The 60,948-nt window shown below is 40.0% G+C and overlaps 2 protein-coding genes and 1 long non-coding RNA gene across 10 annotated transcripts; 2 read left to right on the forward strand and 1 right to left on the reverse strand.

Annotated features, from left to right (window-relative positions):
- The first annotated feature begins 5,248 nt into the window (after positions 1–5,248).
- RNF138 (ring finger protein 138) lies at positions 5,249–17,204 on the forward strand. 7 transcript variants are annotated; one of them, XM_065053408.1, is made up of 7 exons: positions 5,249–5,457; positions 6,844–7,009; positions 8,528–8,643; positions 11,451–11,519; positions 12,020–12,125; positions 12,903–13,010; positions 14,391–17,204. In XM_065053408.1, the coding sequence occupies exons 1-7, from the start codon at positions 5,318–5,320 to the stop codon at positions 14,457–14,459; spliced, it is 774 nt and encodes a 257-aa protein (XP_064909480.1). In that variant the 5' UTR covers positions 5,249–5,317; the 3' UTR covers positions 14,460–17,204. The 7 variants fall into 7 exon arrangements, with proteins under 7 accessions (XP_064909480.1, XP_064909482.1, XP_064909481.1 ...); XM_065053410.1 differs by having other exon boundaries at positions 12,023–12,125; XM_065053409.1 differs by having other exon boundaries at positions 11,454–11,519.
- Positions 17,205–25,150: 7,946 nt separating this feature from the next.
- MEP1B (meprin A subunit beta) lies at positions 25,151–55,023 on the forward strand. The gene is made up of 15 exons (XM_021290070.2): positions 25,151–25,823; positions 30,325–30,343; positions 30,529–30,579; positions 30,682–30,725; positions 31,726–31,804; positions 32,882–32,999; positions 37,316–37,494; positions 39,472–39,690; positions 42,795–42,947; positions 43,695–43,910; positions 46,311–46,778; positions 48,515–48,697; positions 49,154–49,412; positions 51,119–51,317; positions 52,312–55,023. The coding sequence occupies exons 1-15, from the start codon at positions 25,761–25,763 to the stop codon at positions 52,327–52,329; spliced, it is 2,268 nt and encodes a 755-aa protein (XP_021145745.2). The 5' UTR covers positions 25,151–25,760; the 3' UTR covers positions 52,330–55,023.
- An 88-nt stretch (positions 55,024–55,111) lies between these two features.
- Positions 55,112–59,319, reverse strand: LOC135578610 (uncharacterized). 2 transcript variants are annotated; one of them, XR_010470548.1, is made up of 2 exons: positions 58,721–59,319; positions 55,112–57,192 (listed from the first exon to the last, which is right to left on the reverse strand). It is a non-coding gene; the product is annotated as an uncharacterized LOC135578610 (long non-coding RNA). The 2 variants fall into 2 exon arrangements; XR_010470547.1 differs by lacking the exon at positions 55,112–57,192 and adding an exon at positions 58,095–58,267.
- Positions 59,320–60,948: the final 1,629 nt, after the last annotated feature.

Consider the following 60,948-nt stretch of genomic DNA (forward strand, 5'->3'; position numbering starts at 1 on the left):
TCAGATTCCTGTGCAGCATTTGCTGTGTATTCTCATCTGGGCTTTGGGGTTAGAATGCTTATGTGCCTTATATAGGAGTCCATTGTAGTGACTTCTAAAACATTTTTTTAAAGGTAAGATAACTTGATATCAATAGCTTAAATTTGAAGGTCCACGAGGCTGCGAGGACTTACTGTGACCCTGTTGGTGGGAATGAGGTCCATAGGGTGTAGACTCAGATCTTGACAAGCTTAATTTACTTCCCTGATCGCTATTTGCTGGGGCATTTTAGACTCTGATTTTCATGTCTCGCTGAAGAAGTATTTTAGAGAGGTTACAGACTGAAGAACGCGTAGACAAATCAACCAATGTTCCTGTTGCCACAGCAGGTGGGATGAGGGAAACCCGCTCCATTCCCTTTATACTGCAGGTTAGTTTTCATCATTTTAACCGTGATCATATCAAGTCAGTTAGCCTGGAGCCACAGTTCTGAGTAAATTAAAGGAAGCATTCACTCACAGGTGTATACGGTGTTCACCTCTATCAGAGTTATGCTTTAATGTATAGCATTTTGCCAAATTTACATTTTTCTAATTAGACTCTGTATTTTGGTCAACTGAAATAATTGTCAATAATTTTTATCACATCTATTAGTCTATATGCTCTCATTTTTTCACTCAGGGCAAATTCATAAATAGCTGTATTGTATAGCTGTAGGGCAGAAATAAGCCTTAAAACATAGAAAAATATTAAATTCCTTATTAAATCCAGAGTTACATATACAATATGATCCTGAGAGTCTCACGAGTAACATGCATTATGCAGTGTTACACTCTTTCTGCTGTGTACCTCTTTGAAATCTTATGTAAAAACTAATATTCAGAACCATGTTTGCCTCCAAATAAAGTTAAAATTAGAAGCAGGGCAATGAAAATGTGATCTGTTAAGGCATGTGGGTTTCATAACAACTTTAGCTATATCAGCATTAAGTTGGTTTATAAAGTGTAGACGGATCATTAATGCAAAGCAAAGAGAGGGAACATGCTGAGAGGTGCACTTACTTCTCTGCTATTGACACAGTGACCCTTCCTGTTATCTCTGAAATCCCTTTGGAGACCCCGTGTCAGGATTTCAGGAGTACCTGAAAAAGTGATGCAGCCAGTTATCATTTCAACATTTTCATTTCAAACTTAGAATAAATACATCAGAGTTTTAGTTCTAAGAAAGGCATAGGATTTTTTTGGTGTGTTGTATCATAATGTTCATTACCATAACATGTCGTAAAGCTGTGTTTACTATACAAATAGTATATACACACAATATGCATTCACATATGGGATATTCCATTACAATAATCATTTTAGCATACGCACAGAGTTCTCATGATATTGTTTGAAGAAACACATGTTGCAACAACTACAGTTTCTATATTACAGAGAACCCACAGGAAGTAATTCAGCTTTTCTTTTGATGGGGCGTTTTAGGTACTTCTGTTGTAACCACACAGATGAATTAACTTGTTATTGATGACGCCAGAGACAGATGACAAACAACGGCTTTTCAGACAGTACAGGACCAAACAAACTGGAACAAACTTCCCTCAAAACAGTATCAGGCATCATAAATGACAGTGTTACTGGCCCATAAGACTGCACATAAGTTTCCATTTACAGTGCAAGATGAGACTCGAAGTCAGCAAAGTTGGTAAGTGAAAGCTGTCTTGAAAGGATAGCAAGAAGTGAATAGTATGTTTATAATAAAAATACAGAAAGCTGATCAAGAGATTGACAACATCTCATAAATATTATGTATTCTTCCGAATATAAATTAAAAATATATGTACAGTATAACATGCTAACTTTCAAAGATGCATATGATCTATAAGAAATGAAAATTCATGTTCATGCATAGAAGCATGTACAGTGATTAAAGTAGTTTTAATCACATGGTAACATGTTGACAAGGAAACTCCTGATAGATTCTTAGGTTTTTACTATTTTTTCTTTGAATCAGAAAGTGTCTTCTTTTGGGAAAGAGAAAGATTCAATGCCTTGCATGCCTGGGAATGTTGCTTTCCTTTCTCTTTGAGAACTGTCCTTGAGAATGAAAACTATTCAGTCAGAAAGATGGACAGTGCTGCTCCAAAGGGTGGAAGTGGTGGGAACACCTGAGCAAACAAAAAAAAAACCCACCTGGTTTGCCAGAGAAAAGTAGCCAAAAATATAGGGAAGAAGTTATTTGATTTATGGCTCTTGCCCATCTAAAAAACGTATAGAGAAATGTCAATATGTATGAAATACGCTACCACTGTAGGAATGTTGTCCCTAGTTTTGTCTGTGGCTGCAAGTGCTGTCAGTAGTGACATAGATACACCTGAGAAGAGCAAAGGACGTCTGATCCCCCTGCAGTTACTCAACTTTCTCTCCTTTCTCTTCTGTTCGCATCCGTCTTTTCTGCTCCCACAGAACAACTCCCTGCCCTTTTTGTATTGGCCAGAGGTGCTGTTCTCTCAGCAGCAGCAGCATTATCAAGAAAACAACCAAAATAACAGTTGTACAGTTGTACAATAGTTGTGCAAAGGTGATCTAAAATGTACCTCTATGGTGTCCGTTGCCCCTGCAAAAGGCAAAATTTTATGAGCAGTTCTGCCAGTTTTCAGTGTTGAGATTTCATTTCACAAACATGTTTTATCACGAGGAATAAAATGTTGGCAGGGCCATTGGTTTCATTTAATCTCAAAAGTCAGATTTAAAAAGCTTTTCTTCAAATAAATGTGTTTCATAAACTTCAGCTGCCTGATTTCTCTTTACATGTTGTCTATGTCAACGGCAAAAACTGCATAAGATTTACAACGCTGGTGCCCTACTATATATTGCTCCATGGCATACTTGTTGTCAGCTCCAAGGTCACAGCTTTATTAAAGGATCAAGATTTACAATAACACTAGCAAGACCATGAATGCCTTCACACACACCTTCCTGTAGTTTACTTCCCTGAGGTCACCTGTGCAATTTTTCCCCCTTCCAAAAGCTACTAATCAATAAATACTGCGGTCTCCTGAACAAAGTTCCAATGGACTGATCATGTTCCTTTAGTAATAAATTTTAGGTTTTGTTTAACACCTGCCTTCAGAGGACATAACCCTCTTTACCTGCAGCAATTAATTTAACTTCACAGCAGCCTTATTTAGCGATTAAAAACTGCTCCACTTTTACAGATTGAGAAATTGAGGCATGAGGACATGCTTTGCTAAGTCATACAAGAAAACTGAAGAGGCCTGGAATCCCACCCCTGCCAGCCTCTCACGTGCTGAGGCTGAATGCCACGCTGCCTCTCTCCCAATGAGTAACACAAAGCGGTTGTGTAGCACCTGAACTGAGGCTTCAGTAACTCTTCCTTTCAATGTACTGTCACAGAATGGATAGGGCACACCTGAGCTGGCTATACAGCTACGGTATAGCTTTAACTGACACGAAACCACACAAGTGTTCCACACGCTATTACCACATAAGGTGTAGTTCTGTGTCTTCTTCTGGCTCTGCTTGTACTGTTGAAGAGGTTATTGCCACCAGCTGCCACTCAATGCCTGTCGTGACTACTCCAATCTACTGGTCTGGCTTCCTACTTCATTTCAGGGAAGAAGATAATCAATTAAACACTTTAAACAGTCATGGGGATTTTGCCAGCCCATAAACAACTCAGCTCACCCGTAACAGCCTCAAACAGAGCAATGATGAGCACAGGGGAGCAGCAACCACCCGAGCTAGCATATCCCCAGTTACCAGAGGATGTCTTACCACAACACCTCAGATCCCAGGCCTGTCCTGTCCTGAGAAATCCCTGCCATGGAGTTCTGCCTTTTCCACTGCATTTTCTCCTGACCTGAAGCATGAGCAGTAACTACACTAGCCCAGGCAACTTAACTCTTACACTGTGCCCATCAATTAGGACAAGCTTCCCTTCAGTGTTTCAGATCTCCTGGTACAGAGAGGTATTCAAACTTTGCCTCCATGTGATCAAAAACTAAATATATCTTTAGGGCAGCCATTGGCTTTTGCTCTGCTGTCTCTGCTTTTGCTTAGAAAGACACTAGTGTTTTTAGCAAATAGTAATTGAGATAGATGATGAATAAGAAAATAAAGCCAGCATCCTTCACAGAATGGTTTGCCCCTCATCCTCACCTGAAAGGGAGACCTGAGCTTCAGCTTTGTTTCTGGCAGCTCCCCCTCTCCCCTCCAAACCGTGGGCTTGGATGGCAGCATGGGCATTGCCTCTTGCGGCTGATCACTTGCAGATACAAGCAGCAGCTCTGATGGACATCTGAAGCCTAAATAGTTCTGAAATGCTGGAGGTTGAAGACATATATGAACCACAGCTCTTAGTTTTTTATGCTCTCTCTTCCCCGAAAATCAAACCTCAGGCTAGAGACAGGGAAATCTACCCACCTCGTGATCTCCTCCGAACATCTCGCTATGGTACAGACAGCTGTGGCCTCAAGGACATATTGGAAAAGAAGGTGGTGGATCCATTTCTCCTCAGCCTTTTCCCCACATCTTTGATATGTGGTGAGAGACCAGGCTGAACCTGAATCTTAGTTTTATCATGAACTCACCAATTAAGATATTCTTAAAAAAAACCCCAAACACATATCTAATAATCCATTTATTTTTAAAGTATTAACCAGCATCATGTTTTGTTGTTTGTCTGCCACGAGTTTTGCTCAAAGGAGGTCAGTGCTAGATGTGCTTAATAGGTCCAAGGTCTCCTCTACCTGGAGAAATTCGTTGGCACTACTATTTTGCTATATTCTTGTAATTCTTTATTCCGGATGAAAAGTGCAGTTACGCTGCTGATTATTTTAAACTCAGAGGCAGAAAACCAGCCCCAAATATTACTAATACTACTGAAACGACTGCAGAAAGTTACCACTACTGTCAGACAATCTATATATAAACAAGAAACAGGGCAGACACAGCTTCACTGTTAACTTATTTGTGCAGGGGTTGGTCCTAAGCGCTTTCCTCCGCTGTCGGGCCGGAGGCCGGAACCTGGGACCGGCGCCCAACGACCCGCTGGGCTCGGCGGCCCCACTAGCGAGCGCCCCGCCGTGGGGTGGCACCACCCGCGGCCACAGCGGCTCTACCCGGCGGCGTCACGGCCTCAGGCGCCTTCGGAAGGGGAGGAACGGGTCGCCGGCAGCCGCGGGCCCCAGGGGGATGGCGGGGCCAGCGCAGAGCGGCAGGCGGAGCGGGGAAGCCTCCCGGGCGGGGCGGGGCGGAGGGAGGGGAGGCCGCCCCGCCGTGTCACAGCAGCTCCGCCGGGCCGGCGGGCGATCGCCATGGAAACCCAGGCCCCGGTCCCGCCCCTGCCCACCCCTGGGAGAGCGGCGGCGGGTTGTGGGTGCCGCTGGGCGCCTGGCCGGACCTGCGGCTGGGAGGCAGCACCCGCCGCGGCGGCGCCGTCCCCGGGCACCAGCAGGTAGAGCGCGGCGGGGGGCGCTCCCCAGGGAGGGAAGGCGAGGGCGGGGCGTGCGGCGCGCAGGCCGGGCCCGCTCCCCCGCCCGTCTCCATCGCGGCCCGGCCTCCCACCTGGCGCCCGGTGCCCACCCGCCATCTTCTCCCGGCGCCCTCTGCCCCCGCGCCGTGTCCCGGGGCTGCCTGGCGGCGCCCCGTGGGAGGGGAGCGTAGCTCGGCTCGGCTCGCCAGGGCGGGGCTTGTTCCTCGTTCCTCATCCGCACGGAGAGGCCCTGACGTGTTGCGATGGCCGAGGGAGCCGCCGAGGCGGCGGCGGCAGCGTGCTTCAGCGAGGATGATTTTTACTGTCCCGTCTGCCAGGAGGTGTTCAAAACGCCCGTGAGGACCGCGAACTGCCAGCACGTGTGGGTATTCCTCCCTGCCCCCAAGCCCCCTGCCCTCTTCACACGCCTTCCCCTCACCCCCTCCGGCTCCCTGCCCGGTACCCCTCTGTCCCCCGCTCCGCAGCGCACAGACTCGGGAGCCGCGTCAGGGGTCGTGCCGCGCAGCGGGACCCGCGGGACTCGTTCTCTCCCCCACGACCGCCCCGGGGACCGAGGCGCCCCCGCCCAGAGCTGGCGCCAAGGCTCGTGTGCCGAGGGCCGTCCCGGCCTCCCGTCGCCGCGCTCTCCCGTGGCGAACGAGGAGCGGCCAGCTCGGAAAGGCGCCTCTCGAAGCGAGCCCCCGCTTCTCTGGTCGGTGGTGCCCGAGTTTTACTGCCGGTGAGAACACCGTCCGCATGTAACCTAACTCGCGTTTGTTTTAACTTCGTAGTTTCCTGTTCGTTCTCAAGCAAGAACCACAGCTTAGTTTTTCTGTCTTTTTAGTTCACCTAATCAGCGTTTTTCAGGGGAACACTTAATTGCAAAGTACTGTTTTCTACAAAAGCCAAATAGCTTTGGCAGCGGAAACACGAGGAAAAGAAAGTGAGAGGAGAACTGCGAAAGCTGATGAACTGAAATCTGTGGAAACACATGTGAAATAAATCTTTGCAGGATTTTTGGCTCTGCTTGAGGACAATAAACAGGAGTTACTCTGATAAGGTTTTCCAATGTCACGTGCCTTCTGCACCATTTAATATTTCATTAATGATCAATCTGGTGTGCAGCTCAGGAAGACTAGACAGTAAATAGTAAGATCTTTACGTAATTTGCATTGCTAAGTTCCCCTAATTTCCGCATACGTATTTGTAAGCACCATTATTTAATTTTGCTTATATTTATAAAGATTTGTATTCAGTAGACTATTATTCTAGTATATGTATTTTTCCTAATAATCACCTAGCTCTCTCCAAGGACCAAGTACCCAACTCTCTTTGCTAACCTGTGTTTGTCCTAACTTTTCAATTTAGGTTTTGCAGGAAGTGCTTCTTGACAGCTATCAGAGAAAGTGGAACGCATTGTCCTCTCTGCCGGGGGAGCGTGACTAAAAAAGAAAGAACGTATCCCAAAAGGGCTCTAGATGTTGAAAACAGTATGAAGAAAGCTTCTGGGGGCTGTAGATGCTGTGAGAAGCAGGTAGAGTAAAACTTTTTATAAAGTTGGATGAATTGTTCTTGGTTTTGATCAGACACACTTTTAGTGTGAGTCATACTTGTCTTGTAGCTAAAGAGCCTATAGGAGTTTGAACTTAGCTTTGTATGGCCTGTGTGTATACTAGGCATGCAGTGCCTGCCAGGTGTGCCAACAGACATAAACCGAAAGAGTGTCTTGCCTTCTCTATAAGGACTTTTTAAGTGGAGTCCCAGTTTTTCCCCAAAACAATGCAAAAAAACAGATATAACTATAAAACTAGCAAAAGGAGAGTAAGACAACTGAAAATGAAAGTTGCAGATATATGGAAATCCTCAGAAACTTTCACTATAGAAATGAAGTTCATAAAGCCATGGTAAAAATTAAAATTAAAAAAATATGGGTTGATTACCCTCGGTGCGCATACAACCGGATGTAATTTCCCCCTGCCCTGTCAGTCTGTTTATGTTTTCTTCATTTTGCTTCTAAAGGGGTCATTCTTTTCAGAACATTGAGTGAAATCTTGACCCCCACTGAAATAGAGAATAATCTCTGTTCTGATATAAACAGATGCCGGATTTCAGCCGCACATTTTGTTTACGTCAAATTGCATCGCATCCAGGTAGTTGTGTTCATGTTTGTTTGTTCCACTTGGGGCTTGGTTCTGCCAATGTGCAGATTAGTGCTAGTGGAAAGCTGAGCTGCTTGCTTTGTTCCACATGATTCATCAGGATGAAAAGCTGGGAGAAAGAAACAATAACAAGTTGGTAAATTGAAAGGAAGAACCAAACGGATCCCCAGAAGAAGTTTAATGGAATTTTGGACACAGGCATGTGAGCTGTGATCTTGTTCAGCCTCTAAACCTGTAAGCACTTTCTGATAGTGCTATCAGAGCTGAAATTCTGATTTAGGGCACGTCTAGCACAACGGTCTTCTGACAAATCTAAGCAACTCATTTTCTTATCTTGCATTTAAGCTGGATAGGCAGCCTTAAGTTGTTGTTCTTTCACCTTTTTTTTTTTTTTCTTCTTTTTTTTCCTTAGAAAAGTTATGTATTCTCAGAACACAGCTAATGCAAAAAAAGTTTTGCTTTGCACAAGGTAACAGCAGGCCGGAGAAGACTGAAGCAGCAGTGGTGCTTATCCCGTCCTCATGGCCCCTCTTTGTCATAGCTCATCAGTTACTGATCCTGGATGTGGGAGATGTAGTTCCTGTGATTTTGTTTCAGTTAAATGGAGTTTACTCTCATCTTTCACCCCTCAGAGAGCTCTCAGTTGCCTGGCTGTTGGGGGTTTGGGGAGTGGGAATGTTCTCCAGTCTCACAGAGTGACAGAGGCTCTATGGAAAAAGGAATTGAAGATCTCCTGTTGGGGAAGAAAGTGTTCATGCTGAGAGTTCTAGTTTCTGCTGCATATGATGTCTAAATAATTCCTGCATGCATTGCTTTCTGTTGGCAGAATTACCTCTTCCTTCTGTTCCTGGATTGTTTAGTATAATTTCAACAATTTGGCATTTCATTTACAGGTTAGATTTTCATGGATGAGACAGCATTATAAAACGTGTAAGAAGTATCAGGATGAATATGGTGTTTCTTCTATTATTCCAAACTTACAGATTTCCCAGGATTCAACAGGGAACAGGTAATGAGGGTGTTTTCTCTACAACAATGCGTCTTCTGCTCCCCCCACTCCCCGAGGAAAGCCTTTTTTTTCCAGGGCATGCCTTCTTTTTGCAATAATTATTGTCCACATTTTTGTGCTTCAGAAAATGACAGTTTTCCCAGGTCCTTTTCTTTACTCTTAGCATTCAGAAGAAAACCTACATGACGGTTTGGAATGTCTTCTAGGGACTCTCTTGAAAAGTCTATAGTAGCTTGCTTTCATTGCCTTGACAGCATTTGAGCAGCTTGCTTTGTAACAGATTTCATAATATTTAGCCACAGGGAAATTTACTTTTTATTCCATGCCCGCCCTTCCCTAAGTTTGTTTTAGTAGGTATCCTGTTTCAAAACATTACTGTGCAAGCTTTTGCTTTCTGATTTAGTTTGTTTTGAACTGATCTCTTATGAAATGTATAAGGAACTCCAGTATGTTACACACCATAAAATACAAGTGCCACTTACCATTTGTTTTTCAGGCAGTAGAGCTAAAGAATTTTCTTTTGCCTGCATTCTCACTGATGTATTTGGTTTGACTGAGGATTTTTGCTGATTTTTGTAGACTTTTTTTTACATGTTAGTTTTGTAGAGCTTAATTTTATATAGCTGGTCCTTTATTCACTTTATTTTGACATGTATTTTCTATTTTTAGCAGTCTAAACTTCTCTTTGGTTTTCAACCCATCAGTATATTGAAAGCAGAACTTGAAGGTGTTACCAGAACTAGTTGCAGCAATGTTCCTGGAAAAATTACAGAGAAGATTATACTGAGTACTGCTGAAGGGCATTTAAAGAATAATACAATCGTCAGGCACAGCCAGCATGGGTTTACTAAGGGAAAATCTTGTTTAACTAATTTGATATCCTTCTATGATAAGGTCAGCTGCCTGGTGGATGAAGGGAAGGCAATGGCTATAGTTTTTCAGGATTTTAGTAAGGCTTTTGATACTGTCCCTCACAGCATCCTTCTTGTCCAACTGTGGAATGAGTGGGTTCATGGTGCACTGGGTGAAGAACTAGCGAAGGGCAGAGCTCAAAGGATTCTAGTGAATGGGGCTACATCTGTCTTGTGACTGGTCACCAGTGGTGTTCCTCAGGGCTCAGCTCTAGGGCCAGTTCTGTTCAATATGTTTATCAACAACCTGGACTCAGGAGTTAAATGCACCATTAGCAAGTGTGCCAGTGATACCAAACTGAGAGATGCTGTTGACTTTCTTGAGAGACAAGAGGCCTTGCAGAGGGATCCATATAGATTGGAGCATTGAGTTGTGATTAATGGGATGAAATTTAGCAAGTCGAAACGCCACATTCTGCACGTAGGATGGAGTAAAGCCAGGCACAAATATAAATTGGGAGAGGATTGTCTGGGGAGCAGCCCTGCAGAAAGGGATCTGGGGGTACTGGGTGACAGCAGCTCAACACAAGTCAGCAGTGAGTGCTCTGGCCACCAGGAGTAAAAGTCCCATCCTGGGGTGCATCAAACACAGCATGGCCAGCTGGTCAAAAGAGATGATTGTCTCCTTGTATTCAGCATTGGTGCTGCCTCACCTTGGGTGCTGTGTGCAGTTCTGTGCTCACAATTTAAGAAGAATGTGAAGGTCCTTGAATGTGTCCAGAGGTGGGCAAGAAAGGTGGTGACAGGGCTGGAAGACGTGTCCTCTGGGGAGTGGCTAAGGACTCTGTGTTTCTCTAGTTTGAAGAAAAGGAGGCTGAGGGGTGACCTCCTTGCTCTCTGCAGCTTCCTGAGGAGGGAAGTGGGGTGGGAGGTGCTGAGCTCCTCTTCCTCGGATCCAGTGACAGGACATGTGGGAATGGCTCAGACTGCACCAGGAGAGGTTCAGACCAGACGTTAGGAAACATTTTACCGAGAGGGTGGTCAAACACTGAAACAGGTTTCCTGGAGAGGTGGTCAATGCCCCAAGCCTGTCAGTGTTTAAGAGGCATTTGGACGAAGCCCTTAACAACAGGCTTTAATTTTTAGTCAACCCTGAACTTGTTGGGCGGTCGGATGAGGTGATCATTGTTTGTCCCTTCCAACTGAAACAGTTTATTCTCTCTTCACTTTTCTCCTCTATGTTTCACCAAAGTGTCTGGATATTGTTATATCACTATTTATTGACTATGGCACATACCTGTGCTTATAGTATTACAGAAGTATAAAAAAATGTACTGTGACCAAATTTGTGATTGTAAATGCTCATGTTCTTGGGATGATCAGCGTATCTGAGCAGTTTCTTCTGGCTTAGCTAGAGGCGCATGGATGGTCAAATTTACTTTCCAAAATGTTTGTCTGACACTCTTACTTTAGGAAATAGTTTATTTTGTACACTGCAAAAGAAAATTTGCTGTAGTTAAAAGTTGTAAATTATTTGTGTAAACCCATGCCAGTTAAATGTCTATTTACATAGTCCTAAGTCAAACAAACTTAGGAAGTGCTGCTTGTCTTACATTCAAGTAGTTCATAATGCCTTTTGAGCTATTTGACTGTCGTCTCCATTACCATTCTTGTTGACTAAATGTTGTCTTATATAGCACTTTCCTATAAAGTTGTGTAGTATCCCACCAATGGTCACCTAAATACTGAGACATAACTCGTTCTAAAGGAAAGTTGTGAAAGTTAAAATATGTGCCTTTACATGTTTTGCCTTGACATTCATGGGACTTAATGGATATGTGTATATATTTTTTTTTGTTTTTCCTGTTACTGTTAAAATTCTAAAAGTTTTCAGACTGGACTGAAATAATCTCGATTTTCATTGTCTTTTTTTTCTTTCTTTTTCTTCATTTAAAGTAGCAGGAGTGATGCAATATCTGATAATGGCGAGATGGCTAATAGTCAAATACTTCAAGGAGAAACAAGGTAGGCTGCTTATTTGTCTATAGTTACTATTAAAATAGATCCAGACAATCTTAGTGCAAGCTTTTACTAACTTGAACAAAACCAAACAAAACAGAAACAAAAACCACAAAGATCTACCACAAGTAATATTAAAAAGCTCTTTTCTTCTACATTTGCATCTATACGTTAGAATTTGGGTTTTTTCAGTACTTTTCTGAAGGATTTGAATTAAAAGGTATTACCAGCAAGGAAGAACAGGGTGCAGTTGCAATTGGGACAAAAGAATTTTCTGAAGGTCAAGTTTTGGAAAATGCATTTAGGTGTACAAATCATAAATGTGCTCTAAAATTGCAATTTGGAAGTAGCAGTGGAACTCCATTAGATCTGTTGCTCTGTCATTGAGATGGGGGGGTTTTGTTATTGAAATAAAGAAAAATAATGACAAGATAACAGATGAATTAAGCTTTCTGTAATACTACTTCTGAAACTCTCTGTTTAATACTCTGTATTTCTGTTTACAGTAGACATCCAACCTTCAAATGTCCCCTATGCCAGGAAGCCAATTTTACCAGACAGCGTTTGCTGGATCACTGCAATAATAGACATCTTTATCAGATAGTTCCTGTAGTAAGTAGAGTTGCTTATGTATGCTTCTTAAGCTACTTTCATTCTAATTATGTGACCGATGTTAAATGTGCAGTAGCTACTCTATATCTGTAAAGATTACTGTTGTCTGAGAAAAACAATATACTTAATGCAGTGCATTATTTAACTTGAGAAGTGACTTTCGTTTGAAATGTTTCTTGTCCAGCTTCTTGTGGGTTCTGACTTAGCTGTCACATTTATCTTGAAGTGAAACAAGCTCAGGTTTTGAGCCTTACCTTCATTTAGTTCAGAACTGTTTCTGTTGAATCCCATTTGTAATGTAATTATCGTTTCATGTGAAACCTACAGTAACTTGAAGAGTAATCTAAGGTAATCAAAGGGAGTGAAAGAAAAATCTGTTTGGTTTCCTGTTCTTTTCATCTGTATAGTTTTTTGGCTTACTTGATAATCTCAATTGTATGAAAATCATCCCAAACAATAAGTAGGATGCAGTAATCACCATCTTTTCTAAATTGTAAGCAACAGAAATTGACAAAAAAAGTGACAGACAGCTGCGATAATCCCCCACTCTTAAGAAAAGAACTTAAGAAATTTGACAAGTTGAAAAGTAATTTTTGAATGTTAAACTGTGGAGGAAAAGAACAATTAACACTATGATTCTGTGTGAACATGTTTACTGTGTTTTGGTAGTGAATGAGTAATAGACTAGTTATTCCTGTAGAACATGTCTTAAATGCATTTTGTATTACCAATAACTTTTTTTAATTCTCTTTCTTCCCCCTTCCCTTCCCAATTCAGATCTGTCCTATTTGTGTATCTCTTCCTTGGGCAGACACTAACCAAGTTACTAGAAATCTTGTTAGCCATCTAAATCTAAGACACCAGTTTGACTACGGAGAATTTGTGGTAAGCTTTTTCTTCTTTGATGGGCAGGGGAATAAATAGTAACTATTTTCCGTAATTAAAAATGCCAAATAAAAAATTTGTACCCAACTTGTTTGTGCTCTGGACATGATGCGTTCCTGCTGTGTGCAGAACTCAGAAGCAGGCCAGTCTGTGTTAAACTTTCTGTTATCAACACCAACTGCTGGTATTGTCAACGGTTAAGCTCTGCTCCAAACTGATGGCTTAAGACTTTAGCTTAGTCTTCTCAATCTGAACTATTTGTTCTTCCAGAATACTTTATTACTGCTGCTTCTGAGGGAAATAAGAGATGCTACTCTGTTTTATTGACATGTTTGACCTTTTATGGTGAAAATTATTTAATTGTAATTCTCAGGACTCAAAGTGCAGCTTGACTAGCTGGTACTGGAACTACAGCCTCTCTTCCAGTATGTTGGGAGAGGGGCTGCAGTGTGAAAAAGAGATGTCATTCAGTCATTGTTCTGGTTGACTTCTTTCAGGCCCACTTTGAGTAAATGATCTTGAAGTACACATAGTCACCAGATGGAACATAAGTCAAGCCAACCAATTGAGTTCTGCATATGAAATCAGAGAGATGGGGAGTTTGTGTTGTAGTTTCTACAGAGTTTGACAGGCTTTGGGGTACAGAGCTTGAGCTTTGTGTGGGGCAAGCACAGTATTTGAAGCATAGGCAGCTTCACCACTTAAAGATGGCAGAGATGATGCATGTTGTTCTTCGTGTTGAGTGATCTCTGACAAAGGCATGAAGAGGTGATTTATATAGGGGATTGGACTCTTCAGCATGAGTGCAACTTGCATGTTTGAGGATGTAGAAGTGGTGATTGGAATTCTGATTTGGGGAAGCTGACAGAACGCACTAAGGAGGTGTGTTGCTCTGGCATATTAACAACTTGGAAGATAGCTCTTCAAAAGTAGCAGGGTTAACCACCCATCTTTCATGATGTCTTTGCCTTCCCATTTTAAGCAGTATATTCTCAACAAACTGATTACTGTTGACTGGGGATTACATTTTGTTTTTACTGATGGAGGATGTGTGGCTGGTCTGAAGCCCTATTGTAAGAATTGCGTGATGCAGTCAGCTTTCCCAAGCTGGCTATTCTGTAATGTAATTGAGCCAGGGAGAGAAACTGGGCCCTTCTGCTTAATGAGCCTTTATTCTTCTCCTGTCTCATGTATGTCTTGGTACTTTGTTAAATAAAAGATGCTGTGCAACATAAACAAGCATCTAGTACACATAAAGATGGAGAGTCTTCATCTAGGTGCCAATTCCTGTGTGAAAATGTGGAAAATGAATGAATAAACTAAGGACTATGTTACATCTTGAGTATTTGTCTGTTTTGATGATGTTTTCTTTTTGTTTAGAATCTTCAGCTTGATGAAGAAGCCCAATACCAAAATGCAGTTCAAGAATCCTGCCATGTGAACTTTTAGAAGTATAACCCCCCCTTCATCCTACTGATTATCTGAGAGCAAAATGACATCAATTCTGTTGGTGATCTGAAGTGTTATTAATAAAAAATGGTATTCAGTAATGACTTTTCAGGCTTAACTTTTTTCCATGCTCGTAAGGACTTTTCACAAATGATATTGCTGATGCTCTAACTTGACTACTTTACTGAGATGTCCCTGTGGAATTAGGGACCTTTTTAAAAATTGTCAGCGTTGTCATGATTTTCTCTTACTACTCTGTTAATTACACACTTTATAATTAATGTCAGATATTTTAATTCACCAGAAACAAATTTGAAAGTAGTATCTTTAGAAAGACATACAAAGATGCTCTTTTGCACTGTTGAGTTACTTTAAGTTCAGCTGTCATCTGCTAAGATGTTTATGAATTTGGTGGTTTATTTTTGTTTGGTTTTGGCTTTTTACACCATTACTATGTAAATGAAAACAATGCCAACTTAAGAAATACAAATATTTGTTTTCTGTAGATCAACAATACAGAGCAGTTTTTTCCCACCTTTCATTGAGAAAGAATGATACCATTGCCTAAGAATAATTACACCTATTTTTTCTCCTTTTGGAGTGTAACAGAAATAGGATGCTTACTTACTAAATGGTTGGGTGAGTTTTCCCTGTATTGGGGAAGATGATCCTCCTGACATACTTTCTGAGCAATTCAAGATGACATGCAAAATATATACTTTTTTGGTGTATGCCTGTGACCAGCTAGTTTTTCATTTTGTTGGAGCTTTTCAAGGACATCTGTTGTTGCATTAGAAATTAAAGATTTGGTCTGTTCTGTCTTTCATGGCAAGCTCTGTAACTAGAGAACTAATTGGCTTCAGACCTACCAACCCTCTGAAATGGACTTTTTTATTTGGGTAAGACTGTTTAAAACTTGGACATCTGCATCCAAAGGCTTGAAAAAAAAACAGTTGAGAAGAAAAAATTGCTCTAAAATAGTTACCAACGTATTTTAAGAGTTCCTATTCTAGATTTCCACATTGCCAGCAATACCATCATTTAAAACCAGAGCAATAATGCAATTTTGAATTTAAATGGAAAATCCATTTTAAAATTAACTTAAAGTTCTTTAATACTAATGGGAAGCAGGGGAAAGAAAGTTGCACAACTTACATTTTGGAGGTTTAAATAGAGGCAATTCTGAATGTGTATCTTTTAAGGACTGACTCTTCATCCTTTGTCATCGCCCTTTGTCAAACGACTGTTCTTAATGGGTGTTATATACATGGTGGAGAACGTCCCCGGTGACTTTTCTAGTCTAGTTGGTGATTTATGTCTAATAATATCAGTTGTGCAGCTGAAGTACAATCTGCTTTCTGTGCCCTGGCTCCCATTTGCTCTCCAAGTAAGGGTTTTGGTTATTCTTTAGATACTGGAACATTTTGTATTCCAAAACTGGTGAGGTTGAAATGCCTCCTGCTGCAATGTCATGAGTTCCAATCCTAGTTCTAGTACACTGAGTGTTGGAATTAAAACACTATACACTATAACTTGACATTTCTATTTTTTTTTTAAGAGTGTAAAATATTACTGACGGCATAGCTGGCATAAATACAGAGAAAGCTGGCTGTTTCAGAAATGTTAAAGGTTATTTCCTTTTTATAACAATTTAGCACGTCTTGCATTTTGTTGCTGGCTTAATAGGATATGTTGGCAGCAGGCCACGCTTTCATCTTGTACTCCAGCTTCCCTATTTGCCCCCCATACTCTTGTCTGCATATTCTCACTCGTGTCAGCTCTAGTGCTTGTGTGACCACACACTGATTTGGAGTGGTTCACTGATACAGCTGAAAAGGTCATTTGGATTTTTCACTTTCTCTTTTCCTTTATGAAGCCAACTACAAAATAGTCCTTAGACAGAAAGGAATTTCAAGGTAGCTTGATGCTACAGTTTTAGCTTTTTAAAAGAAAAATACATTCTGTGGTGATTTTATTACTGCATACATTTCCTAAGGAATTTAATAGTTACATGTAACTTAGTTAACTTTTTTAGATTCAATAGAATATTTATATGATGTGGCAATAAATGCCTCTAGCCAATACAGATTCAGAATGCCTCATGGACACTGGAGCTAGTTATTTGTATTACTTGAACGTACAGTGAGAATTGCAAATGAAATTACATCTGTTCTAAAACTCTGGGAAACAAAAGTTCTCTATAGCAATAATTAATTGTCACTTAATGTGCAGTTGCTGAGCATTTTAGTCATGTTTAAATGTTGGGAGACTTGAATGCACAGTTTAAAGCAACGAATGTTTATAAATGCAATATAAAAAAACCCTTGCAAAATGTTTATCCTCTTTATTTATGTATGTTAAAATCTGTATTGGCAGGTGTTGCTTTGCTTAAGATTTTATACTTTTAATATGAAGGGATTGCATCCAATACATTAACTAGGTAAGCGTTTAATGAAAATGAAACAATCTATTTAAATATGCTGCTGCTGGTCATGAATCTTTCTCACTGAAACTCAGACGTACACAAAAAGCTGTGTATTTGTGATGGGTGATGTTTGTATTTGAAACATGCAATCTTTACTAGAAGATTGCCGTTTAACAATGTTTTCATGTTCACGTTGCATTGTGTATAGGTTCAATATGGTATATTATGTTTGGATTGTACCTTCTATTTTTTCTTCTATTAAAGTATTTTATTTTCTGTTTGGCTCTTTGTTGCATAATAAAGATAATCAGTCCCCTTGATGCTACCTCTTCCTTTCTAGGTCCTTTCTAAACTGAAATACGTGGTCACTTGTGTGCCTTCACGTTTTCATCAGAGCAGCACTCATGCTGCTAGGATTGATAAGTTTGGCTCATGATCCGTTCATGATCTTACGAGTTACCTTATATCGCATCTTAAGATCTTTCCATGAGCAGAAAAGACAATAGGTTGCACAAAACTCATTCATACTTCTTTTCTACCTCACATCTTCATATATTGCTGTCCTATGCAATGTTAATAAAGAATCTCCTAAAAGGAGAGAGAAAGATGTATGTAATACTTAAAGGCAACAGCAGAACCTTGTTATTTAAAGGTGGATTTACTAAGAAGAGGTAGTGTTTTTCTGAGGAAAGAATTGTCAATAAGTTTGGGCTGACTCTGTTATTGGACCAGTCACGTGGCATCTGGATGGTTTATCCTTCTGCCCTGTATTTCTGAGCTGAAAAACCCTTTGGTTATTTTTTGTGGGTTTATATTCTAAGGACATACAGTTAATAATATGGTTATGAAATTGAGTTAACGTTTTATTTTGAATGGTAGAAATATAACAAAAGTATGTAAATTTACCTTTTATTAGTTTACTGTTCTTTCCCCTTGAAATGTAATTTTCTGAGCACTAAATGGGTTATCATATCTTCTAAATCTGGTTATAAACCATTTGTTAGAGATTCCATTTAGTTTCCTTTTACTTTAGCGATGTGTACTTCATTATTTAGGGAGAATGCACTTCATGTGTGTAATTCTCATTGACAGTATGTTGGTTATTGGATACATGAGCTCTGCAGGACTTCTCTTGCTCCAGTCCTAAGCCAGGGCTCCATTATCAGGGAGAGAAGGTGACTTTAGTGCACTCAGGTCGTCTTCCGACAGGTAGTCATGGCTAAAAGGTTTTCTCTATTAGGGAAGCATTCCGGGGTCCTTCTTAGATGTGGCTTTGTGAGATTTGAACGCAAGTGTCTGTGAGGACTCTGCTGTAAAAGAGTATGACTGGTGTATTTTTTTTATATCCTTTGTTTTATGCTGAAACAAAGACACTAATTCACAGATGCTCTTAAGAGATGTGCGCGTCGCGATGTCTTGTCAGCACTGTGCCATTTGTGAAATGGCTGCAGAACCTGGCAGCTGAGGTGGCTTTGTTGCAGGTGAGCAAAGCTACAAGAATATCTGACAAAAACATCATTGGAGTTCTTTTAGCTTTGGAGAAACCAGCAATAAAAGGCACAAACACTACATGGTCTGTTCTCAGAACAGTGTGCACTTAAACTTGCTCTAGGTATCAAGTTTCTTTTGTGTCCTGTTGCAGGTATGTTTGAAAAACACGTAGGAGACAGAATTCAGGGCCTCTACTGTGAAAAGGCTCTTCAATCATGTTCAAATTTCCCAGTGTCAAAGCATGGTTGTTTTTTCTCTCTTTTGTTTTGTGGTGTGTTTAGTTTGTTGGGGGGTGGGGTGGGGTTTTTGGGGTGTTTTTTGTTGTTGATGGTGGGTTTTTGTTTGTTTCCTCATGAATAAAGTAAGTCTGTACTGTTACTTATTCTCAAGTTGTAGGTCTACTTTGGGAAGGAGCAGTTTTTACTGCTTCATTTTCCAGCTCTAACCAGCCTTATTCCATCCATAGCACTTTTTTTTTTTCTCTCCCCTCCCCAATCACATATCTATTTTAGTGGACATGAACCATGATGAGGAAAGAGCTAGAATATTATATTTTATGTTTATTTCCCCAAGCTGTTGAAAAACTGAGGGGGCAAGTCATGACTGCCAACTGCATTTTGTGGAAAGCATCGAATTGCATTTTAAATCTTTGCCTTAAATTCTTTTCATACATCAAGGATACGTTCCTCAGCTCTGTGAAGCTGCAGGTAATTTCCCAGGGTTTAGTGACAGAATACTGTCTTTAAGAATTTGCTGAAGCTTGTGAGGATGTTTAGTCACTGAGAAAAGTGCTCCTCACTCTGACTTTTCAGTCTTTATCTACTCATGTTTCTGCCTCTGTTTTTTCCTCTGTATTTCCCTACAGCAACTTTCGTAAGTTTAACCTGTTTCCCTACCACTCCCTTTTCTGTCTTTTAAAGTAATCAGCAATTAGATAGCTAAGATTATATTACTTAGCTACTAAGTATTGTCTCATTCAGTATGTTTTATAAGCTCCTTTGGCTATGCCCTCAACATCTTGGGGCTGATGTGGGCCTCAGGTAAATAGACTAAGAAACTTAGTAACTTCCAGAGTTCACTTGCCATGTTTACTTCTATGACTGAAGGAGTTTACATTTATTGGAATGTGTTTGGACTTTGAAAGAATCTGAACATTTACGAGTCAGATTTTTTTTAAATGCTAGAAGAATTTACTTTGTTTTCTTTGAGGAGAGGATTTTTTTGGATTGGAGAGACCAGGATGGTGTTTAAAATCAGAAACATCTCATGCAGACCTTGCATTAGGTTCTCTGTTTTTGCAGGTATGGACATAAGACAGCAGGAAGATGGTGGCTTTTGTTCTCCAGGGTAATGGCTGTGGCAGTAGTGTCGCAGAAGGTGTGATTTATGTCCCACCTCAGTTGTGACACTGTTCAAACCTCAGTAGTTTCTCATATGATATTTTTTCTCTTCTTTCATAATTCAGACCACAAGAGGGCACTGAATATTTTTGGGTTGCCTCTAAATACAGTATGTAAGGATCCTAATTCACTGAGTAGTTGCACTCTGAGATATTTTTACATATAGGACTTCTGTCCAGATGTCTCATAAAATTCAACAAATCTTCTATATGTTTTAGTGGTTAAAAGACTGACGGGTCATTCCAATGTACAGAAAAGATTTCTAATTTACTTTAAAACCTCAAATTTACAGATTTACTTGTGTGCTTTATCATGTGACAAGTAAGCTGTGTTCCCACAGGACTCCACTCTGGGAAGAACTGAGTCTCCCCAATCCACGAGTGAACATAAAATGAAACGTGGTCGTGCAGACTTTGTTTACCTGCAAGTCCCTTCCTTCCTCAAACGCGTTCCTTAGAGGTCATCTTTAAAACTAGAGCCTTGTAGTGCGCGTACGAATCACACGGGGGCATCTGAGGACTGTTGCATTCTGTGATAATCAGGAATGGGGTCATTGCTGATTTTTGACTTCTTGCTTTCTGAGGCTGCCCACATGTCGGCGATCTCACTAATGACATTTCCCAGCTGCTGCGGTGGGGAGATCTGCCTGGTGCCAGCTACAGGTGCGCTTCAAAATCCTTTCATCTTACTGAAGTCTTTTAAGTTGCTCTCTGGCAGCGCATGCAGTGGTTTGGGGTTGATACAGGCCTCTGGAATGAAGAGAGAAATTCTCCCAACTGAGCATCATGCTCCATCATCTAAGAGAGAAATAAGTGACCCTGGAGTACGGCCCTGTAGCGGTACTTGGTGGCCAGCTACAACTGCTTCAGTAGCTGCATAGCAGTCACCGTTTCACACTATAGTCTGGTTCATATTAATCATAAAATATATTTGTGTAAAAATGTTGGACCCCATTCAGATTCCAGTGAAAGGGGGAGAGGTGTGACCCTGTCATTATTTAATTTGTGAAAGGTAGTTTTCTTACACAAAAGTACATGTCTGAAGTGGCAGTGGGCAGTAAGGGGTGCGGTGTTATCCACCCAACTTCTGCTGTTTCCTTTTTAATTTACCTGTTTTTAAGCCGTGGGAGGGAACTGAAGGTCTGTTTCATTATCTTGATAGCTCTTGATCAAAGAAAACATGCCTTGTTTGCTCCTCTGCAAGAACACTGAACACTTGTATCTGATATATGTTGTAGTTTTCACTTTCTTCCGTTATATTCCTTATGACATCTGCTAGGTTTGTAAACATTGGAGTTTCGTTACTTAAAACACTTAGGTGTTCAACTCAAGACATTCTGGATTTGATTGAGTCTCTTATCTTGCAGGTTTATCTGACAGCCCTTATCTTCCTTTCTGCTTTTGCCTAATCAGCCAAGGAGATACTGTTTCAGTGTTATCCCCATTTGGGAGATTAACTCAAAAAGTGAAACTAATTTGTGCAAGAGAATCCATTAAGTTTGAGGTAGGACAAGGAACAATCTGCTGAGAATAATACACCACTTGAATATCCTCCTGCTTATTAACAGTTGGTCTATAAGTACTGGTGAGATGCATAATGCTCTACAAGCCAGCACTTTTCAAAATTGTTTAAAGAATTTGTACCGCTTGCAGTTGACATTGAAACTCTTGATCAATCATGTTCCACTCAAACGTCAACAAGCATCCATGAATCACAGTTGTTCACTGAGCAGTAAACCAATCACAATGTTATCAAAGTATCTGTGCTGAAATACATAGGATGGACAAAACTACTTGAACATGAAACTCCCCGAAATTCTAGAAAATATCTGTCCAGGTAGAGCTATTTTTAATTGTTTTTATGGTTCTCTGTAGTTAGCTGACATTGTACTTTGAAATTAAGTTCCTTTGGATTTAAAAAAGAGCGATCTTGCTCTTCTGTACTTCACTCATTTTTTCTAATTTCTCTGCCCCCATTATTGTATCTTCTCAGATTATTATCTGCAGGTGTGGCTTTACAAAGGAGATTAAAGCAGGTGCTTCCCATCTATATTGGACAAAGCCTGATGAATGTTCTTCCTGCAACAAGGCAGCAGGATGATAAGCACTGCAGTATTGTTATTATTTCCTGTGCTGCAGTTGTGCCCACCAGCAATGGTACTTGTCTGAGGGAAGATGCTGTTTGCTCATGGTGCTTCCCCATGTGTCTGGTGAACTTGGCAGGAGATCTAAGCAGTCACTGCAATAAATCTGCAGCAAACTCCACGTCAGGTTCTGATGTCTTTCCTTTTCATTGCTTCTACTGGCAGCATGGGAGCATGTGCGTCTATGGGGAAAGAAATGTAATTGACTGGCAAAAGCTCAGATTTTGCAGGTGTCTCTTATAGTTACTCAGGACTCGTTAGATAGCTTAGCACCCATAAAGGTTGTGAAACATGTTCAAGGCAAAGAATTGCAAGAAAGAAAAAAGCAATCAACCAGCTATCAGACCTGCTTCTCCTGCTTTGTGTTTAATATTTTCACTTTTCCTCAAATACAGAGCTTGTAGTCAGGACACTGATGGACTCTACCTGCAGATCAAAATGGTAAGGGAAATAACGTCCTTGATTTCCACAAGTCTCTGACTGTATCAAAAAAGGATGTGCATTACTTTTAGCTGTCATATGCCAAGTAACTGTAGAATAAAGACAAGATCTAAGACTGCCATTCCTTTTGTACATCTGAAGATGCACACCCTCTATTCAAGTAAATTGCACTATGCTTAATTAATTAGTCTCTAGTAGTGCTCAGTTATTTCTTACTTTGGGCCTTGGTCTTAAAAGTATGGTGTGGCTGTAGTGCTTTTCATCTTCAAAGAAAAATGCAAGGGGTCATGTAGCAAAACCCCTAAGGAAAACAAGGGGTAGGTATGTTGCCTGAACCTAAAGAGTAAGTCAGTGATAAAGCAAGATATTTGTCATTGCAGAGAGTGTGGTCACATAAGCTCTGTAGAAAAGATCTTCCATGATTAGATAGGAAAAAAAAATCCTTAAGACTGCCTGTCTATTTATTATTTTCTCCTCAACATGTATTAAAAACCATTTAGCTGCTTCATGGGTGACACTGAAATTTATTGCAAGAAACAACTTTGAAGTCCTGACATTCTATTGTTTATATATTGTTTAACTTTTTGCTCTGTCTTATGATGCTGGTTGAGGTCTGAAAACTCTTGAGTTTAATTAATTAAAAAGCAGTGTGAATTAGAGGAAGAATGCGTACAGGGACCGTATTTTACAATGCAGGGTTAGCATGTAACTTTGATGTCTTCTCTCTTTGATGTCACTATATGCTAATTCCAACACCTTCTAGAGCTTTCTTTAGGTACCTCGCTTTTTAGCCAGTTCTGAGACCAGTGACGGTCGTGACACAGAGATTCATACAGCCTTTCTTTGTGACAGGAAAGTCATCCTCCTGTCAGCTATTGTGATGAGGTTGGTGTGAGGTCTCAGTGCTGGTTGATGCATCTTAGAAGTGGGGATGTGAGAACAGGGAGCAGATTGTCTTGATTATTTGCATGTAAAAAGGAGCAACGAAGTAGAAAAACCGGCTTTTAGGCCTTCTCCCAAAACCAAGTATTAGGACCAGAAAAATGTGATCTTTCTTTTGAGTTCACTACACTCTGCCATCTCAAGAAAACACTTGTAAGGTACCATAATCAAGGAATAATGGGTGCAGCTACACTAGTCTTTTAGTTTTCATCAGAAGCGTATTTTTTAAGCAAGTATCATTATCATTCTCACTTACCATGCTTCAGTTCACATCACAGAGCAGTTTTGGAGTGTCCAAACTGAATTCCTTTGGTTTGAAACTAAACCAGAATATGTTCTTCAGATCCCTGCCAAATACAGTCCAATTGCCGCCACTGACATCCAATCCTTGGGATCAAGTCAGAGCCAGTATGAAGTAAACCCCTTTGAGATGTGTATGGCTGACACGGTTCAATGAATTTGATAGAGTTTAATGAAGTTAACAGCGGTTTGAAAACGTTCAACAAGTTCAATGGCAAGGTTCACCTTATTACCTACTGCATGGTGGAAATATACAGAGGAAAACTGAGGTAGCCTCGAGTTAGAATGATTTATGTAGGGATCGGAGATGCAAAGGGTAAGGAAAACCCTTTGGTTGAGTAAGGTTTCATTAGTATCAATTCAGCATGTAATCAGAGTTACCAAGGCAAAATCAAAGTGGCTGTACTACGAAGTTATATGCGATATCTGTCACATATCAAAGATCTGCTGTTGGTAAAAGGTTTTTCTGCCTCAAGGAGCAACCTTGAGAGATGACAAAGCTCAAGGGGAAATCATCGCCATCACCATGCTGTCTAGCAGGGAGAGCTGAAAGAAGGCTCACCCAGGCTGTCACATTTATGGAGTAAAGTGGATGGCTTGTAGTCTGATCACTTGTGATGGAAAAGGTGTGTGTGAGACTGCTTGTACCCACAACTTTCTTTGTTCCTTGATAAATGAGTCTTGGAAAAACCACTTGCTATTCATACGTCTCTCATGTGATTTGTGTTCCAAGCTCGTATACATCGATATTCACTGTGTCACTCTGCTCCACTGTGGGTAAGCTGGAGGAGTTCTTGGCCCAGCTGTGGCAAAGGCCTTCACCCCCTCCGGACACTGCACCAAACCACCACCAGTCTGGTCAAGGGTGTAGAGCGCATCCCTCACACTTCCTAAAGGAGAACTAACATAATTTCCCAGCAGCTGAAAATGACAGCATGCAGAATTCAATGGCTGTCCAACTTGCAGTAGAAATCTTGACAAAAGAACTTTTCAACCTTCCAATCACTGATTTGAGAACAATTGATATAATTGTCATTGGTGTGTTGAGGATTACAATACTGATTGTTAGTTTTCTTATCAGCTCTGATATTTGAAATAGTATGAGAAATGTTATTAGCTTTGGTATAATAATTTGGGAGTCTGTATTTACAATACAAAATCTAAATGCCATTTTTAGTTTTTATGATGTTGGTCTGGGAAGTCCAATGTTTGCCAAGTCTGATCATACAATTACCACAAGTGCCTTCAGTTTAAGTTTAAGAAGAAACTGTGGTAAGTTGGGCACTCTCTGGCACCTAGTAGCTAGAAGGGATGACTGAAGTTGGAAGAAACTAAAAGTCCAAAGAGTAACAGACAGGGATGATAGTAAAAAGTACTGACATTTAAAAAAAATTTTTTGTATGGAATTTTTAAACAGTCCAGAAGAATATGATTTACTGACAAATACAGTGTTTCATTTTCATTAACAACAGAAATGACATTGCCTTTTCTAAAAGCAAGATACTGAAATTTAGTTACTGACAGGTCTTTCTTAGATGCACACATTTTATATTTTAATTTTCTGTCAAAAATATATATTTATTAATATCTTGCTGAGAGTCTTGGTAGCTTTCTGTTGTTCAAAGCTTTTAGTGCCAGTTTTATTCACTGAATCACAGGATGGCTGAGGTGGGAAGACACCTCTGGAGATCACCCAGTCCACTCCCCTGCTTGCACCAGGGTCACCTGCAGCTGGTTGCTCAGGACTGTGTCTGGTTGGGTTTTGACTGTCTCCAAGGATGGAGACTTCACAATTTCTCTGAGTAATTTGTTCCAGTGCTTAAAAACTTAGAATTTAAGAAAAAGTTTTTTTATGTTTAAATGGAATTTCCTGTATTTCAAGGTGTCCATTTCCTCTGTATTTCGATTTTCTCGTCTCCATTTCATCCTGTATGTCAATTTGTGTCCAATACTTTTTTCTCACAGCAATGCTTAAAAATAGTTAAAGTATATGTTAGTTATCATAAAATAGTACTGATGGACTTTGCTTATTGTACAAGAAAAAGGTATGTAAGTTTATCACTGATGAAAGGACAAAGGTTTTGATTTATGACATTTACTCTCTTAAATACCAAGTTGGTCTGAAATGCTGTCCATGCAGCTGCTGGCAGGATAACAACATGGGCTGGTTTTCTGTGCCCGTGCTCCTCACTTGGCTGTTTCTTCAGGTGGTCTGGAGTCAGGTAAGAAAACAGAGAATGCATACTCTTTATATGATTGAGTAAGCAATGCAGCTTAAGATGAGTTTGAGAGGAAAAGACTTAAGTATGTGGCCTTTCCAAAATAAGAATTCTGTTGTCATCTGCCTGGAAGAGAGGGTCTTAGTGCTCCTGTTCTTAACAGGCCTGGTTACACATGGGAAGAGCTTGTCTTGCATTCCCCATCTAAGCAAAATGTCCTCCAGTATTCGAAGTAGCATTACCAGAATAGCGAGTCAGGTTAGTACCAAGATAAATATTAAAATTTATTTTGCCACTTCATATTTGAATAGAAATATGATTTTTTTTTTTCTTTAACACAATATATTTGATATTGAAATAGATGCCTTTTTAGCCAGTGGATATGCTTGTAAATGACAGTTCTCTGTTCCTTTAGTTCAGCTGAGCTATTTAATGCCAAAAAAGTAGCAGCTGAGATTTTTTATTTCCTGTCTTTTGTAGTGAAATGTAGCATTATGCTCATCTTGTGATGGTTTATTCAGAGGCCAGGAATTTTGGTGATATACAATATAATCGGAGAACAAAAAACAGTAGGTTGTTGAAAATTAATTTCAGCTGTTCATAGCTTCAGGGCAATCTACAGAGGTAGGTATTACTTATTGTGACATTGCTTAAGTGAAATAACATCATCTGGTTTACATTATGCAACTCAACTATTGGATTCTGTGAAGCCAGCTCCAGTATCTCACTATGGTAGTTGTATCCTCGTCCTCTCCACTAACACATGCTCATACATCTCCCTAAGTCAAGAGCTCAGGCTTTTGTTCCCAACTTTTCCATTGTCCCCCTGTATCCCCCTCTACCCCAGCCTCACAATTCCCTCATATTTATGCTGCCCATCATGAGTATCTGTTCTTCTATTCCCTGCCTTTTGGAAAGTCAAGACTCAGCCTTCTTTAGATTTCTCTTTGGTGAAGCACATAGTAGCTACTAATATCTACAAATTATCACACGTCAAACTGACTTGTAATAACCAGCTCCTGTGTGAGAGAGGAGCTTCTGATCACCAGGGTTAATTGTTTCTTTTCCATCTGCCTTGCAACCAGGAAGAGCTTCTTTCATATTTCTGGATGCCAGTACGGGAAGTTACATGGTCTGGAGAAAACAATGATAAGTTAGCAAGTCTCATCTAAACTGATTGGCTATGCTCCATCTAAAATCCATGGTGAGGCAGGGAAATTTTAATCAGGTGACTTATCACATCCTTGAATAGCTGTCCAAGCTAGGTGAGGTAGATCATCTTCTGGAGATGCCAGGACATCATGGTGGTGCCATACCTATTTTAGGGACAGATGAATTATGTATGCAAATACTCATTTGTTCCTCCACTGATTACTGAGTGAGTCTACTTACCTAGTTTTTACTTGACTAAAAGAGGTGAGATGTTTCCCACCTGTTCAAGATGCACTTGAATTATTTGCCAGTTAAATGTGCTTACAAGCCATGCTTTGACCAGCTTTTAAGGTAACTTAATTCACATAAACCATGGTGTTTACCAAAGTTAGGGACTAATATTATAAACATTGAGATTCTTTTTTATATGTGTACATTTAGAAGTATCATTGGTAACACTAAATTAGCTTTGTCTGTGGTACACCTCAGGTAATATAACCTTCCTCTATATGTGACTGTGAACTGCAGATCTGTTGCTTTGTTTATTTACAAAACTTTCAGAGGCTAGAAATGCATCATATAGGTCTCAGTTGTCAGGCTGGTATGGACATCGAAGCTATTGCTGCTCAAATGAGTAACAAAGATACTCCTTTTGAAACCACATTCAGTGACAGTTTTCATACACTAAGGACCAGCCTGGATTTCAGTCAATTGCCGAATTTGCTCACATTTTGGTTTCTGCATGGAAAGTGATGCTAGACTTAGCTACATTGGTTTCAGTTTGTGAGCTTTCGCTGCTGCTAGAGGAGCTTTTCCGTGATCTAGCCAGCTTTTGCCTTTAGCACAGTTATGCGTTCTCATTAGCAGATATGGGTACATTATATTTTACAGTTATTGAAACTGTAGAAACATTTTTCTCTCCATTAATGTTTCTAAGGAGAGTCAAGATATATGGGTATAGTTCGTTTCCTCCATCAACAATATTTAACAGAAAAGACAATAACATTATTTTAATTTTTGAATACTGTAAGCATTACTTGTCAGAAATCTGTGTGAGAGTGAGAGTTTAAAAGCAAATGTAGTCTTCAAACTGTGTGTATCACACGTTGAACATGGATTCTCAGCTTGTTCTACAAGTTGCACTTCCTATTCAAAACTTGAACATGTGGATACTGTCTTATTTTGAATGTATGGGTGATTTGTCTGGAAAAGATATTGGGGGTTTTTAAACTGTACCTGTTTACAGCTATATGCTCATTCTTTTTTTTCTGAAGTCCCCATCCTTATTTCTCATGTATCAATGTAAACCTGAATAGTACCAGTCAACTCAGTGAAATGTGAAATCAAAGTCAATCCTTCAGCATTTGCATCTGCCCAACTCTGGAAACAGTTTTTCAATGGACTTGGTTGCTTTTCTACAGTGACACTGGGTTTTTAAGAGTCGGGTATCTGAAAATCTACCAAATTCTGAGAAAAACAAAAACTATGAAGTGCTGAAACAGGGCTGTTGGAGGAGAATTTGGGCCAAGAAACAGATTCTACTCCATGGTTTCTGTAATTGACATTTCAAGGTCAAAGTCCTGTCTTTAGACTGGGCAATGACATATGGGGATGGTGGTTTTTATTAAGAAAGTGAAGAAGCAGTTGATTAAAAACTTTCCCTCTTTATGTAACATTTAGATATCAAGCATTTGATTATGCCAGCTCATACTAATTAGGCATTATCTTTTTTAAACCTATAACTACTTGGTTAAGCAAAAGATGTTTTTCTTCTCTTAGGCAATCAAAATAAATTATCAAAGTCTGGCAAAAACTGTGAAGCAACAGTTTGAATTCATTTTAGTTCAGGCCAATCAAAATGAGAAAATGAGCTTCTGTGTTTTCATATTTGCAATATATTTTTCTGCCATTTGCTGAAGTGTTCACGAGACAGTCATTTCAAATGGAAAATGAATCTTTCATTTAAAAGCTAAAACAGGACATTCTGACAATTTCAAAGCTTTCTTTCTGAACCTTTTCCAAATGAAGACTTTTTTCTTTCTTCCTTATTTGGTTAAAGTTTTTATATGAATGCCATCAGTTTTAGAGCCCGCAGTTATGTTTGCCCTCAAAGTTGTTCCCATCATTATGTGCCAAAAGTCAGGCCTAGAAGAACATGTGGCTCTTCCATGAATATTCTAGCCATACTATTTTGTCCTTTGTCATACAGATGGTAGAAGTTACCAAAATCCATATTCCTGTGGACTGCATGGACTTGATTTTTGCTGTTTTTCAACATTCTGATCTTGGACTATTCATTGCTTCTAATGGAGGTTCCAGAAGCTTATCACATTAGAAAAATGAATCCTACATGCAAAACTGCATGTATGAAAGATAACTAATTATTTGTGTGGAGAAGGGAAAACAGTTGTGGGGGAGAGGAAATATAGTAAAAATAAAAGTAAAAATCCCACCCTGCTTCGCAGCATTGATGTTATATCTTATCATTTGCTACATTGATATTGTCAGAGCTCAGAATTTGAGGGTGTTTTTACCTTCAGTTTGTGAACTTCTTTTCAAATGTATGAATACAAGACTTCTGGTGAGAAACAGTAAAACCCACCCAGCAACAATTGCTTAGAAAGGCTGTTTACGATTTTACTCACTGTGTGAGAAATAGTTGCATGGTATTATGTCAAGTATGCCCGAGCCAGTTCAACATGAAGCATCTAGTCCAATAAAAGAATATAGATCATATTCTATGGGAATGTTAGGACAAGGAAAAGTCCATTATGTATATCTCATTATGGCCTGTGGATTTTACATGTTGCAGAAACATAATTTGAGTTGGTATGGCTGAGGTGCATGGAGCTGGGGCTAAGGTGACCTGGACTCTGCACCCCGTCCTTCAAAGACTTGCTGTATGACACCAGACCACTCATTCTATTCCCTCATCTTCAGCTTTACGATGGAAAGTTAAGTATAACTTCTGCAGGTTCTGTACAGCTCCTGACTGGTAGCAATACTCGATTTCATAGAAATAATAGGCTCTTTTTTCCCTGCTTGTGAAGGACCATTCAGCAGTCCCTGAGTTGTGAGAGAAGAACACTTGTGAAAGCTTCACAGAGGCAGGACTGGGCCATTTGCATGTTGGGTAGCCCAAAGTGGGAAGGACACAAAGCTGACACATAAGCAAATAAACATTTCCAGTCAAATGAGGAGGCAGTGGGTCCAGTCAATCCAATACAAAGCCATGCGCTAAGTGCTGTCAGTTGAGCTTAAATCTTGTCTCTAATACTGTTGAGAGAGTAACGCGAGCTGCATTTCATTATGTCCCTTTCTAATAATATCTTTTTTTCTTCCCCCTCCCCAGCCTGCTCCGGAGACAACTGGTGAGTTCTGTTTAGAGATCTATTGGTATGCGCGGGAGGCAGTCAACAAAACCAGCTGCTCATAAACATCACCAGGACAGACACAGATTTATAATTACTGTTATTGTTATTGCATTAATTTTCACACTTCATAAAGATAACAGCAAGGGCTGATGTCCTACCTCACTTGTCTTTTTATTTTTCAGAAATAGATGTAGATGGAGGAATTGATCAAGACATCTTTGACATCAATGCAGGTTTTTAAAATTCATTTTATCTTTTATTTTTTTTAAATTATTTTCATTATGGTAGCCGCAGATCAATACAATAACTGAGTATTTATCTCCTCTTCCGTTTAGCTTTAGGACTAGACCTTTTTGAAGGAGACATCAAACTTGATGGGGTGAGTTCAAATGTAAAATATAAAACCAGAAATGTGTAATTGACTTATGCAATGTAAAGTATTGCTGGCGTGGAAATCATTGATGCTCTTACTAACAATAAATGTTGTTTATATAAGAATAAACTGAAAATGTTTGGAGATGGATTTCTACAAAATGTCACAGACAATGGAGTCGGGTGCGCTTGCAGAAACATTATCCAGAATAAAGCCGGATTAGCCATCAGATCAATATTATTAGCTTCTAGTTTCTTTTGCTGTGGCTTTTATAATTGTACTTTTAAGAGATTCAGAAGCACTGACCACATCCAGACAGGCTTATATAAAAGATTCTCAATTTATCTGCCTTATTTTTATTATGAGCCAATTAAATTTACAGAACAGTTCTGCAAAACCTTCGCCATGTAAGTAGATTCACTAAGACCGATGGAAAATTAAATCTCTAATACCACATTTTAAAGCATCTGTGCAGTATTTCTGTCTAATCAATTAAAAAAAATATACATAGCAAGTTGCATCTCAAAGAGACCTAGTAGAAACTCCAAAAGTGTCTTCTACCCCTGAAAGTCAAAAGTTTTTTACTCTCCCTTTTGGTGAAGCAGTTTGGCCTGAGCATGTCAGTGGAAGCAAGGAAAGCACTTGTGAAAGGCATAGGAACAAACACTTGGATTATGAAAAAAATGTCAGAACTGTTAATGTCTGTGCACTTTTCAGGACTTTAGATCTTAATGCTTTGCATGGGAGCTGAAGCTCTCCTCACACATGGATCAAAATCTCAGGTAATTTGTGTGGAGAAAATGCTACAGAAGTTTGAGACACCAGGCAAAGGGATTTTAAACCCAAGCCTTAGACCTCTCAGTGATATGTCAACATTTTTGAGCTCTTTGATTTTTTTCTATGTCTTATATGGGCTTGTAGGATACGAACTTTGCTTTAGCGCTATTGTAGTCCTTGATCCTAAATGACTTTTTACTGAAGACCACATATTCATTTTCTTTCCCAGATACGTGAACGAAACTCCATCATTGGTGACAACTATCGGTGGCCCCATGTTATCCCCTATGTCCTTGATGATAGCCTGGGTACAGTATTTGCAATGTCTGTCTGTCTTGTTCATTGAAGTGTTAAATACAGACTGATAAATACACTGTGGCATCCTTTAATCTTGTGAGTCTAGAGCAGTCCAGTTCCCATTGCAGTTTGGCCTGGGTACGCACAAGCAGAGCAGATCGTCTTGGTGTTGGTGCTGGGTCTCATCTCCTTTCTTGGATGGTTCTCCTCCTGCCACTGCTATGGCCCAGGAGATTGATTCAATTTTAAAAACATATGCTTGAGCCATGAAGCTCTACTAAGCAGAAGAAAAAAACAGGGCACTGAAGATCTTTTTAAAGCAAGAAAACTTATGGGGCTATTTACATAATCTACAGCAGTGATGGCAAATTGGCATTCTGGCAGTTTGCAGTGGCACAACACTGAGTCCTCTGTTGTGGGGCCAAGGACACATCAGAGCTTGTTTCCATCCTTTCAAATCTACTCACCTGTGGCTCTGCATGGCATTGGCAAGTAGTGAGGTGGAATTTGAATTCTTACTGTGTACCACATAGTGAGATTGTGCCCTCACTATATAACGTGGGGTCAACTTTCTGGAACATGGCAGGAAAAAAAATCACCCAACCCCAGTTTAGATACGGATCTAAACTGGTTGAAACCGTACAAGTTTCTTAGAGGAGATAATCCAGGTATAATGTTAGCAGTTCAAGTCTTGGAGAGATTCTGTGAGAGATCTGTAACCTGCAGTCTGCACTAGGTGAAATACAATTTACTTAATACTTGTTCACATAAACATCAGCAAAGTAAATGAATAAATTTACAAAATTAAGAACCATGCACTAGCATGTACTGTATATTCATCATGCCCTATTTTGTAGATAACTATGAAAGAAAAATTACATGGAAACAAAACAAGAGGATGAGAAAATATCACAACTGCCTGATTTATGGTTTTTAGGTCCCTACCCCGGTCTTAATCCAACAAAAAAAACCCTGCTTATTTTAATGAAAGATTGCTGGAGCAAGATCCACCCTTAGGACTTACTTCATATGGATAATAGTACGAACCTATTGGCTCAGTATTGACAAGAAAACTGTTTGCGTTGCAGAAATGAATGCTAAGGGACTCATCCTCAAGGCATTTGAACAGTATCGACTGAAAACCTGTATCGACTTCAAACCTTGGGAAGGGGAGGAGAACTACATATCTGTCTTCAAAGGAAGTGGGTAAGAGGAGTAATGTAAAATAATTCTCATCCTGTTTGTCTACAGGCTCTTTTAATGGCCAGTATTCACTCTAAAATTCATATATCTGATTATAAAATTGTGTTTTTGTTGGGACTGTTTCTCCAGTCTTCTTTTAACTGGGAATTGTAGTATTTTCCAATACAGGTGTTACCTTGGTAGTAATGAACAATTTCTTGCTGATACTTATTTTTAAATACGAGAGGTAATCAAGTTCTTTAAGAAGTAATTATCTGGGCATGGTAAAAGATATCAGAAACAAAGCAATAATTTTCTTGGCTGATCTTTGGATACATGGAGTGTCACTTTCAAATGGTCATCCTTAGTATGCCTTACTTTCAAGGGGAAAAAAAAAGAATCCCAGTAGAAACATGATTGTTTTAACTGTGAAGAAATTAATTTGTTTGACTATAACAAATGGAATTGCATTTAAACAATGTCACACCAGCATTCATATATAACACCGATATTTTTAAATGCTGCACAGCGCTGAGATATTTTACAGAGGTTTCAGTTTGTTTACCTCTTTTTATAAATAATTATGCTAGTCCACCTTAAATTTTGCAAAATAAGACTCCAGTAAAGAAGTCAAAATTGCCCCAGCTGCTTCCCTTTCGAAGACAGTCTATGTCAAAACAGTGCAACAAGAGCAAATAAATTCTCCACTCTATGCTGAATCATTTCTCTGTTAGAAAAGGAGATCAGGAAAAGCCTGATAGCCTGGTGATGAAATTTACTTTCAGAAAATCATTTCCTGGTATGAGAATGTATTCGTAAATGGGAAAAGATTTTCTGATAATAGAAATGTTTCCCTTTGGTTTATTCTGAGATATTTGTAGCAGATAATTGTTTCAAAATTTCTTCGGTCTCTGGCTCTTTATATTTTCCACTCTTCATGCTGTGCACATGACATTGAAACTCAACCCTAAAAGGTGTATAAGTGGAGACTTAGGGAGCCATGCATTTTCCTGTGCTAATGACTCTTGGGCTTTTTGAGCCAAATGGAAAGCTCGTGTAGCTAAATTTTTTAGTCCTTCGTCACATAAAGTATGCATTGAATTTGCTTATAATTATACTCCAGAAAGAACCACAATGTTTAGCCTATGGGAAATAAGAGGCCTGTGCACAATATTTCATTTATAAGTCTATTAAAAATAGATGAGACATGGTGGTGAAGAAGACAAGTCTCTCTAGTTGGATAACATATCTTACCCTTGCTGCCTGGCATGTTGCTTGCCCTGAAATGTTTCTATCATCTCAGCTGACACATCTGTAAAAGAATTAATGCTAAGCAACACTTTTTCACTTTTTAAAAGATTGGAGCTAAATGGTGCAGTCTCCTAAAAACAGCTGTCCAGTTTCAGCAAGGTAGCTGTACAAATAGATTATCAGGATTTGACCCTGCATTAACTACATTAACTACCTTTCATTTCATTCTATTCCCTTCTTCTGGTGTAATGGGAGAAGGTAAAAGGTCGATAAACCAACCCATTTCTCCTCTGTCATTCTTTTTTTTTCTTTTTTTTTTTCTTTTTTTTTTCTTTTCTTTTTTTTTTTTTTTTTTTTTTTTTTTTTTTTAATCAACTAGGACTACTCTAACTTCAAACTAAAGACCTCAGTCCAGAGGGTGCAGTACAGACAGGAGCTCAAAGTTCCTGGCAACACCAGCCAGATTAATAAAGTTTTCTTGCACTAAGAAAAAGTTAATGGATCATCTTTGCCTTTCTGACCTTGGCTTGCATCTATAAAACAGACAGAGGAAGGTGAGGGAACTTTGTGCCAAAAGGATTTGTAGTAAGCTATAAAGTCCTCGCCTGGATTATCCTTTTGAATTCAGATGAAGTCAGCCACAAAAGAAGCCAGCTGCCATTTTGTTGTGTTGACTGCCCTGTATAAAAATACATTTGTAGTCTCTAACATAAAACACTGTCATCAACCCCCATACGAAGAGCTCTCACCCTGTCTACATTCTTTATCTACCAGTTGCCAAGCCTTGGCTACTGCCTGTATTGTTTTAACAGGTATATATTTATAAAGCTAAGTGAGTAGAGGTACATGTAAAGTTTTCTAGAACACAACTTCTCACCTCACCTTCTCTTCAGGCCTATGCATCTGCAGCAGAGGTTGGACTTTGGCTCTATTAAAAGAACTTTTCTTGACTCCAACCTGTGTGCTGAGCAAAATACATGAGGGATGCTCGTGAATTACAGAAATGAGAGAACATCAGGTCTGGCAGGTGCCTGCAGAGCTCACAGAACAGTCTGGGAACCTGCAATTGATGTGCCATTTCTCCTTACTCTTCTCATGAAGAACAGGACTCATTCAGCAGGAAGGCTAGCATGGTGTGGTACAGTCAAATGGTTTGCAGACCATGGAGGATCAACCCTGTCTCTAGAATTTCCACATGGGAAATTAGGTTTTCATGGAGATCTCCCAGGAGTTCACCTCAGCTCTTTGCAGCTGTGGCCCATAGCAAAGGCAACCCATGCAGAAGTGGATTGATACAGATGCCTGGCTAACCAGCTTGGTGCTGGTAAGTCAAAGTGTCTGTGTGCCAATCCTGGTGATCCGTGATTCTATGGAAAGTTATTTGCTAGCAGGAAATTAGTATAAAAATGTGCCTGAAATCAGTGCTGGCTGTTAGAGAATAGTATTTTGAGATGGTATCATCACTAGTAGCACGTACCTACTTACAGCCCTTCTTGCAAAAAGAAGACTGTTGGGATTAGTCAGAACAGGTACTTCCCTGTTCCTCTAACTTCTGATAGAGAAACTAGAAATGCCAAAAACACTGAATCAGAGGAGATACAGCTCTCACATGCTTGGGGAAGCTGGGACTTTCCCTCCATTTTCTCTCCTCCCAAAGAGAGTGCTAACTATCTTCCAGGTGGCCATTTCTCTAGAGTACCCCACCCCACTCATGTGGTTTTATTCTCAGTGCTAGGCAACACTGAGCAAGTATTTGCTCCCTCTCTGGCTGCAGAATGATGGTCTTGTAGGCATTTGGCAGACTGAAGGCAAGGGGAAGCTGCATCCCCTGGTGCTTGGATGGTCATTTTGCTGAGTGTTCTGGATGTTTCTGTAGCCTGTTGTGCTCTGCACAGCAGATGTGAAGCCAGAGGCAGATACTCTGGTATAAGGTGGACCCAGAACTGTGATGGACTTCTTGGCCTCCTATGGATTATGCAGCTTTTTCTGGTTGTGCAGAAGTCTTTGTTCAAGGGAAGACCATGAAATTATGGATGCCACATGTGCTCCTTCCCAGGTCTCATGCTGTGATTTTAATGAGTAATCAATAGCCAAGGCCTGTGCTGCTTTGTGAAAAGAGAAGTATTGGGGAATGTGTTGCACTAATAAGTTACAGGGTTTGAAAGCCCATGGTGTATTTGTGTTTTTAAATTTCTGGGGTGATAGGACTGCAAATCCTGTGGCATGTTTTGTGCCCGATTAATTTTATGGACTTCATTGGGTAAGCGTTGATTTATTTGCTGCATAAAATACCAATTTAAATGTAACTTTCTGTGCTTGCTAGCTTGTGGACATGGGGTGCCACTTTATTGGCTTGTGCAGATAGCTCATTGAATTTTTTTATTCTTTAATAAAAATTTCCAGCACAGCTGTGATTTTGCTGTTCCTTGTGAGCCTGTGTCAGCAGCAAGTGCTGTAGCATAGCAGCTCACAAATAGCTGTAATAGAAAGAAAAGAGTTTATGAAAACCACCATCAAATCCACCAACCTTTCAAAAGGTAAACACAGCCACGCAGAAGAGTATCTGACCTGGCAGCCACAGTCACTCACAAAGCAAAAGGGCAAAACAATAAAGAGAGAAGCAGCTGCAATCACAGAGAAGAGAAGAGAACGTGCATGAACCTGGTGTTCCTTATGGTTGGGACAGGCTCAAAGTGCACTCACAGTCACTTACTGTGGTCCAGTTAAAAACTATTAATTTGCAGTAAATTAGTTGCTCTAAATCATGTGTCCGTACTCTTTGATGTTTACCAGAGTACCAATGAAATTCTCATCAGTTTTCTTCTGTCACAAATAGCTCAACATTTTTCTGCTGAAGCAAACGCATTAAAAACAATAGAGCCAGGGTGAGGTAACTGCCAGTTCATTGAAAGAGAGCTAAATGTGAAAGAAAAAGATACGGTAAACGATAGACCAATGAAAAAGTAGCAAAATGTAACTTCAATGATCAAGCTAAAAATGTACCTGTTGAACAGACTGATTCTGGAGTTCGTGTGGCAGGGGTTGGTGTGTAGCTCACAGAGCCCTCTCTCCTTTCATGTCAACGCCAGCTGCTGGTCCTCAGTGGGAAACCGCCGAGTGGGGTTGCAGCAGCTCTCCATCGGAGCCAACTGTGACAGGATAGCGACCATCCAGCACGAGTTCCTGCATGCCCTGGGATTCTGGCATGAGCAGTCACGCTCCGACCGCGACGACTATGTGTCCATCGTCTGGGAGAGGATTCAGTCTGGTCAGTCACTCTCCGGCTTTCTTTCCTCAGACGCCGGTGTTAGGGGTTTTAATGGTGGAACACACCTTACAGCCATCCTTTGGTGGCTGCCCTGTTCTCTTACCTGGACTTAGTTTTCAAAGCCAGTTTATCAATAAATTAAACATCAAGTGACATGTGTTTGGGACAGAAAGACTTGTTTGTTGTTGCTGTGGTTATTCCTTGTGCCACAGCAGTTCCCAGAGATCTCACTAGAGATCTGAGTCCTGTTATAGAATTATAGGATCATTTTGGTTGGAAAAGACCTTTAAGATCATTGAGGTAAACCATTAACACTGTAAAGTGCACCACTAAACCCTGTCCCTAAGAACCTCATCTACATGTCTTTTAAACACCTCCAAGGATGGTGAATCAACCACTTCCTTGGGCAGCCTGTTCCAGTGCCTGACAACACTTTCCATGAGGAAGATTCTCCTAATGTCCAATCTAAACCTTCTCTGGCGCAACTTGAGGCTATTTCCTCTCATCCTATCACTTGCTGCTTGACAGAAGAGCCCAACCTTCTTTCAGGCAATTGTGGAAAGTGACGAGGTCTCCCCTCAGCCTCCTTTTCTCCAGGCTAAACAGCCCCAGTTGCCTCAGCTGGTCCTCATCTTCAGACCCTTCACCAGCTTCATTGCCCTTCTCTGAACTCTGTCCGGCACCTCAGTGTCTTTCCTGTAGTGAGGGACCTAAAACTGAACACAGTATTTGAGGTTATACTACCTGTTGTACAGCAGAGCAACAGAAGAGAATAATTAATTTTGTTTGAATTAATACTCTAAGAGTAGTATGGCTATGGGAGCCTTGAACAAAACACAAGTAACTGAAAAAAAAAAAAAAAAAATCCCACTCTGAAAATCCCAGTGCGATCAAAGCCAGTAGAAAATCTCTAATGACAACATTGTTCATCCTCTTTCTCCCCGGCTGCTACACGCAGTGCAGGCAGCAGAGTTGAGATGGCAGAGGATGCAGAGAAGGTGTGCAGACCCATTCAGGGTCCTCATCTCACGAGCAGTAACCTGAGCAATGCAGCTTGCAAGTGCTAAGTGTTGATGTCTTGGGCAGAAGCCTGAGAGCTGTCCTGCAGTTCCCTGGGACTCCGCTGGGTCTCTGCCTCTTCAGCTTGCTGTTGCCCCCTGTGACTTTCAGGCAGTTCAAAAACAAAGCTGTATGCAGAGGCTTGATGCTTTCCTAACACAGGTACACATAGAAGACTGTAAAAAAAAAAAAAAAAAAAAGGCAAATAATGATTAAATCTAATGTATTCTTATTTAGTCATGATCAATAGCCAGGTGCATATGCAAGTATATACTACAGAAAATGACCTAGACTCTGTTATTTGATTTCCATTATATTTTGCTGACTCTGTAATGACAAGTTGCTCTATTGTTAGCCATTTGAAACTGCTGCAGCTTTTTTTTACACTAGCCGGAATATAATTACTGTATTTTGACTAATTTAAAACTTTACCTTCCATTGGATAGTTGGTAATGTTTGGGTTTTTTTCTCATATTGCAGAAAATACCTGTAAATTTAAATTCTGGTAGCTTTTCTCTTGACAACTCTAACTTGTTTATTGTGATCCAAAATGATCAGTAATTTAACATCAGAGAATACAGATTAGAAACAGGTAGGCATTACAGTTGCAAATTGCATTAATTTGTATACTGAAACATTGTCTCCACTTTTGGGTATCACAAGCCCATCCAAGTTTCATAGGAAAGATATTTCTGTTAGCAAAAAACTTTCCTTAATCCAGTAGAAGTCATCGTATTATGTTCCAGTGGCTGAAAGAGGAAATCAAATGACTCTAGACTACAAATACAGAGTAAGTACAAGTAAATGACTACAAAAAATACTTGGGGATCTGATGGATTATCCGTCACTTTGAGTCTGCACTTCTCAATTTGATCCTCTTGGGCAACAAACAGTCTTTCCTTTTATTTTTCCCATTAGGTACAGGTCATAATTTCAACAAATACGATGATAAAACATCAGACTCCTTGAATGTTCCCTATGACTACAATTCTGTGATGCACTACAGCAAAAACGCATTCAGAAATGGAACTGAACCCACCATCATCACTAACATACCAGACTTCATGGATGTTATAGGGCAGCGAATGGATTTCAGTGATTATGATCTCCAGAAACTGAACCGGCTGTACAATTGCAGTAAGTGTCTCCATTTCTTTTATATTTTTTGCATCTGGTATTTGAAAGAAATGAAGGCAATACACACATGCTGGACTCATCCAGACCCAACTGAAAGATGCTAACATATTTGGAGAAGTGAATTGTGTTAAAAACACCAGAAATAATGGTACAGCTAGAAATAACATAGTCATTCTGCAGAAACACTGCTTTGTAGCAGTGTTTTCTATGCAATTTTATCTGACGTTTAGTTAAAAAACCAGCTTCATTCAGCAGCTGATTTTTGTTCATCCCTTGGGTGGCTGTTTAAAATGTGTGCTTCTGCACAAATCTGTTTTTTTTTTCTCCCCATTATTCCACAGCTGTTACTCAGACACTGCACAGAAATGAGTATCTTTGCTGTGGCTATCATACATACTCTACTCTCGTGCAATTTGTGAGAGAGTGTGTGTCCATGCAAATAGGGTACAGACACTCCTGTTAAGAAAATGTGAGCTTTTAAAACCTTTATTTCTAGTTTCAAACCCAGTCTCTTACAAAAGTGGTCAAAACACTTATTTTGTTCATGTAGGATTTATTTTAGAAAAGTTGCGTTAAAATAAGAAACAGAGACATATAGATAATTCTGTTACCAAAATGTAACACAACTCTGTAATTGTGACTGCATCAAATGTGCCCTGTCACTCAGATGAAAACTCTTCTTCCCTGCCTCAGTATCTTAAGGAGTGAATACTGGTTTACAGTTAGTTATATTTTAAGCCTCATTCTACAGATGACTTAAATAATTACCAAACTGTTTTATTACAACAGTGCATTTTTTTTGAGCATACAATTCTGACGAAAATAATTCTGTTCCTTAGCTTCCAGCACTTGGCAAACATTCAGTCGGATCTTATAGTAGCGCTTACAGCTAAGGATGTCTTTAACAGTGGATGGGGTCCTTCTTCCTCTCCGCTAATCTTATATACTTTCCATCATTCTTGTGCATTAGAAAAATACTTCATGACATTTTAAGTTTATTCTTAACTCACAGGCTCATTCCCCAAGGGAAATAAGCCCCAGTCATGTTGAAATTAGTGACAAAACTGCGACCACCCTCAGTGCAATCAGGATCTGTCTGGCTTTGTATAGTGCATAGGATATTTGCAGAGCTGTTAGTGGTCTTCAGATCACCCATCATTTACCTAAGTGGCCCCTGTGCCAGGGTGGATGGGTTCTTCTCAGGTCACAGCCCTCACCCACCCAGCTGCTAGAACGATCCTTTCAGGCTAGAGGGTAGATTGAGAACGCCATGAACGGTTTGGGTGGCAGATATCCTCCCAGAGGAATTGGAAGATTATTTCTGTTAACATGATTTAAGGAATAATTTAAGCTGAATTTCTGCTCAGGGCCTGTGTGATTAGCAAATTGCATTAAAAATGGGAAACTTCATTCTTAAATTGAAAACAAACAAACAAACAACCCACAGCATAAGAAATCCTGACAGATACTTTAGTGCTATTTTGATCTCTTCCTCAGGACTGCCTTTCAGGCCATATGAAAACAGTAGATTTTAGTCTGTTTTCCCCTTCTAGCGTATTGCTTAACAGAACTGACCATGAGGTTTTCCTGAGCCACTGGAAGTCAGGACTCAGCATTCATCACCCATGTATTTTCTTCCAAATCCATCCTTTCACTACATACCAAGAAAGAATCTGGCTTTTGGTGCAGATGGAGATCAATACCTGCCTCAAGCAGCATCCCCTCCCCCTGTTTCATGAATTAGTCTAAGAAATATATTGTAAGCTATTAGGTCTTGCTTTACTCTCCCACTGTTGTTCAGGTCACCGTTCCATGCCAGCTGGCACTTTCTAATTAAGGTAGTTGGGCTACTGCTTTCCTGTTCGGGCAAATTGAGTTCAAATTTTGTTTTGTATTTTGATTTCAAAGAGTTGTTTCATCTAATAATTCTACATTTTTGTTACCTTCTTGCTGACATCTTAACTGAGTGTTTTGTTTTGTTTTGTTTTTTTTTTTCCTTTCTTCAGCAGTCAATATATAACATTTGCTGTGAAAATATTTTCTGGGTTTTTACAATGTCATACCGATAGTGTATCTTAGAAGGTATCAGTCATCACTTCTGACAGCCTTGAAACCTCTAGAGGTTTGTTAGCTCTCTATGAGGACAATACAAAATATCTCAGCAATATAACTGATTCGGCAGCAGTTCATACTCAAGTGTTTCCCTGCGCTACAGCCATTGAAGGTGATTTTTGCCATACTCCTTGCCCTTTTTGTGGTGCAATGAAACCTTTAAACCTGCCACAATATTTTATACATTTTTTGAAAAGCAGTAATCACAAAGCATTTTATTAACTTAGTTGTTTTCAAATCGTGGCTGGTGTTACACAGAGCTCAGACATGATACAGTGAGAAACAAATCTAAGAATAAGGATAAACCTGGACTGTGTCTTCCCTCACCCATCCAGGGTTTGCTTTGGACAGAGAAAACATTTCGTACAGTGTTTTCCCTTTCCTACTCAACTGCAAATTTTCCCATCACTTAATTTTTCACTTGTTGTATGCAAGACATATTAAAAATTTGTATGAGTTGAGATATCCTCTGTCCCAAGCGTATCTTTGCCAAATGTTTTTTTCAAGTCAGTATTTTGGAAATCAAGGTTTGTCCATTGCAGTGAAATAACTTCTGCTCTACTGTATTTCAAAATAAGCAGTCCAGCTGATAAATTAGTGAAACTTTATCAAAATCTGTGGCTATGTGTCAACTGGCCGAGGGAAAGCAGAGGAACGAATGTGAAGTCATCAGTCTTTTTGACTGTGTTGGGGCTGATATTAGTGTTCTTTGTATAAATAAAAGATGTGATCTGATAATTAGTTGGCACCCTACTGTACTTGCTAAGTGCCCAGAGTGGTCCTGACGATGTCTTTTTAATATCAGTGTTAATCACCAAATGCTCCAAGTTCCCAAAGATTGTACCTGGTATCTGAAGCCAGTGACTGTTTTGTGTTTGCATTTCTTAGTTTTTCTCTGGTCTTGTCTTTGAACACTGAGAATAAAAACGTATGTTGTGTAACAGACATTCACAACTTTTCTTTCCTTTGTTTTTTTTTTTTTAATGTTATAGCTTCGTCCCTAAGTTTCATGGACACATGCAGTTTTGAACTTGAAAATATATGTGGCATGATTCAAAGTTCAGATGATAACAGTGATTGGCAGCGTTTGTCTCAGGTTCCTGCTGGGCCAAATACTGATCACACTAATATGGGAGAATGTGAAGGTATGAGAAAAGACTCTTCTTATCTCTTGGCAAAGTGTTTTCTGCAGATGCATGTGAGTTGACTTTGATCTTTGCCTTGTTCTCTGAATATTTGTTGACAAATTACAGTTTATTTTTTAACTAAGTAACATAAATCTGTACACTTCAGGGCATCATGTGATGCATTTGATTTTCTGCTTATTTGAGAAGATTGAATGTTCTTATCTCTTCTGATCTGCTTTCTAGCCTTAGTGTCACATCCTGACACGAGAACCGTATAAAATGTTCTAACCTATGGCACGGGCACACCAGAAAGGCTGCTGCTTTTCTGAATAATTGTTCAGTAAGTCTTTGGAAGAAAAGACTTAGAAATTGCATATATTATCAGGGCTCACATGAACAATTAATTGAGAATATAGCCACTTGTTTCTGAACTTGTCAAAGAAAACTTTGTGACTTCAGGGGCTTAAACCAAGAGAGAGAGTCAACTGTGAATTAACGGCACTGGGTAAAGAGTGAAAACCCGTGCTTTTGAGGACAAATTGCTCAAGACAGCCACACGAGGAAGAACGTTGCAAAAAGCACAGTTCTGCCTCTGGAGAATGAGAACAGGGAACAGTCCTAAGTCTGAAGATTTGTACAGGTTCTACCTTACCCACACCTGACCATGTCTTCTAGCATTATTACAATACGGTGTTAAGAATACCCATGCACCAGGAAAAAATTTTCTCTCTCCTCTACTGTTCATTTCTCATTGACTTTTGACAGATTCTGGCTACTTCATGCATTTCAACACCAGTGCCGGAGCAGAGGGAAGCACAGCTATCCTGGAGAGCCGAATTCTGTATCCCAAAAGGGGCTTTCAGTGCTTACAATTCTACTTCTATAACAGCGGTCATGAAAGCGACCATCTGTATGTCTGGGTCAGGGAATACACTTCAGCCCATCCAAATGGTACTTTGAGACTCGTGGGAGAGATAAAAGGTATGGAATAAAATTGCACTAGGGTTTAATCTATACTCAATATCCTTTTCAAAGTGCTAGGGGAAAATATTGTAGGAAAGTGACTCATCTCCTAGCGTTATTCCTTGGCTTCTTCTCTAACTATGTAATTGATTCTCTGCCATTGAAATTATACTTGATGGATCCTCAGTCAGCCATTTCCCTATAATATAATAAATTACTACAAATTACAAACTCTTGAGTTATCAAGACAGTTTTCTCAACAAAATAGCTAAAATTTCATGATTTAAACTGTTCTAGAATTGCTGCTATCAATGGCAACAGATGAAGCTGATTGTTAGAGTAAATTACAATGAATAAGAAAGTAATAATAAAGAAACAGAAAGTGTAAGTGCCCTGGAATACCTAACATACTAGTGTAAAAAAGATAAAGAAAATTTACCTCACTTTTTACACAAGGTTTGAAATAACTTAACCAAAGTATATGGGCAACAGATAATGATTTGAGTTGTAGTTTGAAGAAAATTAAGTTCTTGTGATTTCAGGAGCCTGTGGCCTACAGAATGAGCAAGTGAGGCCAGCTAATGGACAAAAGCTCTTTAAGCTAGAATTGCCAAAGTCACTTTATGATTAAATTACTTTCTCAAATATTTAACTAATACTTGGTCTCCATTACAGCTACAGATAGATCAAATCCACTTCTTCTGCCTCTTTTTGTCCCTCAGCTACTGCTTATGGCTGATTGTCCTTTTTTTTTCCTCACTCTTTTCTTCACCCTGCTGCTGTCATCACCCTGTGTGCCATCAGGAATCATATAAGTGAATATAAGTGTCAGGGCTGCTACGGCAGGTGTAAATTTCAGATTAGTTTGAGCCTTCCAAGCTCTTTCAAACTCTACTTTGAAGCCAAGATTAATTTCTCCCTACTTCAGCCTTCTTCACAAGTACTCTTTCATGTATATGAGGCCCAATCTCCCATTCCCATTTTCTCAAGTCCATAATTTCCCTTTAAGCCTCAGATCTCATATGTGTGTCCAAATGGGCACCCTACTTTGACGATCACCAGTAAAACTTTCAGGAATGGGTTAAGATCATTTTCCCCCTCAAGCTGTTTCACTTCTCTCATGTGAGAAGTTATCCTCACTAATGCAGCCAACAAACTTGAAGAAACAGGGACACTCAAGCTCTTTCCAGCCATGATCTGACATCCTGGCTGAGCTGCTGGTGGGTTTGCACTGACCCACTGCGCTTGAGAGGCTAAAGGAGAAGCCTTGAACCCTTTCTGCTGCTCTGTGGTAGCTGTGGCTGCATTCAGCAAGGAGCAGGGGGGGCTGTAGGACATTCCACAGCACAGTAGTTGATCTGCTCTTTGAACGTGATTCAGAAACCCCAGTCTTGCAATCAATCTGTGTAGTTCAAAAAAACTTTTGTTTACACAAAAGGCAATTTAATGGAAAACAGTGGGGTGTTTTTGTTCTTGTTTCTGGGTTTATTATTTTTCCCCTCCTAATTATAGCGGTAATGAAAAATGGCAAGAAACTAAGACTCATATCTGAGATCCATTGTGTTGTGTTTAAATTTGTTAGGAGAGTGAAGCATGCATTCTGCACCTGGGACTGGCACTGCTTATTTTACAAATGTAGCTGAAAGTCTGGTCTTCTGTGCAGGTGAACATAAACCAGACAGAAAAATAAACTGTTTTGCTGCACATACTATTATTTTAACGAAGGATGTCCTACCTTCCCCTGCCTTACCTGGCCTCTGTGCAGAGGTCTTTGCTTTTGCATACACTGCTTTTGGAATTTGTTAGTTCAGGCACTTCTAGATACAGCATCAAACTCACAGTGAGGTTTTACCACATGAAGCAGGTTATGCAAATGACTGGCTTTAATTTGAACTTAGTACCATTCATCATTTGATGGGTGAATAGTCCTTATGCTTAGGCAGACTTCTGACAAGCCATTTACATATAAAAAAACAATTGCATGAACCAAGCTTGTAGTTCTAGGCTCCCAGAATCCTCTGAGACATATTGCTATTCAGTTATTTGAATATACTTTGCTCTGAATTTTTTTCTTATTAATAATACAGGTGACAGCCATCTTTGTGCATGTAATTATTGCAACGTTTGGACTAATTTAATGGAATGTTCTTTAAAAATTTACAAGAAAACGCAGTCGTAAAAACCATTAACACTGCTTTCACTCAAATTTAAGAGCTGCTATGCATGTTAATTCTGGTAAAAAACTGAACTGAGAAAATATGAACTTGCATGACAAGAATAACTTCTACAAGAGATATATTCCATCACATCGATGCCGGTGGAACTGAGGAATTCCTACACAACGTTGGTACAGGTCTGTAGGTCTGTGCAGTGTTTAACTGCACTGTTTACTCAGAAATCACCACCCTTGTTTTTCAGGTTCACCTGTGAATTACTGGCAGCTCCATCATGTTTCTTTGAATGTCACAAGTAAATTCCGGGTTGTGTTTCAAGGTGTGAGAGGAAGTGGCTTGTCAAACGGAGGCCTCTCTATTGACGACATCAACTTGTCAGAAACTCAGTGTCCCCACCATGTCTGGCATATCAGAAATTTCACACATCTCTTCAGCACAAGTCCAGCAGGGACAGCAGGAAGAATATACAGTCCACCTTTTTATTCCAGTGAAGGATATGCTTTTCAGGTCAGCTTGTATTTAAATGGTAGCACCGATAACCCATTTAATGTAGAAATGTACTTTCACTTAATTTCTGGAGCAAATGATGATCATTTACAATGGCCCTGTCCGTGGCAACAAGCTACTGTGATTCTGCTTGACCAGCATCCTGATATACGTCAACGGATGTCAAACCAAAGAAGTATAACAACTGACCCCCTGCAATTATCAGGTTAGTTAAAATTAGACATGCTGTCTAGTATGTTTAAAATACAGCCAAAAGACAAGGAGTCAGTTTTTCTCTTTGTGTAAATTAGTTCAGTTTTTTCAGTTTCCGAAATGTTTTATTAGCTCATAGCAGTAATATAATTGATCCACAGACAAGAAAAAATGATCACACAAGTAGGTTAAGCTGGGTCATTGGATTTCAAGGTTGATTTGCACAAAAAACAGGTGAATGATCCACTCCTAAAAATTCTTTCATATGCTTTTTGAAGATTCATTTATACCTGCTTTAATGAGAATAAAAGTTTTCCAGAAGGCTTGAAAAGAAAAAAACCTGAATTAACAATACACACAGTTCATACTAGGTAAAAGTGCAGCTATTAAACAAATCCCCTCCCTCCTTGTAAAAGGTACAGTGGTGTCAGAGCAGATCTCCAGATGGACAAAGTACTGATTCATATTACATAATCTGTACTTGTTCAAGGTATGAGAAGATAAGGAGCAGTGATCCACAATAACCTGGAAAGGAGGCAGTTGAGGTAAAGATGTAATTCTAATAAATGTTTGGAATATCTATAAAGAGAGATATTAAATAAAAACCCCATATTCATGATTGGAGAAAGATTGGATTTAAGCCAAAATGACTTTCTGCATATAGATAAGAATTTTGCCAAAAGAAACCACCTCCCCCACTGAATTAGTTTTCTGGGCTTTCATACCATAACATTAGTGAAGGAAGTAAGGCAGGCACAAAAATGTCTAATTCACACTATTATTTTTAAAAAAACTATGGTTTACATTTATGTTTCTATGACACTGTTCCTACATCAAAACAATTAATGTAATACAGAAAGACTAAATGTTCTCCACTGTAAATGAAAGATGCATCACACTAGGTCTGCCATAGATGATCGACATTTTATGCTGCTACAGCCACAGAGCTCAGCCCTTTTCCTTCCCTGACCCCATGGATATGCGGTCTGTTTGTACTCTGCTCCTTCTCCCTTGTTTATTCAAATTTTGCTAATAGCCCCAGGTTCCCAAGAGAAGCCTTGTAACTCCAGTCCTTTCTCTAACCAGCAGAGGTGTTGGAGCAGGCAGTTTCTTCTCCCCCTGTCAGATACTTTCATAGACAATCAGGCTCAGCCTTGAGATTTAGAACAGGGTTTGACGGAGGAGTCAGCAGCTGCCTGTGACTACTCAAGTTGTTCAACTACCCCCTGCCCTACATCCACATCATGTGATGCTCTTTTTTGAAAAACCATGAATCAATTAATTTTACAGGTGATTAATGTGCTACTCATCTTCATGCCCACTGCACTTTAAAAGAACTAAAAAGCAAATACAACAGGTTTTCAACTAGGTCTCCAACAGCCTCGTCTCCAGCAGGCTCTTTTCTCAATACCGCAGGCTAAACCAAGCCTTGAAGATCTCCATTGTCTTGTGCATCACATTTGCCTAGAATCTCAGGCAAAAAAAATCTGCAAATATTGTAGGCAGGTTCAGCATTACTTCTACTCCTTGAGTTTCAGGCAATTTTTTGTCCTCTCTGTATTCATGATATCTCTGAGCAGCTAAGCAGAAGCAGGCAAAGTGGGATGCAGTCTGGCAGTCTGTCTTTGTTGTTAATAGAGGCCTCAGTACTCCTTTTGAGCAGAGATTATCTGAGAAGGAAGGGACCTTATTGAGAAAGAAATCCAGAGTGGTCCCATACTCACATTCAGTTAATTATTTTTTTTCCAGCTTCCTCATCATCCTATTTTTGGGATAGGCCAGATAAAGTGGGATCTGTGGCATCTTTTTCCAATGGAACTACATTCATGAGAGGTCCAGGAATGGGAACAAGTGCATTTTTAACTCATCAGAGACTTAGAAGCCGCAACTTTGTTAAAGAAGATGGTGTTTATATTCTTTTAACAATGGAAGGTATGTAAACATAACTGGTATTTTTATGATACAGTAAACATGGAATGTCACATACTTACCAAGTCACTATTACTGTAGATGTAAATACACATTATGTACTTTGCAAATGAGCAGTTTTGGAACAATGCATGTATCTGAAGTCAAATCATATGTCTGAATAGATTTGTGGATAGGTATGTGCACTGTATAACTCCTTTATCTCATGTGAAGGCTTATAAAATGATGCTAATCCTGTACAAATTATTTTGAATTGAGTACTTTGAATAAAATTGTCTGTTTCTGAAAAAACCTAGAGAAAATTTCCAGAATACATCATGCTCCTGAAAGGTAAAAATGACTATTTATCCATTATACCTGTGGACAGGCTCTTTGCTCTTTACTCTTAGAACTTCTCATTAAAATAAGCAGAACAATAACATGAAGTAAAACCTTATTTCTTGTGGTTTTATCATGCAGATATATCACATCTACTATCAACTCAACCAAGTGTTTCACCCACCTTTGCTGTGAATACATCCAGTGCCAACACTATCAAACCTACCTCTACCACCACTTCCACCACCAGGCCTACCACTGGGTCTACCACCACCACAACGCCCACCACAACAACCTCTGTCACCCTGACCGAAGAGCCAGAGGTTCCAAATTCTTGTCCAGACAACCATTGTGAAAATGATGGTGTCTGTGTTCTTGTAGATAGAGCTCCAGTGTGCAGGTAGCTGCTTTTATTCACTCTAAATTGCAATTTTTGGATGAGTAGTGAAAGCTGGTAGAATAAATCTTTGTTCTTAATGAAAAGACAGACACAATAGCTGATTAAGGCAAATATTTCCGACTTCTACTGTGAGACTAAACTTATGACCACTTTGGGCAAAAAGCTCCTAACCTCAGCATGTGACCATTTTGAAGTACTTTGCTTGACTTCCCTGTATATTATATTTTGAATGTGTTTGTCTCTTCAATAATGTATTAGTCCAATGTTATAAAACAGACTGTGCATCTCCTTAGAAGCCCCTATAGCAAAAAAAGGGTTAAATATAAGTGGAGTTGAAGCAAAAATGCATTTATATCAGTAGATATACGTTCAATACTTCTCAGGCAGGGCGCATCAGAGACATTATTTTAGAATTTGATTCAGAAATATCATGCAGTACAAGTTATGACCACAAATTACCAAAGCGTAGTTGCTTGCCTTTGAAACCAGCAATGAAGGCTGAGGGCTAAAAAGATTGTTTACCCTGCAAGAAAATTAATATCAACCTTTATTTATTTCTCTGTGGATACATTTACGTAACAAACCTGGCTGATCAGCTTTGTTGTAGCTCTCAAACAAGCTCTAAGGCTGAAGATAACAACCTTATGTGATGCTGTGCCAGGACAGGTAGGCTGGAGAGTGCTGTGAGGCAAACCTCTAAAGGCCAAGGGCACCAAGAGTCAGGATGACTCATTAAGTGCTCTGTCTCCCCATTTAGAAACCTTTTAAAAAACAATTCTTGTGCAACTCATCAGAAGCAGGTCACAAATATGAGTAAATGTCAAGGAGCTGTTCCAAGAAGACCAAAAAAAAAAAAAAGTTATGCTGAATGTTGTGCCTGATTTCGAAATTATGGAAAGAAATCATTTATTCTCTGACATCTGCGGACTGTTTGAAGCTCTAGTGCCTATGTGACCTACTTTCCATCCTAAAGAAGTGTGTGACCAGCAGTCTGTTTCGGCTCCTGTTTTCTATTAGGAAATGAGGGGGAATGTGGCACATAACTGTTTAAGGCGGATCACGTATGTCCCCTAACAGTCGGTATCCTTGCAGCTCCTTCAGCTCCTTCCTATAAAGGCTTTTTTTAAATTGACTGAGTGAAGAAGGTAGCAGGGCTTTGTGTAAAAGCTGAACATTGGAACAGGCAGAACTGCATCAGGATAAGAGGCTAATTAGTAACAGTGGATGGAAATATTACGTGACATTGGTCCTAGAGAGAAATATCAGTTTCATGGAGCAGAAAGTGAGTTTTCTATCAACAGAAGTGCTATAAATTTGAGGGAAAAAGAGGCAGATAAGTGAACCGAGTGATCCAGAGGACCTCTCTCTTGGTAGCAAAAGGCAACCATTCTGTAGCAGCAACTCTACAGATCAGCTGCGGCCAAGCCTTAGGCAGTCAAAAGAATTAGAATGGTGCTTGGGTTTTCTGGCAAAGGCTCCCTCTGAAGATGTGACCTGTAAAACAGCGGGAAGCTGAAAGAAGCACATCCAGATGTGTAAGGGTAGTAGGCCACTCAAGACAACTTTAAAATAGAGGTCCATTTTAAGATAACTTCATTGCGCTTTGGGATATAGAAACAGTGCGTCAGAGAAATTACTTTTTTAAAGCAGCCCTTTCATGCCTTTATTCTTTAGGTGATGCCACACCTCTTTTCTTTTACTCCTAGGTGTCCAGCAGGTGACAACTGGTGGTACATGGGAGAAAAGTGTGAAAGGAAAGGCTCGACTCGAGAAAATACTGTAATAGCTGTTACTTCAACCGTAGCTGTATTTGTTGTAATGCTTATTGTCACTATCACAACTGCGGTGTGCCTTAAAAAGAAATACAGTCAAGGAAAGGAAAATGGGGAGAACATGACGCTAGAAGTAAGTATTTTGCCTGTTTCAACAAATACATATATATGTATACACATGCACATATCTCTCTATATTTACTAAAAAGTAAATAATCAAATTCAGTAAGAAGTAACTTGGAAGATATCACATTTTTCAAGTTTGAAGACTTAGGAATTAAAGAGCTCCAGTAAGTGCTACTAATTTATCAAACACCAAAACCCACTTCATTCAAAACCTGTGCTCCTCCTCCAGCCCCACCACCCTTACTGCCTTGATAGCAGCGTACATGGAGTGGGAGAATGTGAACAATGGGGCTCATTTTCAATTCTTAACTAAACTGTGTCTTCTGATTAGTGGACTTGTATTTCATCTATTACTGCATTTTCTACTAAAGATCTCCCCTTAAAAGACCTGGCTATGGTGCTAAAAAACCCCATCCCAAAATGTCAAAACAAAAAGCAAACCTGAAAATCAGTTTCCCTATTCAATGGCTATTTTTTATGCAAGGAACAAAGTAGCCCTGGAAATTCTGACTTAGGGACAATTAGAGGAAGACAACAGGTTAAAAACTACCTGAATGAGTGGATCGGAAAGGCCATGTAATCGATAGCAGAGACCTTTGGGCAGGTTTTGATAGGAAGTTTCATAAAGTCTCAGGCATCTGGACTCATAGTTTAAACAGAGACTTAGACTTGGAAATAACAAGAATGACATAGGTTAGAGGGACTCACAAGTCACAGGAGAAATTTTGCAAACAAAATGAAGATGAATGGCCTTCCTGAGAGCAGACTTCCATTTTGAATTTTGTCCTAATATTCTTCATGTGATGTCCTGTTGAGGTGCAGTACCTCTCTGCCATACCAGATACTCGACACTGTTACTTTATGACCTTCCAATAAATTATTTTGGTTTCTTTGAAAGTAACGCTCTTATGTTATACACATATTTCCCTTCCCTACATGCTTTTGATACATGGTGTTTGTTTGTTTATTTGTTTGTTTGTTTGTTTTTTCCCTCCATCTAGTGTAAAACATCCTTCTGAAGGTAATGCAAATCAGCATCAAAGGCACAAGATGAACATCACTGGAAAACCACAACTACATCATCATTCTTTCTATCACTTTTATCTCAACCATCACGATAAAGGTTTGTAAAGTCTGGAAAACAATTCATGTGGATAAAATATTGTGTTTAAGTCAGTAAAGTGTCTGACAGTGTTGTGTATCGCCATTCAATGCAGAAAGATGGAATGACATGTCTGCTCTGTTCTTTAAGTCTACCTGAACAAGAAGAAAACATGTAAAATGGCATCCTGGCTTTCAATCCATGCAGTGATGTCCAGGATTGCTATCTTATCACAATACAGGTGTCTATAATAAAAGGGAGCTGGACCCTCTAACTATGGGGTACCCAGCTGTTCTGAGTCTTGCATCATCTGTCAGTTAGTACTGTGAGGTGTGGGAGTGTTCATTAGGTTATTTGTTTGTGATCTACTCACTATGAAAGAAATAACAAGTAATGAGGAAAGTGATAAATTAACCACGCAGACACACAAACGTTAATGAGGAAGTCACAACAGAGACAAGAATGAGGACCCAGAATGCTCCCATCACTGATGGATGGTCCATTAAAGGAACTACTCAGGCAGAGACTTCAAGAATGTCAACCTGAGCAACAATTTTTAACTGATAGGAAGGGAGAAACATGATGAAAATGAATATTATGGGATACCTGAGGCTGCTTGGGATAGAGGCTTGTGGACTTATGTAAAAATGACTATGGAATGTTTAGGGGAAGGGCCAAAGGATCCAAAGGAAAGGGAAAAGATCACAGTGGGTCAGAGGGGAACTACTATGTGAAACTGATGCCAACAACTGGGGAGACCAGTGTGAAAAAGACATTTGTGTGACAATGACCAGAGGAGACCACAGGTCTTGGGGCTTGTGGGTCTAGGTATGAGCACATGTAAGGGACTGGCATGTGAGAGTCTGTGTGCCAGTAACTGGAGGGACCAGGGGCTGCAGGGCTTGTAGGTCGAAACACCAGTGACTGGTGGAACTGGGCCGTGTGTGTTGTATGTGTGTTGAAAGGCCCAAGTGCCAGTGACTGGAGAAGAGGCTGTAGGCACCAGGGCTGTAGGTCTGGGTGACAGGAACTGGAGAGACCTGGGTGTGTTTATATTTCTTCAGTTAATTTAATCCTCTGTGTTTGTATGTATAATGCACTAACAAACTTCAAGCTGGACTAGCTGGTGAGCTGGAGGAAACATTTCCACATCTGGAGGACTCAGTCTGAGCCAGTGGTTGGGGTAAGGGAGCCCAGGGTCCAGGCATGGATATTGGGCAAACTGCTACCCATGCTGCTCTTTGTATGTGCAGCAGCCTGTGCAGCAGCCACATTTGGGGCCTCTTGTTCTACACACTCAACCTTGCTACAGGCCAGACCTGCAAGCAGGAAGAGCAGCAGCTGCATCCCTGGGACTGGGATGGAGAAATCACCTGGGACTGTTCCTGGCTGGGCACATCATCTGGGGAGGAGGGTTCCTGGGTCTGCTGAATTTAGTGGCTCCCTGAACAAGCTTGATAAGTAGGGCTACAAATCAGTGGGATTTGGAGAACAGAGCAGGCATGGAAATACAAGAAGAGCCAGAGGAAGCAAAGTGTACTTCCCTCAGGATAGTTTGCAGAGGAAGATTGCAGTCACTGTGGGCACACGTCATCACATTTGTAGTGTTTTGGAAGGGGGCTGCAAGAGACAAGACTGCCAGTAACAGAAATGTCAGGTCATACCAGATGGTTGGTAGACTGGTATGTGAATATGTTCACATTTAAAGGTCAGCAGCTACTTTGATTCCCTGGAAAGGATGTTGATGATCATAACATTTGTCGTGCAATTTACCCGAACCCTGGGCAAGAGCAGTTCAAATGTATGGAAACTTGAGGGAACTAGTCTTCCTCTTAATGCTACCACATGGCACAAAGCAACAAATGTGTATGCTTCTGTGCTGACATTACATATGTAGTCCTTTCTCAATTAATATTCTCTGAAATGTAGTTATATTTAAAGCATTCATAGCTGGTTTTATTAGCTTTTGTTGGAAACCAAAGATTCATGAAAACAGACAGACAAAATTAACAAAGATTTGTCAGAGCTAACAAACATCCTGGATAGGAAGATACCCCACTATAGCTGTCTTAAAATAACTTTCCTATTTTGAAATGTCTTCATCAGCAGTTTTCATGCAAATAATCCTCCAAATGCTCCTTCAATTAAGATATGCACATAGATTTACATGGAGTTAAGATACAAATGAGACTGTTCATAAATTCAACCCTGGCTAAAATACTCAACATTTTAAACAGTGAGTATTTCATCATTTCAAATGTGAACTACTGGATTTGTGACTGCAGAGATCACTTATATTTTTGAAAACCAGATTGCATGAAATGGCATAAATATTACCTGAATTGTAAACCCTCTTGCCCTTTCACTAGAAGAAAGCTTAATATGTAGAGCCATATATTACAATACATTGTGCAAGATACAAATTCCATAGGGTATGCACTGAAATGGTAAACTTCCATGTGGAAAACCCCTTAAGCTTCTGCTTATCCATTTCAAACAGGTATCAGTGAGAAGCACAATTTAAAACTGCATCTCCTAGTCAGTGATTAAGAATTACTCACTTTTCAGTGGTGTGCAGCTTGCACAGAGTCAAAAGAGACTGAGATTTTATTAATGTCATTAACAGGCCTAAAAATACTTGAGAAGAAAATACTGTTTTTCAGTTTTCAATGCAGAAAAATTACTCAGGAAATCCAGCATCAGATTCAATATTGCACTTTATTGTATATCACAAGATTTGTACTACTAGCCAAGTTTATGAACAAATACATTTTTCTTAAAACTCTTTTACGGTGATGGTATTTTTCTGTGAAGAAAGGTGAGAGATTAAAAATAGATAAGTAGCTTAGGAAATGAAGCATTTCAGCTGGAGTTTTCTTCTTTATGAGCAGATGCTTTATTTGGATTTGTAATTTAATTGACTGAAGTTGCAATGTCTTGGAAATGGTGGACCTCTTGTAAAAACAGCAATTAAGATTTACCAGCCCAGGTCCAATGGCTTTCACCTGGACCTGACTTCCCTGTTTTACAAAGATTTTTCTGTGTGATTACTAGCACTGCGTGTATTATTTTTAATGAAACAGCTTAATTTTGAAGACATACATTTGACACATTTACAGATAATATGGATATTCATCACAGATCAGACGTGGTGTTGTTCAGTTGGAAACTTGTACATAGGGTAAAGAAAGGTTGGGTGTTTACTTTCCTAATGCAGATTTATTCCCAGAAAGTTTTACTAAAAATCTTTAATGTAAGCTTCTCCATATAAAATCAGTGAGATAGTAATATGATAGTAAAACCCACTAGTGTGAAACCCACACAAAGTTCCACTTCTCTTTCCGGTCCTTCTCACATTGTGGTGTTTCAGGTTAAATTCACAACAAGCATTTGCTCCGCCAGCATCCCGGCAGCCCAACAGGTCAGGCACACTCCACTCTCTACAGATCAGGACTAGTGTAAAAAAACTGTTATTGGGTTCCCACAACATGCTGAGCAAGGGCTTGAGCTGTGGATGTTGATTCCTCAGATCGATTGCTTTGCTCCTGTCTTTCATTTAAGTGCGGGTCTCTGCTGGTACCTGGTGGCTGCCCAGCCCCAGCAAAGACCCGGGTGTAAGTATTGTCTTCTCTGTTCCTCCTTTTCTGGGCTTTGGACTAGCTGTACCCAGCAGAGTACGTGCACATCGTGTTTTGAGCCGTGTGTGCGACTCATTCCCCACTGCTGAGTCTAGTGGGAGTCACAGCATGGGCTTAAAAATAAAATGAAATAACCTCAGCATTCAAGTCCGTGTCTCATCTTTGGAGCTTAAAAAATAAAAAAAAAAGGTAGGTTTTTATTCTAGCTAGATATCTGTCTTCAGGAGACTCAGCATTGCAGAAAATCTTTTAGGCACGCCACCTAATATCTATGCTAAACAGTATACACAGCCTCATATTCCTGACATAGGCAAACTAGACCAATTTCATTGCTATTTGCATCACACGGATCAGCTCGCTCAGTCTAGCTTTTGCACAAGTAGCAAATAACTGAATCATAATGTCTAATAGTCTGGCTGGCACTGCATTGTCTAAATGCAAAAGAGGGGTGGATTGTAGACTTGGACTAGCTCTCTTATTTCGGCTGAGCATGTCAGGTGTCCTGTACCACCCACACCAGGCAGACACAGTTCCAGGGTTCAGGGTTCATGAGTTGTCATCTTCTAGGTGCAGAACAGAGAAGTGGTATTTCTTTTTTTCTTTTTTTGTTTTTTCCCCACAGCTCTCCTTTTCCACTGTTATTAGAGCTCAGGGGCTTTTGCTAAGACACAGCTGCCACGTGTCAGTTAAAGTACTTTTGATTCTCACAAATGGGATCTTAATTCTTCCGTCTACTTGGACTGCATTTTCAAGCTATCTTTAAGTGCTGATAGCACAGAGATTCATGTCTCAAAAGGAGAAGATAACCACCAAATAAACTCCATTTTCTGGACAGTCATGCAGTCAATAGCTGTTTCTTAAATCTGGGGTTGTTGCTTAAAGCCTTTTGTAGTATTTGATCCAGTAATGGCGAAATATCTGCATTTTGGTCAGATTATACCATGAAATTATGAATAAAGTAAATTTACAGTTATCGTATTTTTCTACTTCTTTCATATATTCTAGTTTATTACAAAAGACAGCTCTAAAGTCAAGGTTTAATAATGCATTTTGTGCAAGAAGATTATGAATCTTTTGCAGCACACAGATCCATGTGGCTGCTCTTCTTGTCTTCTCCCCTTTCTGACCATCAACAGAACGAGCTGAGAAAAAAAAAAGACCAAAGCAATTCAGACTGATCACCCCTCCTACTCCCAAGTCAATAATTTTCTTGAGTGCATGTGGATTGGTCTCCTTTGTATTAAACTTATTCAAAATCATCCCCGTTGCCACCTTATTCTACTTCTTTTTTTTTTTAATACTTTTTCTCTTCCCCCTTCTTCCATTCAGAGCTCATTATTACAACATGTACACTATAACTAATATCAAGAAGCTTGCAGACAGGTCTCCATTTCTATTTTCACCTTCGTTTGGTCACAAATTCCTAAACTCCTTCCAGTTAAGATGAAACGGTCCATACTTGATCTCTGCATTTTACTTCACCTACTGTGAAAACAAAATAGCGTCAAAGAAGTTTAGCTTTAATGTCTGAAACTTACAAGAACAAAACCAAACTTCATAGTTTCCCAAGGTTGCAGCGTATAATTATACTATACATAAACATGATTGCTCTTCCAGTGCAATATTCATGGAAAAAAAAAGATGGTGCACTCTTTGTCAGATTTGAATCTTATCTCTAAATGATTTGATGGAACATTTCATGTAACTTCTTAATGACAGCATTTCTGCCCAGCGTTTACTAGTATGTAACTAGAACCAGCCATCTTCTTCTGCTAGAGCTCCGTGTTTGTGCATTTGCCCTTGATTTTTTTTTTCTTTAACACCATCTGGATCCATGTGGGCTATGCTACAAAAAGCCACATCAAATCTTGTCAGCCGCACATCTCCCTCTTCATCTGTGATTGCCTTTTTTTTACTTTTTTCATACTTCTCATCATGTTGTGAACACTTGGGTTTGGAGTCAGCTTTCACTCATGTAAATGATATTTGCTTATTCAGAACAACAGAGTGTTATGAATTACATAAAATAAAATTGCAACTTCAGTTTAGTTTGCTAAGGCAGCTATTAGTTTATTAAGTTTGTTAGTTATTAAGTTGTTTAATAAGCTTTAGTTTATTAACTGTGGTAGGAGTTTCTGTTGCTACTTAGAAGAGTCGGGTTTCATTCTGGCTGCTGCTGTCATGCCTTTGTCACCAGAAAAGATTTGTCCAGGTAAACTGAAGGTAAGGAGAGAAATGAAAAATGAAAGTATCCATCATCTCAGTTGGTTAAGGAACAACCTCTGCAGGCACTCGGTACAACTGCAGGTTTGCCTTGGCCAAAAGAAGAATGATTGTGCTTAAGCCTTAGTGTGTGTGATTGGGAGGAATGGAAAAAAAAAAAGCTGCTGGGATAAGAAAACATGAGTTTCCTTAAGGCAAAAAAGCTCTAAGGAAAAAAAGAAAGAAAATTGAATTGAGATAGTGAGTACCCAAATAACTGCTATGGACGGCTGCATGATATTCTACAGGCCATGTCTCCAAAGCAGGTAGATGCTCCTTTGCAACATGAAGCTTGAACAATTCCTCCTGCTCAGCAGACCACTCGTTTGCTCTGCTTTTCATAGGTTCTCACCTCACAGCAAGATTGATCCCCACTACTTGTGTCCTTTGGACATCTCTCATACTTACAAGTGCCATGAGACCTCCTGCTGTCCCCGACCACAACGCTGCTGAGCCTCTTCGGGCAGCTCTTTCCCTCGGGGAGGTCTGGCAGCCAGGGTGACACAAAGGCTGTGCCAGCACAAGGGTCGCACAAAACATACTTCGTCACTGGAAGACATGAGAAGAACGTGAAGTGTAGTCTCTTCCATGGCCCCTGCCAGGGACAAAACCAGTGGTGGTACCCTGTGGTGCCAGCTCTGTTGTCCCCATGGAGAGCTCATCTCTGCATAGGCTGCTGCCGGGAGCAACCATAAGAGTGGTTCTTGCCTTTGAGGATTTGCTGGAGGAACTGGTGGAGAGCAACGCTCTGTATTACAGAGCCACTGAAAACCATATATAAATGTTTGCCCTCCTCCCTTGGGAGGGAAGTCCCCATCCTGCACCCAATCCCCCTTGCCAGAAGAAGTCGGGGCTGTCCTGTCCCCATGCTCTGCCCCCCACTAGCATTCCTGGCCAGGTCCCTGTGTGGTCACACAGTGGGAGTGACTGCATAGCAATTTGGTTGACAACAAACCTCCCCACCTGGCTGCACCCCTGTCTGTGAAAGACCTGCAGAGCACTGGCTGGCAACCGCCTTACCCCCAGGAGTGAATCTTGGAACAAATTTGAATTTCTGAGAAATACAAATAGCAACAGACGCATCCATTTGGAATGAGGTCCCAGCAACCTCAAAGGTATTGCTGAAAAGAAATGCGGGGAAAGGAAGAACAGAGGTTTCTTTACCCGTTTTTCCTCAGAGGTTTATTTACCTTTTTTCCCCTGGGGTTTGAATGAGCCAGCCACTCTGCCCTTTGTGCTAGCAAAGTCATGAAAATGCTTTCATTTATGTCATAATCACACCTGAGCACCTAGATTAGGTGGTACCACCTGTTTTCATAGGAGCAAGTTATCTTGGCTTCCACTTGCCTTGATTTATACCCATATTGCGCAAACCACTTCTCAGGCGTGTCAGATCACTCTCAGATGGCTGTGGCTGGGGTTTTACTTCCACATTGGCTCTCTGTTGTTTTTCCCGCAGCTGGTGAAAGAGGACTGGGTGGGCTAAAAATTGTGGCGATGAGAATCACACATAAAGACGCAGACAGAGATGCACAGGCACAGAGGTTGTTGGTTTTTTTCCCTTCCACTAATATTCTTCAGGTATAAAACACTTTCCCATTTCTTATTAGGTGGTATCAAGATCATTTAAAGGCTTTTTTTACTAAAAAACCCCCAAGGCTTGGGTGCAGGAGCTTGCTGATGTGGAAACGGGTGCACAGCTGGGTGTGTGGCACCTGTTGTACGACAAAAGGGTTTTAGAGCTCAGAAGATGGAAATTTAGGTATCTTTGGAAACGCAAGGCTGAGCATGAGTTTCTTAATCAGCAGGTACAGTTGCTGTCAACTGCCTCCGTGGTGACCCCCTGCTGATGGTGGAAGTGGTTTAGGAATATTTTGCAATACAAAGACCACCTCTTAAAGGGGAAAGCAGAGCACTTTGCCTTCTTTGAGCTGTAGGGCCAAAGCCTTTTGCACGCTGGTTTTAGAGCACTGGAAAAATCTAAATAGCCTAATAAGCAGTAGAGAAATCCTGACCTTTCTTTTCTACCATTTTATTCAGCATCTATGTGAATGATTAATTTGTGCTGAGTAACATATACAGTATCTGTGGGTGCATTACTTCCCTTAGTTCATTAGAGAGGAATGCAGTAAATATCCTCTCCTTCCACACCACTTTTGGCTTTTGTCACAAGGGGTGCTGAAATTATTTGAACTTTAAGTAGCTACTGGTGAAGTCAGAATATTTTTGCACATCCCTCTCAAAGGTCACTAAGACATAGCCATGTGCTCCTGAGGGTCTGGATCATCTCAGATGGAGCCACGCATTAGCAGGATTACCCTTGCCAAAGGTCTTTTCCCAGCTGCAGCAGAGCTTATTTGTCATTAAACCTCAAACTTCAGTTATGTCTAGTAATATAACAACTGCATGCAAATACACAAATATGTAGTACAAAACTTTTATGGAAGGGCAAACACTGTGGGTCCCAGCAGCCAGAGCCCTGACTCTTCTCCATCAATGTGCAGAAGAAATGATGGCAGGAGGAGCATCACAATCACTCCCTTCAGATCCAGCGACTGTAGGATGCAGGACCAGACCTTGGAGCTGGGCGTTAGGGATAGTCATTAAATATTTGCTGATGATGTCAGGGGCTAATT

The sequence above is a fragment of the Columba livia genome, chromosome 2 (genome assembly GCF_036013475.1).
Source record: "Columba livia isolate bColLiv1 breed racing homer chromosome 2, bColLiv1.pat.W.v2, whole genome shotgun sequence".
NCBI lineage: Eukaryota > Metazoa > Chordata > Aves > Columbiformes > Columbidae > Columba > Columba livia.

Bases quoted from the DNA above. Each gene is read 5' to 3' on its own strand.
- RNF138 (XM_065053408.1), top strand. From the start codon at position 5,318: ATGGAAACCCAGGCCCCGGTCCCGCCCCTGCCCACCCCTGGGAGAGCG. The intron at 5,458-6,843 runs GTAGAGCGCGGC...TTTTCAATTTAG, and splicing joins CCGTCCCCGGGCACCAGCAG to GTTTTGCAGGAAGTGCTTCT. The intron at 12,126-12,902 runs GTAAGTAGAGTT...TTCCCAATTCAG, and splicing joins TTTATCAGATAGTTCCTGTA to ATCTGTCCTATTTGTGTATC.
- MEP1B (XM_021290070.2), top strand. From the start codon at position 25,761: ATGGGCTGGTTTTCTGTGCCCGTGCTCCTCACTTGGCTGTTTCTTCAG. The intron at 39,691-42,794 runs GTAAGTGTCTCC...TTAATGTTATAG, and splicing joins GAACCGGCTGTACAATTGCA to CTTCGTCCCTAAGTTTCATG. The intron at 43,911-46,310 runs GTATGGAATAAA...CTTGTTTTTCAG, and splicing joins ACTCGTGGGAGAGATAAAAG to GTTCACCTGTGAATTACTGG.